The following is a 72,089-nucleotide window of genomic DNA, read 5'->3' as shown; positions in this document are numbered from 1 at the left end:
TACAAAAAAAAAACAAAGTCACACGAGACAGACATATTTTAACCGTATAAATACTGGGAACTATATTCTCAGAAGGCGAAGCACTGCTACTTGAGCGGAGTGATTAGTGCAACACTCTGAACGAACTCTCTGCTCCTCACCACGGCACGTCTCGGGTGCTGCGGTTATCACTCCGCCCAAGTAGCAGTGCTTCGCCTTCAGAGAATATAGTTCCCAGTATTTATATGGTTAAAATATGTCTGTGTCTCATGTGACTTTGTTTTTTGTACACTCTGTGACTATACAAATCACAACATGTAAATAGGAAAATGTTTGCGTTATTTTGTCACTTATTTGGATTAGTATGTTAGCTGCAACCATTTACATCCAGTCTTTGTGCTAAGCTAGGCTAGCGGTGGGTGCGTCAAACAGACTTATAGCACGCACGGAGATGAAAAAGGTATGTATGGACTTATCTAACTCTGGGGGATAAGGTGAATAGGCTAAAGTCCCCAAAAGTGTTCCTTTAAGGTAAAAAAATCACCAATTTTATGTTTGACCCCCCCAAACATTTGGCAAATTCCATTTACGGTCGGTTATTTCTATAATTCATTGTTTTTGGTACCAAAACATTCATACTTGGTGTTATCTAGGTTGGAATTTTGTCAAAAATGTAACTTGTTTAAAAAATATTGTTATTGTGATTTTTTTTTTTTTGCAGAAAACATAGTGGTGTACAGCTTTAACCAATTGTTTTAAACTTAAGACCAGTCTGTAAATGCCTCCGTTTAACCCTCTGATGGTCTTTGGGGTCTATTGGACCCCAAATGACTTTTGCTCAAATTAAAAAAAATGTTCTCTTTGTCCAAATGGTTTGAAACTTTCTATGGCTCTCAACACTTTCTAGATCTACAAAAAAAAAAAAAAAATTTAATGATATCTGTTTTTATGTTGGCGTGACAAAAATAGTCACACTCGTGGTCTTCGGGGTCTATTGGACCCCGCAATCAAAATAGACAAAATAACATCATCAAAATCAGAAACAACGTAGAACACATAGACAGAAATGACAGAAATAAAGTGGCACACTTCCAACAATGCAAAAAACATCCACAATCCAAAATTATCATGCTCACCACAGGCGCACACACACACACAAACACACACATAAAGAGGAATACATTTATACAGGAATACATACAGACTATAAAAACTGTTCTCTTATCATTTGTAAAATAAAATAATCTAAAATGCAGAACCACCAGAAAAATAAATTGGTAACACTTAGACGCATTGAAAATGTGCGCACACACACATACACACACACACACACACACACACACACACACACACAGACACACAAACACACACACAGGAATACATTTGTAAGGCTATAAAAAGTCTTATAATTTGTCAAATAAAATCATACAAAATGAAGAACCACCACAAAAATAAATTGGTGACACTGTACAAATAAAAATAAAATGTACACACACACACACAACAACAACAACAACAGTGAAGTGCCAAACCTGCTCCAACCCTGTCTGCAGAAGTCATGCGGTTTACCATGCATAGTGTTTTTTCAGTACAAAAAATGCTAAATTTTGACAAAAATTATTTTATTTTTGTTATAATTGTGATTTTATAATATTTAGATATGAATCCAACTGAATCCAACTTTAGAAACTATATCTTTCAGTAATTCAAATAGCAAATAGCATATAATGGAGCTCTATAGCCATCTAGTGGTTAAAGTGATTTATTACAAATTTTAACCTGTATTTTCCAAAAAATGGGCAAAAATCTTACATTAAACCTTGTAAAATTATCCATGGTATCCCCAGGAATGAAAGTTAGAAATCTGGGTCTTTTATAAAGTTTATTTAACATAAAATGCTGTTTTTTTGTAAAAATCCTATTTAATTAAATATTTATTTATTTATTTATAGAAATTTAAAAAAAAATGATAAATTCTCCAAAAACTGCACAAATGTTGAGTAAAAACATTAATAAACAGAGTAAAATTATATTTGTTAAAAAAAAATTATATTGTTCGGTCACAAAATTAAATGTTGTTGTCTGGGGTCCAATAGACCCCGAAGACCACGAGTGTGACTTTTTTTTGAAGACCATCAGAGGGTTAACAGGTAAGAATGAATTTTGCAATGAGGGTGTGGCTATCGAACAAACGCTCTCTGGCTATTCAGCGACTCGCAAGCTCGTTTAGAGCGGGGACTAAGAGTCCCCACAGAACCTTTCTGAGGATGCTAGGCCTCAATGCCTCTGCTTCATAAGTATGTCCGCAGAGTATGCTACACATACTGCAGTACTGGCTAAAACCACAGGTTTCCCCCCAATCATGGCGCTCAAGCCATCTCTATATCAGGGTAAACCACGGCTGCACCAGAGCACTGGTCGAAACCCAGTCTCTTGTAGTCAGGGGTGAGCTTGGACCAGCACGGAGGGACGGTTTCATATCAACTGCCTAGAATTGCTGGTGGTTTTAAAACCATTCTACCACGTTTGTCAGGTCACCATGTCCTATATAAACTGCCAGGGGGGGCTCAGGTTGAGACGACTGTACGAACTGGGCAGAAGTCTCCTCTTATGGGCAGAAAACAACCTGCGCTCGCTGAGAGCAACGCATGTTCCACGGAAACTGAACCAGGAAGCAGATATGCTGTCCCGGGGCAATGTGTCCCCAGGGGAATGGACCCTCCATCCCCAAACAGTTCAAATTATCTGGAGTGTTTTCAGGAGGGCAGAGGTCAAATTCTTTGCCTCCAAAGACAACTCTCACTGCCCAATATTTTTCTCGAATGGCCCAGCCTTCCCCTGTATGCCTTTCCTCCAGTCTTGCTCCTCCCTCAGGTCATAAAGAGGATCAGGGAGGGCAGACACTCAGTCCTACTAGTGGCCCCTCTCTGGCGGACCCAACCTTGGTTCCCCGAGTTGATTCTGCTGCTCACAGCAGCCCCATGGCCAATACCCCTGAGGAAAGACCTAGGCGAACAGGAAGATTTGGCACCCCCCGTCCCAAACTATGGGCCCTCAATGTGTGGCCCCTCGACGGGAGCTAGTGGAGCACCCAGCGAGTGTCTTGAGCACAATCAACGAGGCCAGAGCTCCGTACACAAAGACCCCTTTATGCTCTTAAGTGGTCTGTGTTCTCTGGCTGGTGCTCAGCAAAAAAAACAGGACCCAAACCTATGTGAAGTGTCACCAGGACCCAAACCTATGTGAGGTGTCACTGATACTTTTCTCCAAACTCATTCAACCCTCTTTAAAGCACAAGTGATCACTCTCTCTGCTCTTCCCACATCGGAAGATGAGCAGCAATTACACCTACTCTGCCCGGTACAGACGCTCCGCTCAGTACAAACAGTCAGAGCAGCTCTTTATGAGCTTCGGTGGTCGCACAGTGCTTATGATCACAAAGCAAAGATCATGTCGATGGCTGGTGGATGCTATGGCTTTAGCATATGCCTCTATGGGCCTGCAATGCCCCATAGGCATCACAGCTCCCTCCACTAGAGGCATGGCCTCCTCCTGGGCATGGTCCAGTGGAGTATCTATTGGCGATATATGTATAGTGGCCGGCTGGTCCTCGCCGTCCATCTACGCCAGGTTTTATAACTTGGAAGTCCCTGTACTGCAGGCACATATCCTTTCTGTGTGATGAAGTCAGCCTCAGTGATAATGAGAATTTTTCAGCACATTTAAATGTAAAATTGGTATTTTTCATACCTTAAGGCTTAAGCTACATACATGGCACTTCTATCATGCATTTTTGTGGTCAGGGGGCATGCCTGTTTTGAAAAATAACCATTAGAATTGGTGCCCTTTTTGATACCAATTTTCTCCCCGCCTCACGAACTAATTAGGCTGTGTAAAACATTTTGCACACAAGGTTAAGATTTCTGACTCTGCACCTCCTATCAGACACAAATTGCGTCGCTTACCTTTCTCTGTTAGAGATGCTGTTTCCGCAGAACTGGAACGACTCTTGCATGCAGGTGTAATTGAAAGAATGGACTCCTCTCCATGGGTTTCTCCGATTGTGGTGGTCCAAAAGTAAACGGGGGGGTTGTGGGGGGTCCGCATGTGTGTGGGTCTGCGAGGGCCACACATGGAGCTACCCATTGCCACACATGGAGGAGATGATGACAGTACTGCACGGTGCAACTGTATTTTCAACTAATAATAATAATAATTCATTACATTTATATAGCGCTTTTCTCGGCACTCAAGGCGCTTTACAGAAGGGGGAATCTCCTCAACCACCACCAATTTATTTTAGTGTCTTTGTTTATCCCGAGGTTTTTCCGCAGCCTGCCGGATCCAGGCCATATCCAGATCTGACGAAGGACCTTCGCCTGGACCCGATGTCAACGCAGTGCTGAAGTGCCAACTAGCCTCTCCCTATGGAGGATCCCTTTACCACTCTACAGATAAAGTATTCTGGAAAATTTGAGTATCTCCCACGTAGTGATAAAATAAAATAAAATTCTGTATCAAATTTATAGGCAGGACAAGTAGTTGTATAGGCTTGGTTTGTAGAGAATTACAAACATGCGCACATATATTCAAACGCACATAACTATAGAATTAATTCTTGATGCGCACGTGAATGCCATCAGTGTTTCTCACAGGTTCGCGTTTAAAGTCTGTTTAGAGAGAACGCCGTCGTCTTAGTGGCCCCTAATTTAATAACAAATTATCCTTTTGACGGAAGTGAATCAATCAAAACTAACTTTAGCTGGAAAATTACATTATTCGAGAACCGCTATAAAGCCAAAACAATGTTACCTTAAATTATACGTTTATCTCTGTAAAGCAGCTTTGAGACAATCTACATTTGTAAAGACGAGGCTGAGGCAGCATTAGAATCCATTTGCGGGTGTTTATTAGCAGCAGGTTGTAGTGAAGGGAATGTTAAGCCAGGCAATAGGTCAAAATCACAATAGCAGTCCGATCTAGCGACATACACAAGGGTAATCCAAAAGGCAGAGATGAGGAAACAGGCAAAAGGTCCAAACACAGTCATCAGTCCGAAAAACAGGCAACCAGAACAGAAGGGTAATCCAAAGGGCGTGAATCAGATAAACAGGCAGAATGATACACAAGGTCAGAAGGCAGAGAACAAAGGTAACGCTAGGTAAGGCAGATGAACTGGCAATACTTCGCAATGTGCAGACACACAAACTCTACTGAAATACAATCCAAACAGGAAATGAAAGTAGAAGCAGAGGGAGCGGTACACAGTCAATATTCAGGAGAGGGCTCCCTCTGCTGGCGTGGCATTACAACATTGTTAAAAGCGCTATATAAATGAAGATGACTTGACTTGACAATGTGCCGCTCCACTTGGATGATGCGACGGCAGCCATATTGCGCAAGAACGCCCACCACACACCAGCTTACTGGTGGAGAGGAGACAGTGATGAAGCCAATTGGTATACAGTATATATATATATGGGGATGATTAGGAGGCCATGATGGACAGAGGCCACTGGGCAAATTTGGCCAGGATGCCGGGGTTACACCCCTACTCTTTTCGAAAGACATAGAGTCAGGACCTCGGTTTAACATCATATTGGTATTCCCTAGTGAGCTCAGGCGTTCTATTGAATCAATAGGATTTTTTATGATTTGACTGAGAAAACATTGCCTAACGAGACACCGTTTTTAAATCTAAAGTCTCCCTGTACATTCTTACAACGCAAACACCCTAAGCATTTAAATGGGTATTTGTTTATAGTCGGAAAATTTTCCTGCTTATTAAAAATTGCTTTTAAAAGCTGGGGAGAGGAGCTTGGAGAGTGTCTGTCTAGGCTAACTGCAGGTGGCAGTAATGAAAGTGTTTTATTTTGTGATTTGCCGTTTGAAAGGAAAATAAGAAGCTTACCTCGTTAAAATATACGTTTAAAGTATAATATTTAATTTTTAAGTGTCCAGTGTTCATTATTCACTTATTGAACTTCCGTGTAGTTCAAGTCTCATTGTCCGGTTTCGGACAATGCTTCATTAATCCTTGTTTTTCTGCTTTACCACGCATTTATAAGCAAGCACTTTCTATTTTTATATCATGTGAACTTATCCATGAAACTATTCCTTATAAAAAACAATTAGATTGCTTTGATATCGCTACTTATATCCAACCTTCCGATTCTCGGCTACTAGCCTTTAGCCCGCTAGCATTTCACGCGTGGCTTAGGCCGTCTAATATTACACCCTTTCACTGAAAGGACACGGGTTATATTTGACATTGCAGTCCTAAATTAGTAGTGATAGTTGTAGTATCACTGCTAATTTACAGCTCATTTGTTATAATGGCGAACATATCGGATGCGTGTCTAACTTTACCTCTGAGTGCAGGTGAGGACACTTTCGAGCTATTCTCGGTGAATCTGGAGCTGGAATCCGTGGAGAAACAGATCCGTGGTCTGCTGGAGAAGCAAGCCGAGCTATTGGATCGGCGATCAGCACTTGAAGCAGCACGCGCCGATGCTCACAAGTCAGTGGTTAGTAACTCTCTAACTCCGAGTTCGTCTACTCCGTGTGTTTCTCTGTCCAGAAGGACGCGATCATCTCGGGCTTCATTTACTCCGGCACCGACACAACACAATGGACCATGGATCACGCAGCGGAAGACGCGAGCCAGGACCAGAACTACTCCTCCGCCCCTCCCGGTCTTCGAGATCTTCACTCGGAACCGCTTCTCCCCTCTTCGCGAGTCGAAACGCGACGACGCCGTGATCATCGGCACGTCCATGGTCCGCCATGTCCGTGCTACCTCAGGTAAAGGTAAGGTGCGCTCTCACTGCTTTCCTGGTGCTTGTGTTCTTGATATCGCTGCACAGGTTCCCGAAATCCTGACCGGGGACGAGCGCGTCGGAGCTGTGGTGCTGCATGCGGGAGGGAGCGACGTCAGGCTGCGGCAGACGGAGGTTCTGAAGAAGGACTACATGAGCCTGATCGAGACGGTACGCACCACAGCGCCTGAGGCAACGATCATCGTGTCTGGACCGCTTCCCACGTACCGACAAGGACAGGAAAGGTTCAGTAGACTATTTGCACTAAATGAATGGTTAATGTCATTGTGTAATGAACAGAAACTGCTCTTTGTAAATAATTGGAATCTGTTTTGGGAGCGACCCAAGCTGTACCGTGCTGATGGCCTTCACCCCAGCAAAATCGGAGCGGCTGTTCTGTCGGACAACATCTCCAAGACGTTACGCACCAGATGACTAATAAGTCAAAATCCAAATCACAGTCTTTGCTGTCCAAACTTAATTGATATACGTAGTGAAGAACATTATATAGAAACTGTGTCTATTCCTCGTTTAGTGAAGCCAAACAATAAATCTAGTGCAGGATCTAGCAAAAATCTTATTGTAATTAAACCAGAAAATCTAAATATCAGTGAACAAAAACAATTTCTAAAGCTAGGTCTTCTAAACATTAGATCGCTCACACCTAAAGCGGTTATTGTAAATGAAATGGTCACAGATAATAATTTCGATATACTTTGCCTTACTGAAACCTGGCTTAAACCAAATGAGTATTTCGGTCTAAATGAGTCTACTCCGCCAGGATACTGTTATAAACACGAGCCCCGTCTGACTGGTCGTGGCGGCGGTGTTGCAACAATCTATAAAGATATTCTTAATGTTTCTCAGAAAACAGGTCACAGGTTTAATTCGTTTGAAGTACTTATGCTAAATGTTACGCTCTTAGATGTAAGAAAGAAATCCATATTATCTATAGCCTTGGCTACTGTATATAGACCTCCAGGGCCATATGCTGAATTTCTAAAAGAGTTTGCAGACTTTCTCTCGGATCTATTGGTCAATGTCGATAAAGCAATAATTGTTGGAGATTTTAACATACACGTAGACAATAAAAATGATGCGTTAGGGGCTGCGTTTACAGATTTATTAAACTCCTTTGGGGTCAAGCAAAACGTCAGTGGTCCCACTCATCGTCTAAATCATACACTAGATTTAATTATATCATATGGAACCAATCCAACTGATATAGATATTATACCGCAAAGTGATGATGTCACTGATCATTACATGGTAACTTGCATAATACGTACTGCTGAAATATGTCATGTTGCGCCACGTTATCGACCAGGCAGAACAATCCTTCCAACCACTATAGATAGATTCTCAAATAGCTTACCTGATCTATCTCAGCTGCTCAGTGAACCCAAACAAACAGATGAACTAGAGAAAATGACTAGCAGTTTGAGCACCATTTTCACTAGTACATTAGATATTGTTGCACCAATTAGATTAAAAAAGGTTAGAGAGAAAACTAAAGCACCCTGGTACAACAGTGTTACGCATGCTATCAAGAGAGAAACTCGTAACCTAGAGCGTAAATGGAAACAAACTAATTTAGAGGTCTTTAGAATCGCGTGGAAAGACAGTATGTCACGTTATAAAAAGGCTCTAAAAGCAGCCAGGGCTGAGCATCTCCGCAAACTAATAGAAAATAACCAAAATAATCCAAGGTTCTTATTTAACACCGTGGCTAGACTAACAAATAAACAGACATCACCAGAGCAAAATATACCGTTACAGTTTAGTAGTAATGATTTTATGAATTATTTCAATGAGAAAATAGAAAGCATTCGAAACACAATTATAAATGTACAATCCTCTATGGTCTCTTATGCTTCAACCTCAATTATGGCCCCTCTAGAACAACTACACCGCTTTACAACGATAGGACAGGAAGAGCTAAATAAACTTATCATTCCATCTAAACCAACAACATGTTTATTAGATCCAATACCCACTAAACTACTGAAAGAAGTGTTACCTGTAGTGGAAGAGCCTCTTCTCAATATTATTAACTCGTCTTTATTCTTAGGTCATGTTCCAAGAATATTCAAGTTGGCAGTAATAAAACCTCTTATTAAGAAACCGCAATTAGATCCAAATAACCTAGCAAATTACAGACCCATTTCAAATCTTCCATTTATGTCCAAAATACTAGAAAAAGTTGTGTCCGCTCAACTGTGCTCTTTTTTGCTAGAAAATGATATCTATGAAAAATTCCAGTCAGGATTCAGACCGCATCATAGTACAGAAACTGCGCTAGTTAAAATTACAAATGATCTACTCTTAGCTTCGGATCAAGGCTGTATCTCAATACTAGTCCTACTTGATCTTAGCGCCGCGTTCGACACTATAGATCATAAAATACTCTTGGATCGACTACAAAACTACACTGGTGTTCAGGGACAGGCATTAAGCTGGTTCAGATCGTACTTATCTGACCGTTACCATTTTGTCTGTTTAAATGGGGGAAAATCAAAGTTAACGTCAGTAGACTACGGAGTGCCGCAAGGATCGGTGTTAGGCCCTCTGCTATTCTCAATATATATGCTGCCACTTGGTAATATTATAAGAAAACATGGAATTAATTTCCACTGTTATGCTGACGACACTCAATTATATATTTCATCACAACCAGATGAAAACACTAACTTATATAAATTGACAGAATGTCTCAAAGATATAAAATGCTGGATGACGCGTAATTTCCTGCTATTAAATTCAGATAAAACGGAGGTATTACTTATTGGTCCAAAAAACTACACACAAAACCTCTACAATACGACTTTAATATAGAAGGATGTCCTGTTACTTTTTCCACTACAGTAAAAGACCTGGGTGTATTACTAGACCGCAACTTGTCTTTCGAAAATCATATTTCATCTGTTACAAGAACAGCCTTTTTCCACCTTAGAAACATTGCTAAACTACGTAACATGCTATCAGTTTCTGATGCAGAAAAGTTAGTTCATGCATTCATGACCTCGAGACTAGATTACTGTAATGCTTTATTAGCTGGTTGTCCTGCATCCTCAATAAACAAGCTACAGTTAGTGCAAAATGCAGCCGCTAGAGTTCTTACTAGATCAAGAAAATATGATCATATAACACCGATTTTATCATCTCTACACTGGTTACCTATTAAGTTCCGTATCAACTACAAAGTACTACTACTGACCTATAAAGCCCTTAATGGTTTAGCTCCTATGTACTTAACGGACCTTCTTTCGCCCTACAATCCACCGCGTTCTCTAAGATCACTAAATTCAAGGCTTCTGGTCATTCCTAGGATATCGAAGTCCACGAAAGGAGGGAGGGCATTCTCGCTTTTAGCTCCAAAACTCTGGAATAGCCTTCCCGATACGGTCCGATGCTCTGACTCGCTGACACAGTTTAAAACTAGACTAAAGACGCGTCTCTTTAGTCAAGCATTCACATAATGCTTACCTTTTAGTCCTCTGCTATGCCATACGGAACCGTTTGCCACTGAAACTGCTTAACGCACCAGTGGGGCTCGACAGCCTTTTAGACAAACGGGTCGGCCCGTATGGTTGGGTTGCGGTTGGGTTGCGGAGAGTTTGGGTTGCGGAGAGTTGTGAGATTATGGTTTTCTAACACCTACTCCCGTGTAATGGAAATCATTATGAACATCAGCTATGCTAATTATTTCCCATCTGCCTTTCTGCTGTTATCTCGGGACGCTTGTCCTGAGAAAAATGGCGTTCGTAGGCTCCAGTTTTGTATCCTGCCTCTCACGGGGATTTCGGATGCCCCAACGCCTGTGATGAGAAGACCAACGCCTGTGAAGAGACGACTCAACGCCGGCGATATGTTGTCCCCTTAATATTACATGATTAACTAAATGTATTTTTTCCAGGTACTTTCTGATATGCACTTACTGTAAAGCTTCTTTGAAACCCTATGATTGTTAGCCAGAGGAGAACTGGCCCCCGACTAGCCTGGGTTCTCCCAAGGTTTTTTTCTCCATCCAATCTGATGGAGTTTTGGTTCCTTGCCACTGTCGCCTTGCTTTTGGCTTGCTTAGTTGGGGATATTTAATATTCAACAATATTATTGAACTGTGTTGTACTACTTTCATGTTATCACTGTGAAGCTGCTTTGATGCAATCTGTATTGTGAAAAGCGCTATATAAATAAATGTGACTTGACTTGACTTGACTAGTTTAAGGTCAGTGGTATAGCGAGTTAAAACCACAAAACATTAACTAAAATGGCAATTTATTTGCAAAAAGAACAAATAAGTCGTCGTAAAAACAAAATTTAGATCAGTGGACAGGGCGCATATGAATGAGCAGAGACAGGGTGGGGTTAAGTAAGTTTTATGTTAGACATTTGTTAGACATTCGCCAAGCAAATTCAGGGTCTGTCTCAAAAGTGCACACACACACAAATAAGCATTCCAAGGTGCGAAACCACACAAAGCATGAATGCAAAAGCATACTAATAAAATGTAGATGTGAATAAAGTGGGGAAAAAAATTGTCACATAGGACAAGATAGTATTAAGCTGTGAATGAAATATTCACTATAAATAACAACATGTTTATTACATTGTACTACAAAATTAAATTTTACCAGATAGAGACAGGTGATGCCACACCACCTGGAATTCATTCGCTAACCCCTGGAACACATCATACACGACTTTGATTTGGAAAACGACATTTAGTCTATTTTTAGTTAATTTTTGAAATACGCAAATCTATATAACTTCCTGGTCATGTGACCTGATGATGTCACACCACTTGGAAATTATTCACTAACCCTTGGAACAGGTTTTCTACAGTTTTTTCACTTTTTATTTTTCTAATTGATATTAAAAGAGGAATTTGACAAAGCTGGCAAATTAGTCCATTATTTATTTGGTTGATTTCACAAGTAATGACCATTCACATTAAGAACTACATGTTTTGTGATTTTTTTCATAGAGGAAAAATTAATGAAGTGCACACAGTTAGCTCATGACATCCCTTTATTGGAGAAAACATACAAAAGTTAAACAATCATAGGTTTCATTTAATGTTCATCCTGTTTTTTTTAAATTCAATAAATTCCAGGTGGTGTGACATCATCAGGTCACATGACCAGGAAGTTATATAGATTTGCGTATTTCAAAAATTCACTAAAAATAGACGAAATTATGTTTTCCAAATCCAAGTCGTGTATGATGTGTTCCAAGGGTTAGCGAATAAATTCCAGGTGGTGTGACATCATCAGGTCACATGACCAGGAAGTTATATAGATTTGCATATTTCAAAAATTCATTAAAAATAGACAAAATTACGTTTTCCAAATCCAAGTCGTGTATGATGTGTTCCAAGGGTTAGCGAATAATTTCCAATTGGTGTGACATCATCAGGTCACATGACCAGGAAGTTATATAGATTTGCATATTTCAAAAATTCATTAAAAATAGACAAAATTACGTTTTCCAAATCCAAGTCGTGTATGATGTGTTCCAGGGGTTAGTGAATAATTTCCAATTGGTGTGACATCATCAGGTCACATGACCAGGAAGTTATATAGATTTGCATATTTCAAAAATTCATTAAAAATAGACAAAATTACGTTTTCCAAATCCAAGTCGTGTATGATGTGTTCCAAGGGTTAGCGAATAAATTCCAGGTGGTGTGACATCATCAGGTCACATGACCAGGAAGTTATATAGATTTGCATATTTCAAAAATTCATTAAAAATAGACAAAATTACGTTTTCCAAATCCAAGTCGTGTATGATGTGTTCCAGGGGTTAGTGAATAATTTCCAATTGGTGTGACATCATCAGGTCACATGACCAGGAAGTTATATAGATTTGCGTATTTCAAAAATTCACTAAAAATAGACGAAATTATGTTTTCCAAATCCAAGTCGTGTATGATGTGTTCCAAGGGTTAGCGAATAAATTCCAGGTGGTGTGACATCATCAGGTCACATGACCAGGAAGTTATATAGATTTGTATTTTTTTTTAATTCATAACAAATGTAAATATATATATATTTACCAATCTATTTTGTGTATTATGCTGCATGTGTGTATAAATGCATTGTAGTCATTTGAGGTATTTACATAAAACAACCACAAAGTTAAATAGAAGTATTTCATTTAAAACATTTAGTTTAATTACGTATAACAGATATATAAATCATATTAAAGTTAAAAACTGGCTTGATCTATTTTTAATCTATTTACTTACATCAACTACATATGTAAAAGGATCACGTTTCTAATGTTTTTGTGGGATAATGCACATACTTATCCAACTTTGTTGTCGATTTGGCACTTTTGAGACACTCCCTAACTTGAAGTGCCCAAGTGGGGATCATTGTGAGGACTTTTTCACTTCCAATTCTTAAAACAATTACATCATCGAATAATATTAAAATTCACTTTTGACATTATGCTTTACAAGGTGACCTAGACGAGATACAACATCATCCACGACTATTAAGACATTATATCAATTTATGCTGCAGAAAAGATCGAATGTCTAACGAATGTCCAACATAAAACCTACTTAGGGCCGTTACATAGTCAACGCATCGGTACGCATAAGGCCAATTTATACTTCTGCGTCGAGTGTACGCTGTAGTGTACGGCGTACGCTACGCACGTAGGCGACGCCGTCATGAGCATTTATACTTCTGCGTTTAGGTCTGCGTTGCTCTGCAGTACAGCGCCGAAACGCTAGTTGGCGGCGGAGGGTTTTAATGTTCCACTGTGTTTAGATTCCTCGCGGCAAGAAGAAGAAGATTCCTCGCGGCTGTTTTGAGTTTAGGTTACTACAAGCAATGTCGACTGAAAGAGAGCAGATCATGTTGGAGTTGGAGCTTATCGAGGTGGAAAAGGTAATTTTTTTATTTTTTTTTAACAGTTTTGCTGTACTTAGAATTTAAAAATGGCGGGCGGTGCAGAAGAACACGCCGGAAATACATAGGAGGAAACGCGATGCTCCCAAGCCGACCAATCACAGACCTTGCGGTCCGCGTCGTCGCGACGTGTAGTTACATTTTTGAGGAGGTGCGCGTCAGGTTACGGCGAAGGGTACGGCGTATGGTACGCGTCTGTGCGTATGCTACGGCCGTACCTACTGCGCGCACCCGACGCAGAAGTATAAATTGGCCTATACGCGTCCGCAAGGCTACGCATCGCTACGCTTCGGCCACCATTATGCGTCGATGCGTAGCCAAATGTGTCGTCCTAGTTTTTGATACGCGACGCACCGATGCACGCAAAACTACGTGTTGTCAGTGGGGACGACATTGCAAGTATTGTACATTAATTCAAGTATATTATGTTTACAGAAGAAGGTTTGAATCCAAAGGCGGGCGAAGAGGAAAAATTATGCGAGCTATGGAGCTTATACGTAGGTTATACATCCGCATTCATATGACAGTTCATCGCGTCGTGTGTGTAGCCAATCTAGAAGTCAATGCCGTGTGCCCTTCTCGATAGGCTGAAATAGCCTACGGCAGGAGAAAGAGAGAGATATGAGTGTGTGTGTGTACATTCAAATCCATTCAATTTGTACATTGAAATTTAAGTTATTGTTATAATATTGTATTATTTTGATGTCTTTATAACTTACTGTCATTTACTGAGAATGGTAGGCTACTGACTCTACTACCCCGTTGCGTGAGCGGTGTATTGCATTTCACGGATCGCCCGGATCGTCACGCTTGAGTCTGCTTGCGTCCACTGTTTAGGGAGCGCGTCGCTCGCGTTGACTATTGTTTGAGATGCGCCTTGCCTCGCCTGAAATGTAGTCGAGAGTAGGCGGCTGCAGTGAGAGGAGGAGAGAAAAAAGCGCAGGCAAGCCGGACAGATCTCTCTTCTCGCAGTGGATCAGACACCTGTGAGATCAAAGGCAGATATCGCGGGATTCACGCTCGTGCAGTTGTTGCTAATAAACTGGATGTAATTGAAGTTTTGTTGCTTGAATATGAAAATAAATAAAATGAACAAAAGACACCCAAAGTACTTATTTAATTCCATTTTAAATAGGCCTACGTGTTTATCAGTCATTTTTTCTACAGATTACAGATATGTGTTTCTATTTTTTTTTTTTATTACATCAGATCACACTGTCAGAGAGTTTGGGAATATTCACAAATAATTGATACACATAAAACATGATATCAGAGTTTTAAAATCAAACATTTTAAAAGAGAACAATACATCACGGTTGTTTAAACCAATGAGCATTAAGCTGTGTCGTCGCCAAGTCGTTTCCCATCATGCTTTTGATCAGCGCAGTCGGTGGAGAGCAACTGCGCGCGACTGCAGAATCCGACACGTGCGCCTTGCGGTCGCGAGAGTTTTTTGACATACGTCGGCATGACATCAGAGCAAGGCGGACCGCACTCGGACACATTTCTAACCGGCATGCATCTCGCGCTGATCACCGCCGGTGATCGGTTCTGCGCAGATTTTGCTCATCTCAAACAAGCCTTATGTAACGGCCCTTAACCGCACCGCAGAGACAGAGCCCCGGTCGCGCGTGCGCGCACTCACCGTCTTCAAACAACACGAGCGCTGTATGCTCTCTCTCCCTCGCCTCGCGCATATCAATATACGATAGTAAAAGGTAGGAAGACCGATTGTGTTATATAGATCAGTAGTTTGTTTAAATAAAGTGTTTGATTAGTTAACAAGTACATTGTTCAGGAAATGCATTATACAAATTGTATGGGTTAACGTTAATGTAACGGTAAACGGACTATGCACGAAGCTCTTTTGAAGCTGTCAAATGGTGTTGCCAGAGCCATATAGAGAGAGAGTTGCGACAACGGAAGTTCTAAAAGCTTGGTTGTCACGTGATTCGCGTAGACCTCAGATAGTTCCAGGAAGAGCTTCGGCGCCAATTCAAATCGATGGAGGTAGAGAGCTGAACTGTGATTTTTGTTAGTTTGTAGTCAATAAATGCGTTGGTTTACAATATGTATATAATACATTGACATTTGGATGTAGTATGTGTATGTAGTTACAGCAATATTGTTTTTAAAAGATAAATATCTGCTGATATTTAATGTTTATTGTGGTCAACCAGTGTTGCCTGCCTTTGTTAACATGTTTTCTGGCTAACTTTACCTTGGTTAAAGACCGTTTTGCAGTTGTTTTGAAGTATTTTTGTGTTCTTAAACTTGAATGTTATTTAAGGGTTATCATGTAATGTTCACTATGGTTTCACAAGGACATGTGACTTGCAGGAAACAGGTGAAGCCATTGCAAACAAGTAAAATGTAAAATTGCATTCATCGTAATGTTTACAATGCTTATGCACTTATTACTATATAAATGAATACATAATATATTTCATTTTAAAACAAAACATGATTATACACACACACACATACATTATTTCCTAAGTGTCCAAGTACATTATTTCCTTAACATAATTTGATAAATTCATGACATACATCACTTTAATCTATAAAACCTATTTAGTTTAAATTCATTTTTAGTACATTTAGATAATACATATTTTATGTTTTAACCCCCCCAAAATGTCAGGTTGTGCAACTGTCCGCACAAATGAACAGACTAAAATACTAATTTAAATGGTGTTTTAAATGAAATTCTATGGCATCATTTTAACCTTTCATATAAACAAATTTTATACGTTTCAGTAGATTTATAGCTGATAATTGAAAACCTTTTGTCTAGCAATTTGTATGTCAGGGGGGCATAACTGCAAACATGGCTCTCTTATTATGGTAATTGCAGTGTGCATGATAATGCATTGTCCAGAGGAGCCATAATGATCCTTGTAGATCTCTATCAAATACTGATAAAAACTGCTTTCAAGTATGGGTAGGTTGGTACACTTTCAGGTGAATTTAAACACTTAGAAATGTTCACAGCTGAAACTTGTTCAAATACATTGTTCATGACACAAAAATTTACATTACATCAGTTTTGAAAAGATTTAAAAAAACATTTATTTGTTTATTTGTCAATGACCTATATATATATATATATATATATATACACACTTTTGCACTGAATTAGCACAATGGGATTTATAAATGTCTAATAAACTGCACGTCAAGCATGTTGTCTGGCATTTCCTCTATGTTGTTCTTGTACTGTCAGACACAGAAAATATGCTCAAGTCAGGAGCAATCTAAATAGAACTAAACATTTTGTGCTGATACTTAGGTGTATCTGCACTTTTTCCACAAAGACCAACACTGGGAAGTTTAATGTTTATTAAAAATAAGGAGCAAGTAAAGTCTTGCAAAATCCAAGGAGCTGAGACTGATGAGGGTACAGCGTCAGTGCAGGAGTCTTCAGGATCCACCGAATCCTCTTTGTGCTTCTTGTGTTGAAAGAGATAAAGGAAACAAAAACGGGATAAATTATATATAGGAGTTAGTATATAATACAGTTATGGTATTTATAATACCCCATTTAGCCTAGTGTGATTTGATCTAGAACACGGCTTGCTGCCGTTTTAAGCAAGTTTTTTAATCTTACTTATAAACTTCCATCTCCCTTTCCCATCAATACAAATCAGCTGAGCTAAATCATAATATAGACAGGTAATAGTCAACAGAAACACAATGAATAAAAAACGCCAACCATACGTTTTTCCTTACTCAAATATGAAATCTAAAGTAAGGATTTTTCCCGTTATTGCACATTTATGGAATGAAACCGATATTCTCATTTTATCAATTACAACTATCACACTCCCCAATGTCCCCATTGTTTTATTATATTTAACCTCTGTTTAGAAGTATTTCCCTCTTATTACACAACAAAGGATAAACATGCATTAATAGAACGGGTTTAAACATTAATATGCTGTTCGTGGTTTGTTATGCGGTATTAACTTTATCCAATTACCTTTATTTTACCTGATAACGTCCCCTAAAACTACTAATTTAGAGAGCAATAATCAACTAGCATGCTTTAATACAGTTAAAGTTACAAGTTAATTTGATTCAGATGTACTGATAATATACAATCTTATTCTTTAAACGTCTTACCTTTTAAAAGTGCATCACAAACCGTCTGTTCTGCTGTAACTCTACCGCGCTGCTGCTACTTCCGGGAACTATTGAGAGGCTCCGCGAGCCGCCATTGCTGTAAAAAAACGTTCCATTGGAGTCAATGGAGTTGTCGCAACTCTCACTCTATATGGCTCTGGGTGTTGCTATTGGACACTTAATTGTGATCATTGCTGCTCTGAGGTTTCTTATAGGCTACTGTTAAATCGTTGTTGTTGTTTTTGAAGAAGCATTAAGTTACTCTTGCCTCGGAGAAAACAACACGGGAATAAGTTGTGCATATAAATTACTACGTATAGGGCTTGTATTACAACCTGTCGGCAATTTTCTACATCCTTTTTTGAACGTCGTATTACCCCGAAAATCCACTGGATCCGTCTACGGCGCGGAACGTTTTCCACAATTCGATTTTATTATTTTGAAAATCGACCGGATCCTCTATGCCGTTCTGTGTCAGTCTATGGTTCTTACCAAGGATGTATTGGTGTGCAATATAATTGGGATTCTGCACAGGGTGTTTATTTTGAAATTAACAGTGTTTTTTTTTTTTTTTTTTTGTATTTACGGTGCGGCTTGGACGCGGGTCCGTCAAAAATAGACTAGGCGCCTATCTTTAGCGAAGCGGTGCGGAGAGCCGCTTCTGGGACGCTTCTGAGACGCGCTGCGTCCGCAGCTGGTGGACTTTAGAGCATTGACTATAATGGCCGCGATTAGCTGCGGCATCCGCGACGCTGACGTTCCGTGCCGTAGACGGATCCAGTGGATTTTAGGGGTTACACTTGTATACTGCACAGCGGGTCGTCGGAGCTACAGAGCCCTCTGCTGGTAGGGAATCGTAAGATGGCCGCTCGAACACTTCCGGTGGCTTCACTGCCCGGTGCTCACGACGCCATCTTGCGCGCCCCCGACGTCACAGGCAGGCACAGGCTCTATGACGTCACAGGCGGGGTTCCTGAGTCAGAACACAGCGAGTCCAAGCCTTATATACACTGTCTGGTCCAACGTTGAACAGCATCTTGAGGATCCAACACACAACAGCATCTTCTCATTATACCAATACGAATCTATTGAAAAATGGCAACAGATAGAACAGGTGTCGTCCAGAACGGCCGGAGAACAGGCTCGAGGATACAAGGTATTTAAAGAAAATACTGCACAACAAAATATCTGTGTAACCATTACATGAATGTACCATTTGCTTATTGTAACTTTTCAAAATGAAACTTTATTTTTTATATTTTTCAACACTGAATCTAATACTATGCATATTTAACTATTCAAAATGTGTATTGTTGTTCAATCTCAGGCAACTTTATTTAGTTTTTACAAGGTTTCTAAGCAAAAGATGGACGCATGTTTTCTCAGTCCTGTTACCGAAACTCATTTATTTCTGTTGTGTTGTGGCTTTATTTCTGTTGTGTTGTGGCTTATTTCGTTTTATTGTGAACTTATGTTTGCTTTTTAAATTTCGGTTTAAAACAGGACTGAGTGAAAACCCGGGGACACGACTAAAATATGTATTTTATCTAAAATATTAGATAAAATATTTAAAAACATAGATTGGATATAAAGTCAAACAACAATGCAAAAAAAAATCTGATTTCTGATAGATTTTAATCATTATATTTCATGGTAAAGTTTAGAGATAGAGAGTGGGGACATGCAGAAAATGCTGTTTTTTAGTGTTCAATGTAGTTTTTATTTATGTTTTTAATTATACATTTTAAATTTGTAGTTAGCTTAATGTGCAGGACATTTTGCTTAATAATAAAATGTATTTTAGAGTTAATTTTCATGCAATTTTATACATATAATGACCTGGGGACAGAAATGTCACCCTTTCGGTGGAATGTTTTTATAATAACTTGGAAATATGTTGTCTAATGCATACAGTTGGGAGTTGGGAGATGGAAAAACCCGAAGCAGACCTAGTGTTGTCCAGATCTGAATGGCAGCGCGTCCAGGACCGTGTGAACGGAGTGAATCGTCACAGCAGAAGTGTAATAGCAGCGGCTGAACAGCGGGAGGCGCTGCACATGCGCTCTAAAGAGCTCGTCAAACACTGGCCCAACACCATAGCTGTGAGTGACAGCATCGCACTGGAGTTACTGCATTTGTAGCTCTCTTATTGTGCGGGGCTCCGTACTTCCTAAAACTATATATGCGTAAACATCATGCTTTTTAATGACCTAATCACTTTTAAGGAAGAAAATAGGCCTTTTTATGAGTCTTTATTAAGAAATAAGAATAATTTATTGAAATTATAAATTATTATGATTATTAAAGTAAAGACGTCTGTCTATAGAAACATTGTCAGACACTTTTATTGTTTTTATATAGCCTTATTTAGACTTCTCGCTGTCTAATTTTCTTTTTGTGTCTGTGCCCCTATTATAATACTAAGTTTGTTACAATTTGGTATAATGTTAAATTGTAATTTGAATGTCATCTTGATGTGATATTTTAGTTTTTCTTCATTAAAAATAAATAAATAAAAGAATACCTGGGTCTCTGAGGGTTACAATATGAGACTGGATGTTTACAGTAACAAAGTACAACAAACTAATCTGATTTTGTCCTTACAGGGAAAACGATGGAAAAAACTGGAGGCGAAAACAATTCGAGAGGCGATGAAAGAGGAGGAGAAAAAACTTCTGGACATAGAAGAAGCAAGATATCAGGCCCAGATACGAAAGGAGACAATTGAAAAAACTAAAACCCAGCAGTACCACCAGACGGACCGAGTCAAAGGTCTCCATGTGTGTGTCTTACGTTATTAGACCACAACTGTTTTTCTGTGGTGAAATGTTAGTAGAAACGATCCTCTTGTTGTTCTAGAGCGCTCTGAGGCTGGCGGAGGTCCTGAAGGAAAGAGAGGCTCAGATCGAGCTCAAGCGCATGAGGCAGAACGCCAGCAGAGCCGTGGACAGAGAGATCTTGGCCCGAATGGCTTTCAGAGAAGAGCAGGCGGTCCAGCAGGAGCGACAGAAAGCACTGCAGAGAAAACGAGACCAACTGGCCATTTCTGAGTGCTTGAAACTACAGTAAGGAGAAATTAAAGTGCATTTATGCTTCAGTGCATACACAGCTAACACAAATATGCTCTAAGGACTTTTTGATTATGTCCAATTAAGATATAAATGTTATTTCTGAATGTTCCCTAAACGTTCAAAGTGTCAACAACATTTAAAATGTTTTTATTTATTTTTATTCTTCAAACACTGTGGGAATGTTACTTTTGAACAGTGTTGGGGAAAGTTACTTTTAAAAGTAATACATTACAATATTGTGTTACGTTAAAATTAACTAATTGTATTACTTAGTTAGTTTAATGGAAAGTAGTGTTATGTTAATGTTGTTACTTTTTCTGTAAAAAAAAACACTCCACGAATTATGTATAAGTTCTGTTTTGTGTTAATGTTTTGAGAACATGATTAAAGACCAGATAACTTTGAACAAACATAATGTTACTAGAAGAACGTTTGTTCGTAACTTTGAGAGAACCGTATCTAAAGTTCTGAGAACATTCCCTGTTAGCTGGGAATCACCTTAATGTGTCAATGTGTCTGACGTTTCCTCCTTTATTAGGGTTAAGGAGCATGACATGAAGAAGGAGCAGGAGAGGAGAAGGGAGGCTGAAGAGATGAAGCAACTCCGAGATCTTCATCTGAGGGAACAGGCCATCAAAGAGCGCCAGAATCGAGAAGTGAAGAGAAAAAGAATGAATGCTTTTCGTGTAAGCCGGTTGTTGGACAACATTCACACTGTAAAAGCAGATCGAATCAGATGCGGTTTTGAAATCCCTTCTTCTGTCTTCCATCAGGACCATTTGACCAACAGAGAGCTGACAAAAGCAGCGGAGGCTCGGAGGCAAGAGGAAGAGGAGGAGAAGAGAAAGCAGATCGCCAGCCAGAGCGAAAAAGTGACGAGAATGAGGAGAGAAAAACAGGAGGAAACATTTAGGTATTGTACATTTAGGTATTGTACATTTAGGTATTGTACATTTAGGTATTGTACATTTAGGTATTGTACATTTAGGTATTGTACATTTAGGTATTGTACATTTAGGTATTGTACATTTAGGTATTGTACATAAGACAAGGATACAAGGTATTTAAAGAAAATACTGCACAACAAAATATCTGTGTAACCATTACATGAATGTACCATTTGCTTATTGTAACTTTTCAAAATGAAACTTTATTTTTTATATTTTTCAACACTGAATCTAATACTATGCATATTTAACTATTCAAAATGTGTATTGTTGTTCAATCTCAGGCAACTTTATTTAATTTTTACAAGGTTTCTAAGCAAAAGATGGACGCATGTTTTCTCAGTCCTGTTACCGAAACTCATTTATTTCTGTTGTGTTGTGGCTTATTTCTGTTGTGTTGTGGCTTATTTCTGTTGTGTTGTGGCTTATTTCTGTTGTGTTGTGGCTTTATTTCTGTTGTGTTGTGGCTTTATTTCTGTTGTGTTGTGGCTTATTTCTGTTGTGTTGTGGCTTATTTCGTTTTATTGTGAACTTATGTTTGCTTTTTAAATTTCGGTTTAAAACAGGACTGAGTGAAAACCCGGGGACACGGCTAAAATATGTATTTTATCTAAAATATTAGATAAAATATTTAAAAACATAGATTGGATATAAAGTCAAACAACAATGCAAAAAAAATCTGATTTCTGATAGATTTTAATCATTATATTTCATGGTAAAGTTTAGAGATAGAGAGTGGGGACATGCAGAAAATGCTGTTTTTTAGTGTTCAATGTAGTTTTTATTTATGTTTTTAATTATACATTTTGAATTTGTAGTTAGCTTAATGTGCAGGACATTTTGCTTAATAATAAAATGTATTTTAGAGTTAATTTTCATGCAATTTTATACATATAATGACCTGGGGACAGAAATGTCACCCTTTCGGTGGAATGTTTTTATAATAACTTGGAAATATGTTGTCTAATGCATACAGTTGGGAGTTGGGAGATGGAAAAACCCGAAGCAGACCTAGTGTTGTCCAGATCTGAATGGCAGCGCGTCCAGGACCGTGTGAACGGAGTGAATCGTCACAGCAGAAGTGTAATAGCAGCGGCTGAACAGCGGGAGGCGCTGCACATGCGCTCTAAAGAGCTCGTCAAACACTGGCCCAACACCATAGCTGTGAGTGACAGCATCGCACTGGAGTTACTGCATTTGTAGCTCTCTTATTGTGCGGGGCTCCGTACTTCCTAAAACTATATATGCGTAAACATCATGCTTTTTAATGACCTAATCACTTTTAAGGAAGAAAATAGGCCTTTTTATGAGTCTTTATTAAGAAATAAGAATAATTTATTGAAATTATAAATTATTATGATTATTAAAGTAAAGACGTCTGTCTATAGAAACATTGTCAGACACTTTTATTGTTTTTATATAGCCTTATTTAGACTTCTCGCTGTCTAATTTTCTTTTTGTGTCTGTGCCCCTATTATAATACTAAGTTTGTTACAATTTGGTATAATGTTAAATTGTAATTTGAATGTCATCTTGATGTGATATTTTAGTTTTTCTTCATTAAAAATAAATAAATAAAAGAATACCTGGGTCTCTGAGGGTTATAATATGAGACTGGATGTTTACAGTAACAAAGTACAACAAACTAATCTGATTTTGTCCTTACAGGGAAAACGATGGAAAAAACTGGAGGCGAAATCCATTCGAGAGGCGATGGAAGAGGAGGAGAAGAAACGTATCGACTTGGAAGAAGCAAGATATCAGGCCCAGATACGAAAGGAGATAATTGAGGAAACTAAAACCCAGCAGTACCACCAGACGGACAGAGTCAAAGGCCTCCATGTGTGTGTCTTACGTTATTAGACCACAAGTGTTTTTCTGTGGTGAAATGTTAGTAGAAACGATCCTCTTGTTGTTCTAGAGCGCTCTGAGGCTGGCGGAGGTCCTGAAGGAAAGAGAGGCTCAGATCGAGCTCAACACATGAGGCAGAACGCCAGCAGAGCCGTGGACAGAGAGATCTTGGCCCAAATGGCTTGCAGAGAAGAGCAGGCGGTCCAGCAGGAGCGACAGAAAGCACTGCAGAGAAAACGAGACCAACTGGCCATTTCTGAGTGCTTGAAACTACAGTAAGGAGAAATTAAAGTGCATTTATGCTTCAGTGCATACACAGCTAACACAAATATGCTCTAATGACTTTTTGATAACGTTCCAATTAAGATATAAATGTTATTTCTGAATGTTCCCTAAACGTTCAAAGTGTCAACAACATTTAAAATGTTTTTATTTATTTTTATTCTTCAAACACTGTGGGAATGTTACTTTTGAACAGTGTTGGGGAAAGTTACTTTTAAAAGTAATACATTACAATATTGTGTTACGTTAAAATTAACTAATTGTATTACTTAGTTAGTTTAATGGAAAGTAGTGTTATGTTAACCCTCTGGGGATCAGAGTGTTTTTGGGGCCCTTGGGATGTTTTGACATGCACTGACATTTGTGCTTTTTTCAGTTATTTATAAACATGTTAATGGCAAAGGTTTAAATTCACTCTATATAGCACAGACGGGACTACCATGATAAGTGAGCAACATGTATGTACATGTTTGTATTTTTAAGAGAATAATGTTTATGCGTGGTTATTGAAAAAAATAAAAATGAAAGTTGCTGAAATAAGACCACAAAACACATATTGATTATTTCTTCACAAGACTTTTGAAAATTGTATCACATAGTCTAGAATATTTGCTCCAAAACTATGTGAGAATCATCCTGACTACTCATTCAGATAAGTCAATAAAGTATTTTACATTTTTAATGACGTGTTTTGTTTGAGAAAGCTTTATGCGAGGAGGCATGATCTCTCATTAATATGTATGGCATTTCACACCTGAGAAAGACAAAGACCCTCCCATAATATGGCCCTATTAGGTGCTATCAGGCCATATCATTACAGGAGCCTTGCACAAAGAAGATTGAGGAGATTTAAAAAAGAATGGCTTTTAGATTGTTTGGATTTATATAAGGAAAATACAGGGTGCATACGTCTGGACACTTCTATCACACACCCTTCACCATATAGACATGTTTTTTTTTTCAGTTCAAAGTTAGAGTTGGAAACATCTTGAAAAGAAAATTGTCTTTTTCCATAAATGTCTTAGTTTGATCATACATATTTCAAAGTTGAGGATTCATTATTATGATATAGCTTGAACAAACACTATAACATCTTAGTTGATTAGTTTATTGACAAAACATACTATATATTTAACAGTATGAGCAGAAACTCCTAACAAAAGCTTATTTGATGTCTATTTTAGAGTCTGTAACAGTACGTATCTGTGCGTTCATTCATTCATTCATTCATTCACACACACACACACACACACACACACACACACACACACACACACACACACACAAACATGATTTACATTTAAACAGTATGCTATTTTTCCGTTTACAGACACTAACGTTATTCTATATCGCGATTAGAACTAAGCACTTGCATAAAACACTTACTTCTCAGCTGAATCTGTTGCTCCTCGAAGTGTAAATAAACCAGCACTTGTTCTGTGGTAAATTGTCCCAGGATTGTTCCTCATATAGCCGCGCAAGACGACAGTAGATTAATCTGACTAAAAAATAATGTGTGTTTTCAGAGTTTATGGGCGTTAACGCGTCTCAATGTGTTGCTTCACATATTTGCGTTTGAATAGCGCGTGCTCTCCGTGGGCGTGTCACATTACCAGAGATAATCAGCTGAGAGAACGGTAATGAGACGGGCTGACACGTCTCTCTTTTTATATAGATGACATAAACGGAGAATATTAATTTTAGTTTTGAATCGGATCATTTAAAAGTACAAACTCAAATGATTTAAAAGATATATTGCTTATGGCTGGGTGAATAGTATTTGCTGGGTTTTTTTATGTTTTATTTCGATTGTATGTGGGCACATAAAAAAGTAGACATTTAACAGATTATTTTCTCATATTTCTTACAGTTTTTTCTGAATGCTTAAGCGCTAATCGTGATTATTGTAGCACAATTTCTAAAACTATGAATATGTATAGCAAAACCACTCACTGAGTTTGCAAAACTAAAAGCACAAACACTGCTTTGCACTCAGTTTGCAATTTTGTAACACACACTTTGCAAAACTGTAGGCACAATTCACTGCACAACACTCTTTTTGCAGATTTTTAAACACAACTCACTGCATACACTCAATTACCAAATTTCCAACACACTCCTAGCAAAATTATACACATGTATGGCTATCATTAACACTATTTTACCAACTGTCTGGCACACTTTCACATGTGAAAACTGTTTTAGATAATTAGTTCACTTTGCAATCAGCCTAAGCACTATAAATAAGCCACAGGTAAGCTGTCTGTGTGGAGTACAATGGAAGGAGCAGTAAGAGTGAGAAGAGTGAGAATCAGAGGAGGCCGAGGGAGAGGACGTGGAGGTGAAGAAGTTGGAGGAAGAGGACGTGGAGGTGAAGAAGTTGGAGGAAGAGGACGTGGAGGTGAAGAAGTTGGTGGAAGAGGACGTGGAGTTGAAGAAGCGAGAAGGTTAGAGGAAGTTTGAGGAAGAGGACAAGGAGGAGCAAGAAGAGGACGAGGAGGCCGAGGGAGAGGACGTGGAGTTGAAGAAGCGAGAGGGTTAGAGGAAGTTAGAGGAAGAGGACAAGGAGGAGCAAGAAGAGGACGAGGAGGCCGAGGGAGAGGACGTGGAGTTGAAGAAGTTGGAGGGAGAGGACGTGGAGTTGAAGAAGTTGGAGGAAGAGGACGTGGAGGTGAAGAAGTTGGTGGAAGAGGACGTGGAGTTGAAGAAGCGAGAAGGTTAGAGGAAGTTTGAGGAAGAGGACAAGGAGGAGCAAGAAGAGGACGAGGAGGCCGAGGGAGAGGACGTGGAGTTGAAGAAGCGAGAGGGTTAGAGGAAGTTAGAGGAAGAGGACAAGGAGGAGCAAGAAGAGGATGAGGAGGGGAAAGAGGAAGGGTAAGAAGAGTAAGAAATAGAATAACTGATGACATCAGAGGTACAATAGTGGACCATGTCATCAACCATGGGATGACCCTGAGGGAAGCTGGCCAACGGGTTCAGCCTAATTTGAGCCGCTACACTGTGGCAAGCATCATTAGGACATTTCGAAATGAGAATCGGTAAGTACTTTGTAGCACTGCCATACTCTAATGAGAAACACAACAGTACCATACATGCAAAAATACTGAAATTGTTACTTTACAGAATTGCTAGACGTCCAGATGTTGGGGGCAGAGGAAGAATGTTCACTCCAGAGCAAGAGACCCATATAGTGAACATGGTGATTGCCAATAATGCAATAAGACTGCGCGAAATACAGCAGCGCATAATTGATAATGACACCATCTTTCAAAATATACACAGTGTAAGCATTTCTGCACTAAGTCGTGTACTTGCGCGCCACAGAATAAGAATGAAGCAAATTTACCGAGTTCCTTTCGAGAGAAACACAGAACGTGTAAAGCAACTGCGATATGACTATGTGCAGGTAAGCTATAGTGTCATTGGTTCTGAATTTGGAAGTGCATACTGTAGTGCTGTGCATGGGCCTGATGTGTTGCATTTGTTTTGTCTTGTCCAGAGAGTGATGGAACTAGAAGCAGATGCCATGGGACATGAGCTACTTTTTGTAGATGAGGCCGGTTTTAACCTCAGTAAAACCAGGAGACGTGGCAGGAACATTATTGGACACCGTGCCATCATCATTGTCCCAGGACAACGTGGTGGTAACATAACCATGTGTGCAGCTATAAGCCAAAATGGTGTTGTTCACCATCATGCAACCATAGGCCCATACAACACTGCACACATTATTGCATTCCTGGACACCTTACATGACATGCTCACTGTTCAGAGACCAGAGCATACCCGATATTTCATCATATGGGACAATGTTAGTTTCCATAGGGCTGCTTTGGTCCGCAACTGGTTTACAGACCACCCATTCTTCATGGCACTCAACCTCCCTCCATACTCTCCATTCTTAAATCCCATCGAGGAGTTCTTCTCTGCCTGGTGCTGGAAAGTGTACGACGGTCATCCTCATCAACAGGTAGCCCTTTTACAGGCAATGGAGGCGGCATGTGGAGATATTGACCAGGCATCATGTCAGGCCTGGATACGGCATTCAAGGAGATATTTTCCCCGGTGCCTAGGACTGGAGGATATCGCATGCGATGTGGACGAAATTTTGTGGCCGGACCCAGAAAGACGACATGATGTAGGCTGATTTTTTTTTTTTTTTTTTTTTTTTTTTTTTGAAATTACTATTTTGTGTTCTGACTTTGTCTTGGTTTGATGAGTGTGAATAAACACCAATACTTGAAGTTTGGATCCTTGTATGTTTACATGACACTATGACAAAAGTATGACCTCAAATTGACATCTGTACACAGAGAAAGCAAAAGCCAGATGTGTTTTGTATTCATACCATCAGTGTGTAGTTGGCACATTGTGTGCTTAGTAGATGATGGCTTGTGTTTACTGTTTGATACGAAAACACCATTTTTACGAAGGTGTGAAGAGTTAATCTAGCTGTGTTCGCTTTTGCAAGAGAACTACAATGTTTTGATAATTGGGTGAAAGGTTTTCTTATTTGTGTGTAGAGTTTTGCAAAAATAGCCAATAGTTACAAAAAATGTGCTTAAGCAATCAGAAAAAACTGTAACTCTATATGAACAGAAATGATGGTAGTACTTTGTCTATTTTTCTGCTATGTGAAAAAAACGAGCAAAACGCGCCGGCGGGTTTCTGGTCCCCAGAGGGTTAATGTTGTTACTTTTTCTGTAAAAAAAACCACTCCACGAATTATGTATAAGTTCTGTTTTGTGTTAATGATTTGAGAACATGATTAAAGACCAGATAACTTTGAACAAACATAATGTTACTAGAAGAACGTTTGTTCGTAACTTTGAGAGAACCGTATCTAAAGTTCTGAGAACATTCCCTGTTAGCTGGGAATCACCTTAATGTGTCAATGTGTCTGACGTTTCCTCCTTTATTAGGGTTAAGGAGCATGACATGAAGAAGGAGCAGGAGAGGAGAAGGGAGGCTGAAGAGATGAAGCAACTCCGAGATCTTCATCTGAGGGAACAGGCCATCAAAGAGCGCCAGAATCGAGAAGTGAAGAGAAAAAGAATGAATGCTTTTCGTGTAAGCCGGTTGTTGGACAACATTCACACTTGTAAGGACTGGGCGAGGGTGAATCTGAATAACTAAGTACATCCTGCTAAAGACCCAAAAAGCCTGGAATGTAAATTTATACACACACACACACACACACACACACACGCATCTCCCACAAGTGAAGCCCGCTCAGGACAGAGCGTGGTGTCCAGTTACGAGACATTTTTATGACTGACTTGGAATTTGATGCTCAAGAGAAAGAAACTTCTCTTTTTAAAAGACATTTAACCAGATATATTCAATGTGTTTTATATGTGTTTGTTGTCCCGGTTACATTGGAATAACTGTGACTTTATCATTATGCATTTTACATATAACTGTCGATCCCCAGAATTGTTGTGTCTCACTCTCTCTGGATTTAACTAAGAAGGAGAAATGAATTCTGCATTCATGGATATATTCTATTATATATCCCCTTGAGAATTTTATGAACAAATGTATCTAAGTTCCCTATTTCATGAGTTGCCTTTCTGTGGTTTGGTCTATGTTTCTCGACAACTCTAATGGGATAATGTTTCAAACTTTGCCCACTAAGGTTTAACCAAATCCATTTGTCCATTTGGGGCGGCAGTGGCTCAGTGGTTCATGTGGGTTGTCTACAAACCGGAAGGTTGGTGGTTCAATCCTCGGTTCCACCTGACCAAGTGTCGAGGTGTCCATGAGCAAGACACCTAACCCCAGCTGCTCCCGACGAGCTGGATGGCGCCTTGCATGGCTGCCGTCGCCCGTCGGTGTATGAATGAGTGAGTGAATGGGTGAATGTGAGGCAAATTGTAAAGCGCTTTGGTGGCCATTGGGTCTGTGAAAGCGCTATATAAATGCAGTCCATTTATTTGTGGCAAGTTTGGTCTCGATAAACTCCAATCTTCGTTCCCCATTTGTTAATTGACATTACATTTTGCTAAACTTTGTGACACATTAGTATTATAAGAATTGTGAAGATTCTTCTCTTGAACACCCAATGAAACTAGAGATTTAAATGCCTGGTTATAACACAAAGGGTCATAAAATCTCCCTCCAAAGGGACAGCTCCTGATTGGACCCTCTTCCAAAAGAAGGCGGAAACGTCAGGTCTTCAAAAGGACAAACCGCAGGCTTAACTCCCTCTTCCTTCGCTTGTCCTCGTGTCATAATGTAACATCTCGCCTCCAGGCGAGCTCTTCGCCTTTCTTTAATTTGTTTCTAGTTTAGTTTGTGTTTTTCAGTTTTAGATTAGTCTCAGTGTTTACTTCCACGAAGTGAAAGGAACACCGCGTGACAAATCTCTTCAGCAAATCCAACTACAAGCCTTTAAAAACGAGCGCGCCTCGCTATGAAGGAGAAACACGCGCACGTGACCACGTGACGCGACGGACTGAGAGATGCACACGCGCTTCTTCACCAGCCATGCAAAGATGTAACGTTAACTCAAAGTTAGTCAAAGTTTTGTTTTCCGTAGTTGACTCAGTTCACTTCCACGAAGTGAAACGAATTTAGCCGAACTATTTCCCTTTGGTAATGTTACCCCAAAGACTTTGAACCTCCGTTCAACACGCGCGCCAAGCAACCCACGTGACGCTTCCTCACACACAAAGGACTCAGCTCACGCGGCCAGACAGGGCTGTACAGGAATGCCTCGACACAGAGAGACCATAACATAACTTGTGCAAGTATAATCTCTTTATAGAGCTTCTAAAAAGCTTTAAGATGATGTTTTGTGTTGTAATCAGAGAGGTGAATGTCTTAGGAGGAATTCTGCTAATGTTCTCTCTCTCTCCCCCTCCCTCTCTCTCTCCCTCTTACTCGCTCACGCCTGTAAGTTATCCATTGTCCAAACTTTACGCATTTCTCGTTCATTGATGTCTTATTATCGTGTTTTGTTTGTTTATTATGTTTGTAAATACATATATCCCCTGTAACCGTAGTAAATACATAAGTAGTCATGCCTCTATTAAATTAATTATATAATCATTTGATTGATGTACTGTCTCTTTGCTCAGCTTCAAGTCCCTTAAGTGCCAAAGATCTTGCTACAAGCTTACTAAAATTAAATATACCTTAAAGAGTATGTGTTTATAGGGCGGGAAACCCAATTCTTCTGGCCAGAGAATTGCGTTTCCTGAAATCCTATAAAGTACGATGATATTGTGGATCCCCACAAATATTATACTGACAATTGAGCTAATTCATTTTACCTATTTTGTGAAACGTGGTCCGTGTAATTAATTGCAATCAACTTGTGGTTAATTTCAAGGATTCACATGCATGCATGCAGGTAAAATGACAGATCCTCCCTTATCGGGAGATTTATTAACATGTAAGACTGATCTAATCCAAACATGCATGAATAATTATTAATTACCAATTATTAATTATGATATGCAAATTCCCCACGGATTAGATCCGCCCTTGAGTCCTTACACACTGTAAAAGCAGATCGAATCAGATGCGGTTTTGAAATCCCTTCTTCTGTCTTCCATCAGGACCATTTGACCAACAGAGAGCTGACAAAAGCAGCGGAGGCTCGGAGGCAAGAGGAAGAGGAGGAGAAGAGAAAGCAGATCGCCAGCCAGAGCGAAAAAGTGACGAGAATGAGGAGAGAAAAACAGGAGGAAACATTTAGGTATTGTACATTTAGGTATTGTACATAAGACAATGGAAATGCGTCCTGTGGTGGATATTAATCACACTCATTAGTGTCAGAAATTAACCTCTTTATTTTCAGGAGCATTTTTGCACATTTATGAGGGCTAACACGCATCAAAAACACAGCATGCTGATTAATTATGTTAAACACTTCCAACCCATACTAACATTTATATATTAAATGCTTAGACAACAGATAAAATAACTTTGGGCGCATTTTAGGCATTTTTGTTACTTTAAAACTGTGAATCTCTAGAGATCATGGGCTTCCAGTGATATTTTAGTATTATTTATAGTATACAGTATTTAGCAATGTTTTGAATGACCTTTTATTATTATTTTCAGAATTGTGTGCTTTTGTCATTTTTCCCCCTGTTTTTTAATTTTATTTCTTTTGAGTTTTATTTTATATTTACTTCAGTTTTAGTAATTTTAGTACTTCAACTTACAAAGTGAAATGTTATTTCAATTAGTTGCCAAGGCAACATTTCTAAGTTCAAGGTTAAAGTTTCTCATCTAATATTTGTATTTTTAGCTTCCTAACACTGTAAACCCTAACGCTCAAAATAATCCATTGTTTTGAGTAGGGCCAACTCACATTATACAAATTAGTTCCATCAAATTAATATACGATACTTACAATTTTATGAATATTTTAACATTTATTTTTTCTTTTGAGTTCACAAAACTGACACATTTTAAGTAAGTTGAATTGTTTCGTTGTTTTGAGTTCTATGAACTTGTTTCTTTTAATTTTGACAAACTTAAATTTAACTGAATCTGGGCTGGGATTTTTATTTCCCAGCATGCTTTGCAATGACACTCAAAAGGGAGAGTAAATGCTAAAATTAAGTGTCATATAATGGTTTTTGTGCCAGATTAATGTTAAGTGGGAGATTTAGTAGTGTTTAATGTTTTGTTATGCTAGTTTAGAAGAGTTTCTGTTATGTTGGGTTTTTTGGGGAGTTACCATCATGGCCGGTGACGAGTTTGGTTTGAGAACAGTGTGTGTTAAATGTTTTAAGTTGATGTACTCATTCCGCAAGGGCTATGATATGCTGATACTATAGGTAGCACTTATTGAATTGGCTTGTTAAATCTAGCCAAGTTTCCACTACTAAAAATATTGAAGTTGAGATTACATGAGAGTTTTAAGTTGTGTATGAATTATCTTACTCAGATATTTCAAGTTAAAAGCAATTAAAATATATGATTACAAAACAAAAATCTGCAAGCTCTGCTTACTTACACATTCAATTTCTTAACTTAAACAATTTGATGTAACTGATTACCTCAAATTATTTGAGTTTTGCTAACTTAGTTATTCGGGTGTATTTAATCAACTAGAAACTGCTCTAAGTGTTTGTTTCAAATTCAAACGTGCTTGCAAACCAGTTCCAATCTTTAATTTGTCTGTGAAAGGTATTTTGGGAACATTGACATATCATTTGACATCCACATTCTTACAACTTGCTCATTCATGAATCACATCTAACTGGGAAGGTTATTGAATTAATGGAAGTTCACTGAGTGGGAAGCCTGGAGAAAGTATAATTCTTTCCACTGTCTCAGAACTGGGCTTGTATTTGTCTTTATTTTTGCCTTTTAGAGCGTCAAAGACATAGAGAGACTGTTATACAGAAGTTAGCCGTGCAGAAGCAGGAAAAAATCAGCAATGAGGAAGATATCATCGCAAAAGCAGTCGCTGAACGTGAGGCCAGACGGGCCCGAGTGCAGCGCGAGAAAGAAGAAAAACATGCAGCCATGTTGAAATCTATCTCTGCACACAGAGAATCCAGGGTAAATTACCTATTCCTAATGTTTTTATACATCGTTAGTCTCATAGCATAATAGCTATGAGGCTAACGACATGTAAACATTTTTAAATCTCCGCTCCACGTCATGCCTAACAACGTCCCTCAGCTGTTCCACTGTAAAACACGGCTTCGCGGGGCTTATTGCTTAATTTTACCACAGTGATGCTGGGTTTATGAGCATCACACGGTTTATATATAGAATTTGAAATGCATTTATTGAAATAAACATTTTTCTCAACTCTATATCAGAGGCAAGAGCTGGAACAGAAAGCTCTGAAGATGCTGAATGCAAAGAAGGAAGCAGATCAAATCTTCATGGAGAAGCAAAAACTTCAAGCTCAAAAAGCTAAAGAAGAAGGAAAAGCACTCCAATACACATACATACAACAAATGAAAGAAAGTGCGTTCAGCTTTTAAAAAAAAAATACTATTAAGCATCCACCCTAGACAACGCATCTGCGATAATATTGTCTATTCCCCGGACATGCACAATTTGGAGGTTAAAAGGTTGAAGCAATCAGCGCATTAACCTACGATTTGAATTGTATATGCGACTGAGGAATTTGAGTGGGTCATGGTCAGTATAGACCTTAACTGGATGTACCGTAGAACCTAAATACACTTTCGAAGTGTTGAATAGCCAGGACTAAAGCCAAAGTCTCTTGCTTGATAGTGGAGTACTTTCGCTGGGCAGAATTACATTTCTTAGAGAAGAAACTCACGGGATGGTTTACGTTGTCTACGCCTGATTGCAAAAGTACGGCACCGGCGCCTACGCTGCTGGCGTCCACAGCAAGCTGAAGGCGAGTGTAATAAGACTTTAGCCATGAAAATGTCACAAGTAACAGAAATAAGCGCAAATGTTAGAGCATGTCAGAACACCTCAGGGACCCAGAAAACCCCTCAGACCCCAGAGGGTTAAAATGTCAACAGCCTTAGATAGAACAGGTGTCGTCCAGAACGGTCGGAGAAAAGGCTCGAGAAAACAAGGTTTTTAAAGAATTCAAAATACTGCACAACAGGGGGGCGCTGCCGAGCATCAATGGAGTAGGACGTGAGTTTGTTAGCTCTTGCCGATTTCAGTTAATATTGTTATTTTTCTGCGCTTTTTCGTTACATATTTAGTATATTCTTACTCCGCAACATTTTTTACTAAAAAGTCTAACTCCGGACTGCATAAGATGGCTGGAAAGATTTCTAAAACTCGCAAAACTATTCAGACACAACTGCGGCCTGGTCTGCAAGTTGCGACCGCGTCTTCGAGTGGATCATCTGTTACCTCAGAGGTCGAGGGCTCCTCGACGGATGCCAACCTTGACATCGCTGCACTCAAGCTCGAGTTATTGGCCTCGGTGAGGAAAGATATTGCTGATATTTTTAAAAAGGAACTCCAGAATACTCTCGGGGATGCTTTGCCTACTATTAAGCTTGACCTGCAAGCGGTGAAGTCACAGCTGGCGAATGATAAAGCTGCTACCGATGCTACCATGTCTGAGCTAAAAGGTACGGTCGGAGAGATGGAGCACGCACTCACCGAGTGCTCAGATGACATCGCCGAGATGAAAACAACTATCGAGCGCCTCACAGCTAACATAGCCATGCTGGAAAATAAATGTGAAGACTTGGAGTCCAGATCACGGCGTAACAACATCAGGATAGTGGGAGTTCCGGAGGGCCCTGACACCTGTACCACGGCTGCTGTGGCCGCCTTACTGAAGGAAGCGTTCAATCTGGAAAAGGAGCCGCTTTTGGACCGGTCCCACCGGACCCTCCAACCCAAACCCAAGCCTGGTGATCGTCCACGAGCCATTGTGTGCAGATTTCATTATTACAGTGACTGTGTTGACATTCTGCGCCGCGCGAGAGAGCTCCGGCAGATTTAAGTCAGAGACGCGACCGTCTCAGTTTTCCCTGACCACACTGTCAAGATAGCTCGGGCTCGGGCTGCATTCAACGAGGTCAGACGTCAACTTCGTGGCATTGACGGTGCTCGATATGGTCTGTTTCATCCAGCGCGTCTTCGCATCACATACAACGGTGTTGAGAAGGATTTCGTTTCTGCGGAGGAAGCCAGCGACTTTGTCAAAACTTTGGTTCCTGGGTGAGCTCCAACAGCGTTTCTGATCTATGTTCTAGTAGGCCTATTCCTTAGAGGTTGTGAATACACCAGTCTTAATTTGTTTAGTATTAGGTGGTTTTCTAGCTTGCTGCACTTACTAGATCTGATCAACATTACCTCATTTTATGCTTTCTGCATCTATTTGCACAGGACTGAGGGCCCACTGTTATTTGTATTTTCGCGTGCTTTACTGTATTCATGCGCATATGTTTAACGTTAAATAGTGTTGAGATCGGCGGGAGTTTTTTTCTCTTTTTTTCTTCTCTTACTTTTGTTTGGTTTGCATGGTCTCCGAGTTGTTCAACGGTGTTGTGGACAACTTTTGTTTACTGTGGGAAGCACTGCTGTCTCCTTTGTTCTGTGGTTATATGGGGACTTTGGGTGCATTTGTGTTTAGGGGTATGTTGGGAGGGGAGGGGGGCCCACCTCGGCTCTATATGATCATTTTCAAAAATAAATTCTTCTTTTTTTTTCAAATGGTTAATGGCAATATAGATCCCAGCATTGCTGGGTCAGGCACACCTCTCAGATTCATCAGTTGGAATATCAGAGGTATGGGTAATCCTGTTAAGAGATCTAATGTTTTTTGCACACTTGAAACGTTTAAACTCTGATTTACTTTTTTGCAGGAGACTCATCTTCGTGTTAAAGACCATGTTAGGTTAGATTGCCCTTGGGTAGGTCAAGTCTTTCACTCAAACTTTAATTCAAAAGCTAGGGGAGTCGCTATTCTAATTAACAAAAAAGTCCAGTTCTCATCCACTGACGTTATTGCTGATAGGAATGGCAGATACCTCATGGTTGCTGGTACCCTGATGCAACTCGCAACTTTGTGGCTAAGTGTGTCCCTAATTTCCCTTCTTTACCTCCAGTGCATCGGTGGGAAACCATGCTTTCATTTGTCCCTCATCACAGGGGAATCATTTCAAAGCTATATGACATTATCTTAGCTTTTAGCGACCATTCAAATGACAAACTTAAGGGTACATGGGAAAGGGAACTGGGAATACAAATACAGGAGGAGTCTTGGGAACAGGCCATAGAGAGGATACGTTCTACCACCTCTTGTGCTCGTCTTGGACTTATTCAATTCAAGGTTTTACATAGGGTACATTTCTCTAAGCTTAGACTATCTGAAATATATCCGGAAGTGGAAGACAAATGTGATAAATGCCATGGCTCCCCTTGTCATCTTAGCCACATGATTTTTTTTTTGTCCTGATTTGGTAGATTTCTGGGTGGCTTATTTTAATATTATGTCCTCTGTTCTTGGGGTAAATCTCCAACCTTGTCCTCTGATTGCTATATTTGGGATTCCTGACCCCTCAATGGCACTTAACCGTACACAAAAGGACATCATAGCTTTCACATCCTTACTAGCAAGACGCTCCTTATTGCTACATTGGAAGTCTGCTAAATATCCTTCTATCTCCCGTTGGCTCAGAGACATCATGTATTTTTTTAAACTTGAGAAAATTAAATATACATTGAGAGGATGTACAGTCAAATTTTTCCTTAAATGGCAACCCTTTATTTCCTATTTCACAAATTTAAAGGTACTACCCAATTGAATGTGTGCCTGTTATTATTGTACTGTTTGTATTGCATAATTAACCAGTAATATGTGTGTTGGTCATGGTGAGCTGAGTGGGTGGGGGGTTGTTTATTATTTCTAACACGACACTCTGTGATCTAATTTACTTATTTCTAATAATTCTTATTAGAGGTTTTTTTTTTTTTTTTTAATGTGTATATGTGTACATGTACATACACTCACCGGCCACTTTATTAGGTACCCCATGCTAGTAACGGGTTGGACCCCCTTTTGCCTTCAGAACTGCCTCAATTCTTCGTGGCATAGATTCAACAAGGTGCTGGAAGCATTCCTCAGGGAGTTTGGTCCATATTGACATGATGGCATCACACAGTTGCCGCAGATTTGTCGGCTGCACATCCATGATGCGAATCTCCCGTTCCACCACATCCCAAAGATGTTCTATTGGGTTGAGATCTGGTGACTGTGGAGGCCATTTTAGTACAGTGAACTCATTGTCATGTTCAAGAAACCAATTTGAAATGATTAGAGCTTTGTGACATGGTGGAAGTAGCCATCAGAGGATGGGTACATGGTGGCCATAAAGGGATGGACATGGTCAGAAACAATGCTCAGGTAGGCCGTGGCATTTAAACGATGCCCAATTGGCACTAAGGGGCCTAAAGTGTGCCAGGAAAACATCCCCCACACCATTACACCACCACCACCAGCCTGCACAGTGGTAACAAGGCATGATGGTTCCATGTTCTCATTCGGTTTACGCCAAATTCTGACTCTAACATCTGAATGTCTCAACAGAAATCGAGACTCATCAGACCAGGCAACATTTTTCCAGTCTTCAACTGTTCAATTTTGGTGAGCTCTTGCAAATTGTAGCCTCTTTTTCCTATTTGTAGTGGAGATGAGTGGTACCCGGTGGAGTCTTCTGCTGTTGTAGCCCATCCGCCTCAAGGTTGTGCGTGTTGTGGCTTCACAAATGCTTTGCTGCATACCTCGGTTGTAACGAGTGGTTATTTCAGTCACTGTTGCCCTTCTATCAGCTCGAACCAGTCTGGCCATTCTCCTCTGACCTCTGGCATCAACAAGGCATTTCCGCCCACAGAACTGCCGCTCACTGGATGTTTTTTCTTTTTCGGACCATTCTCTGTAAACCCTAGAGATGGTTGTGCGTGAAAATCCCAGTAGATTAGCAGTTTCTGAAATACTCAGACCAGCCCTTCTGGCACCAACAATCATGCCACGTTCAAAGTCACTCAAATCAACTTTCTTCCCCATACTGATGCTCGGTTTGAACTGCAGGAGATTGTCTTGACCATGTCTACATGCCTAAATGCACTGAGTTGCCGCCATGTGATTGGCTGCTTAGAAATTAAGTGTTAACGAGCAGTTGGACAGGTGTACCTAATAAAGTGGCCGGTGAGTGTATATGTTTAAAAAGTGGGTGGAAAAAAAACAAAAAAGGGGGGAAAGGATAAATTGTATCTGTGAATGGAAATTCTGTATTGTGTTGTTGTTGTATTGTTTTCCTTTTCCTTCAATAAAAAAAAAAAAAAATACTGCACAACAAAATATCTGAAAATAATGTATAATAATCAGAGCTTTTTTTAATAACTTGGTGTTACGGGCAGACGGACACCACCCTTAACATAAAGGAGAGACGCACACAGATCAGCTCGTATCAAAAGTAGGGGTATGTTTATTTAACAGAAGGGTTATCAAATAATAGGTAGCTTCCTCTGTTGCCATTTATAACGCGAAAAGACGCTTAAAGCGCACCAAAATCAAGTACAAATAAACACTCACCAAAGCAGTTTAACTGCAACAAAGCTACAAAGTAGCGAATATCTAAAGTGGTCAAACGAAAAGCACAATATAGGCTACAAACGACCACAAATTTTAATGTCCATCCACAAATTTAACCAATACGCTAGTACATACAGAGTACCAGCGCTCACTAAATAGGCGATATGCCACAATATATCACAAGCTATACAACTAAACTAAAAGGTATTCTGATAGGCAAAATGTTGTCCAACTTCTCTAACTAACTACACATAAAACCCCCCAAAAAAATCCTAAATACCTACGCAATCTTCAGTGGCTTACTCAGCTCGAGGCGTCCCACGTGCCCCCTCCTGAGATATCCACCAAAATAAAATAAACAGTCGACTAAACAAAGGAACAGACAATCAAAATTGCCCACCAGAATACTCACCAAAATGTTGTAGCGTTCAAAAGTTCCGCAATTAACACTAAACACTAAAGTCCGACTTAAACTATTGATCTCGGACGAGCCTCCACTATGTTACGGGCAGACGGACACCACCCTTAACCAAGGAGAGACGCACACAGATCAGCTCGTATCAAAAGTAGGGGTATGTTTATTTAACAGAATGGTTATCAAATAATAGGTAGGTTAACAAAAAAAAAATACAAAGGTGGAACGCTTTCTACTGCCGGGTGGACGGTAGTCACTCAAAAGACAGAAAGCACGGCTGTGCATCGACTCTGTTCTCAGGCTCTGTGTGCGCGCTCAGGTGTGGTCCCAGGAGCCTTTTATAGCGCAAGTAGGCTTCGCTCAGGTGTGGCTCATCTGTAATTGGGGAAGAGACATTGCGCTCAAACACATGTATAGGAACAAAGACCAGAGCTGGGGGACGTAATACCCCCACCCCGAAATGGTGACCTGTCGCCATACCTGGAACATGAGAACACTCATTTTTACTCACGAATTCTGTGTTTCAGCTCAATGTTTGAGCCAACCCAGACAATAGAGTTCCAGCTACAAATAATCACTACCTCGTTCAAGGCGTATCTGCATGCGAAAAGTTGTTAGAATTACACAGGAATGTATTATTTTGGCGTATATGGTTAAGTCACAGGCAAATCGCAACTATGCGCAACGCAATACCTAGTATTGCTACAGACTTACATTAGGTTAGCAAGCCCAATAAATTAAAATAAATCCCAAACCAATCTATATATATTAGTGCTGGGCAACGATTAAAAAATTTAATCGCGATTAATCGCATGATCTTCTTGCGATTAATCGCGATTAATCGCATTGTTACGCGCAAAATTGAATAATGAATTCTAAAGTAGTGTATTGCGCACTTTTGATTTAAATGTACTGCTACAAAAGTGCAATAAATGTGGTTTGCAAAAACTTTAAACAAATAAGGTGCTTTTATATCAGCAGTATTCCCTTTACACAGTCTCAATAAAATATTTCTTGTAAATCTCAACTTAAACATTAACGTAATCAAATAAAATATTTAAACAAAGCTATTTGCCACTGCCAGGGCATTATCTTTTATCTAGCTTGTTAAAACGAGTCTTATTGGTTTTTTTTTCTGAACAGGTATCTTGTATCAGGTAGCAGCAGAAACAGTCTATGTAGTCAAAGGGTCATGATCACTACAGATATAAGTCGACCAACGTTACTTCTCTGATAGCAGCTTAGGTTTGGTCATGGCATGCCATGGTTTCCCACGTAAGATTACATTAAACAGAGGTAAAGCCCAATTTATACTTCTGCGTCGAACTCACGCCGCAGCTGTGAGAGATGCACGCGTACCGCAAGCGCTGTGATTGCTAGAACCGCTCGCCGGGTTTCACACTCTCCCTCTGCATGTGTAATTGCGCGTCAACGCGGACAACGACGCAGATATATAAATGAAAACCAACGCGTAGTCTATAGCGTAGAGGCTCCTTAGGTCTGACGCAGAAGTATAAATCAGCCTAGAGTGAGGTGAAGTGGTCGAGCACAGGTGCAGCGACAAGCGGGTGCGTTCCTGTGAAACTGTTGCGGTCATGCTCGCCTCACGCACGCGCCCGCGCGTTGCCGAAGTTGAATTGTCTAACTTTTTGTACACGACGCGCAGCACAAATCATTGGAAGAGAGACTGATCCTCGGCTCGCTGTTTGTGAGTTTCCAGAATCTAAATAGTTATCAGGACATCAACAGGAGGGAATTCACATGGCAGAGCATCCCCGCTAAACTAAACGCAGGCCTATCAGGTAAAGTTATGTATAATTTTAATTTAAGTTAAAAAGGCTACAGCTGCGTAGCGCACAGAAGCCGCTGCCATGGTTACTATCCATAGAGCGCCTGTCATTCACTCGCGGAGCGCTGTCTCCCTTTCTGTTCACCTGAGAGAACCTGCCAAAGCCTCTCCATTGCTTGTTTGAGTGGGTTATTTGCTGGCTGACCAACATCCCACCCCTCCTGTGATCATGGTTTGACTGTAGGCCTATGTGTATTCAGAGCCAGTGAGCAACGGACTTTCAAAATAATAATAAAAAAAACTCTGTGTTAACGCGCGATAAAAAAATTGTCGGCATTAATTAATAAATGCGTTAACGCGATAATAACGCGTTAACTTGCCCAGCACTAATATATATATATATATATATATATATACATATAGTGTTGTTTTATTATTATTAACTATAACCTAAATGTATAGACCATATTCAGTAAATAAGGACACATGCAAGTTCATTTTCACAATAAACAAAACGTTTTTGTTTTTTTCCAAGTAAATTATTTCTTTAAAAAAGCATCCATAAATTAAGCATCCACCCTAGACAACGCATCTGCGATAATATTGTCTATTCCCCGGATATGCACAATTTGGAGGTTAAAAGGTTGAAGCAATAGACTCCAGCGCATTAACCTACGATTTGAATTGTACATGCGACTGAGGAATTTGAGTGGCTCATGGTCAGTATAGACCTTAACTGGATGTACCGTAGAACCTAAATACACTTCGAAGTGTTGAATAGCCAGGACTAAAGCCAAAGTCTCTTGCTTGATAGTGGAGTACTTTCGCTTGGCAGAATTACATTTCTTAGAGAAGAAACTCACGGGATGGTTTACGTTGTCTACGCCTGATTGCAAAAGTACGGCACCGGCGCCTACGCTGCTGGCGTCCACAGCAAGCTGAAGGCGATCGAAGAAGAGGAGAAGAAACGTCTCGACATAGAAGAAGAGAAATACCAGGCCCAGATACGAAAGGAGGCCATTGAGAAAGCAGAAACCAAGCAGTATACCAGACCGACAGAGTGAAAGGCCTCCATGTTCGTGTCTTACGTTATTAGACCACAAATCGTCGTGCGAAAAAAGAACTGAAAGACTTTGTGGCAAAGAACACCGCTCTCATTGTTGAGGAGGAAACCCAGTTCCAGAAATACGCCAATCAAGTCATCGAAACAGCCGAGAAGGCAGGGAGAAACATCTACCCACTCCTAAAGAACAAGCGGTCAGTCCGTAGATACGGCAAGAGCGTGCAAGCGTTTTTATAATTAATATCCAGTTCTCCTGTTGCTCAGTTTACTATTTGACACAAGGTAAGGCTATTTCGATTCTTTGCATTGAGTGAAATTAAAGTTAAAGACCTCAAAATAAAAATGGAATTCACTTGAACAATATTTTGATGAGAACAAAAAGTGCCACATCAACTGTAGTTTCGTAGGTATAACCGGACAAAATATGAACAATAGCTAGGAAAAAAACAAGTGGCGATGAAAAACAAATTAATTTATTTTTTAACAAGCATGTAAACAGAACACCTTATCTCAAAGTTGAGAGAACTCAGCTTGGCGGAAAGATCTCTTTTTTCTCCACGAAGGCCCGACCAGCTACAAAGTAGGCAACCTTTCCTGCTTTCCGTGCCTCGTCGACTAACGGCCACAACTTCATTCTACCATCTCTGTCGGCCTTGCAAAGATCCTCTCTAAAACGCAGACCATTTTCCCGTAGATAAGCGGAGTTTTTGGCTGCCGCCCGTACTGCTGCTCTGTGTATACGCAAAGAGAACTGGATGATTACACCGCGGGCAGAATTTTCTTCACACCAACACGATGCACTGTGTCGATCACATCCGGAAGATGGTCAGCGTGCTCTGGCAGTAATTTCTGACAAATGCCAACCACTTCTCTCCTTACATTTTTTTCATCGATATTATCTGACAGGCAGTGTAATTTCAAATTCCAACGTCTGGAATACCGCTCCAATTCAGTGATGCGTGACTCCAATGCGCCGATCCGATTGTTCTCTTTCAACAGTGGTGACTCGACTTGGGAAACTTTGGTCTTCACCTCATTCACATCATCACACACGGCGTTAAGCTTTTCTCTCAATCCGGCAATATGAGAGGTGTTGACCGCAACCATCGACTCCAGCTTATCAGGAATGGCTTTTATAATAACTTGGAAATTTGTTGTCTAATGCATACAGTTGTGAGTTGGGAGATAGAGAAATACGAAGCAGACCTAGTTTTGTCCAAATCTGATTGGCAGCGCATGCAGGACAGTGTGAACGGAGTGAATCGTCACAGCAGAAGTGTCATAGCAGCGGCTGAACAGCGGGAGGCGCTGCACATGCGCTCTAAAGAGCTCGTCAAACCCAACACCATAGCTGTGAGTGACAGCATCGCACTGGAGTTACTGCATTTGTAGCTCTCTTATTGTGCGGGGCTCCGTACTTCTTATGCCGGGCGTACACCAAAGGATTTTCACAGTCCCAGACTAAAGACCGGCAGTCTTTAGGAATCTTACTGGAGTCTCGGCGCGCTCCCGTCGTCTCGATCGTTAATTGTGAGGTGATAATCTGGAGTCGGCGACCCGATTTATGCCAGTCTTTCTCTAGTCTTTCATATTAAACATGTTTGATATTATCGCAAGTCCTAGCGTAGTCATAGTGACGTAAAACAATCAACAACCAATAAAATCGTTCTCAGAAAACCGGAAACAGGAAGCCATCAGTCACAACAAAGAAACACTTATATCCATAATTTCAACACAGCATTTAAAATTATACCCTTTCAAGACATTTAGTTCAAACTATTGTTCTCATCATATAATGATATAGATTCATAACCCCCGGTCATGTGAAAAAGTTAGGTCATCCCATTAAATAGTCAACTCTTTATTAACTCTTTCCCCGCCAGCATTTTTAAAAAAAAGTTGCCAGCCACCGCCAGGGTTTTTGACGATTTTCACTAAACTTTAATGGCCCGCAGAATATTTTCTTCTATGAATATTGTCAGGGTCTTGCTCTGGCAGCTTTGTCTGTGTTGTCTTTGTTTCATGTCTCTATGTTTGTGTTGTGCTTTAACATATGGTTTTGTTTGTGTTGGCCATGTGCTCCTCTGTTCCTGCCTCCTTGTTTCCCTGTACCACACCCTCTTGTCTAGTTGAGTCCTCTTTTGTCTGAGTGTTGTCACCTGTTCCTCATGTTCTCTGCTCCCTTGTTTGAGTCCTCGTTTACCTGAGTGTGGTCACCTGTTCCTTGTCTGAGTGTGCTCACCTGTTCCTCTTGTTCTTAGCTCCCTTGTAGCCACATCGAGATGTGCCTTAATTAGCTCAAATTATGCATAGGGAATTTTAATAATTAATCATGAATATGATTAATATATTGCATATTACAGTTAAATTATCGAAATTGAAAATAGATCGATTGTATATATGAATGGTAAATCATAACGAATTATAATTCCTCATTCATATATCAATGGTCTCATTACAGATCGATTATATGAGACAACTTTAAGGGAATTAATTTAGTTTATCAAACAATCGGTTTGTCCAGCAAACAGCCGTAAGATTAACTTACCAACACTTTCAACAAAGTTATCCCTTTTTATAAACTCCAAGAAATCTCAATGTTCCGGCCGTGAACATTAATTTTTCTCGTGTTTATAAAATTTACGTTACTGATATAGTAGCAACTTGTAAAGCTTTGTAGCTATGAGATATTCATTTCATTGACTTGTAAATGAGCACTTCAGGATCAATCAAGAATATGGTTTTAATAATTGAAACTACTGATACAGAATTCTACATTTGAAATGTAGAATGGTCCCAGGAGCCTTTTATAGCGCAAGTAGGCTTCGCTCAGGTGTGGCTCATCTGTAATTGGGGAAGAGACATTGCGCTCAAACACATGTATAGGAACAAACACCAGAGCTGGGGGACGTAATACCCCCACCCCAAAATGGTGACCTGTCGCCATACCTGGAACATGAGAACACTCATTTTTACTCACGAATTCTGTGTTTCAGCTCAATGTTTGAGCCAACCCAGACAATAGAGTTCCAGCTATAAATAATCACTACCTCGTTCAAGGCGTATCTGCATGCGAAAAGAAGTTAGAATTACACAGGAATGTATTATTTTGGCGTATATGGTTAAGTCACAGGCAAATCGCAACTATGCGCGACGCAATACCTAGTATTGCTACAGACTTACATTAGGTTAGCAAGCCCAATAAATTAAAATAAATCCCAAAACAATCTATATATATATATATATACATATAGTGTTGTTTTATTATTATTAACTATAACCTAAATGTATAGACCATATTCAGTAAATAAGGACACATGCAAGTTCATTTTCACAATAAACAAAACGTTTTTGTTTTTTTCCAAGTAAATTTTTTTTTTAATACTATTAAGCATTCACCCTAGACAACGCATCTGCGATAATATTGTCTATTCCCCGGATATGCACAATTTGGAGGTTAAAAGGTTGAAGCAATAGACTCCAGCGCATTAACCTACGATTTGAATTGTACATGCGACTGAGGAATTTGAGTGGCTCATGGTCAGTATAGACCTTAACTGGATGTACCGTAGAACCTAAATACACTTCGAAGTGTTGAATAGCCAGGACTAAAGCCAAAGTCTCTTGCTTGATAGTGGAGTACTTTCGCTTGGCAGAATTACATTTCTTAGAGAAGAAACTCACGGGATGGTTTACGTTGTCTACGCCTGATTGCAAAAGTACGGCACCGGCGCCTACGCTGCTGGCGTCCACAGCAAGCTGAAGGCGATCGAAGAAGAGGAGAAGAAACGTCTCGACATAGAAGAAGAGAAATACCAGGCCCAGATACGAAAGGAGGCCATTGAGAAAGCAGAAACCAAGCAGTATACCAGACCGACAGAGTGAAAGGCCTCCATGTTCATGTCTTACGTTATTAGACCACAAATCGTCGTGCGAAAAAAGAACTGAAAGACTTTGTGGCAAAGAACACCGCTCTCATTGTTTAGGAGGAAACCCAGTTCCAGAAATACGCCAATCAAGTCATCGAAACAGCCGAGAAGGCAGGGAGAAACATCTACCCACTCCTAAAGAACAAGCGGTCAGTCCGTAGATACGGCAAGAGCGTGCAAGCGTTTTTATAATTAATATCCAGTTCTCCTGTTGCTCAGTTTACTATTTGACACAAGGTAAGGCTATTTCGATTCTTTGCATTGAGTGAAATTAAAGTTAAAGACCTCAAAATAAAAATGGAATTCACTTGAACAATATTTTGATGAGAACAAAAAGTGCCACATCAACTGTAGTTTCGTAGGTATAACCGGACAAAATATGAACAATAGCTAGGAAAAAAACAAGTGGCGATGAAAAACAAATTAATTTATTTTTTAACAAGCATGTAAACAGAACACCTTATCTCAAAGTTGAGAGAACTCAGCTTGGCGGAAAGATCTCTTTTTTTCTCCACGAAGGCCCGACCAGCTACAAAGTAGGCAACCTTTCCTGCTTTCCGTGCCTCGTCGACTAACGGCCACAACTTCATTCTACCATCTCTGTCGGCCTTGCAAAGATCCTCTCTAAAACGCAGACCATTTTCCCGTAGATAAGCGGAGTTTTTGGCTGCCGCCCGTACTGCTGCTCTGTGTATACGCGAAGAGAACTGGATGATTACACCGCGGGCAGAATTTTCTTCACACCAACACGATGCACTGTGTCGATCACATCCGGAAGATGGTCAGCGTGCTCTGGCAGTAATTTCTGACAAATGCCAACCACTTCTCTCCTTACATTTTTTTCATCGATATTATCTGACAGGCAGTGTAATTTCAAATTCCAACGTCTGGAATACCGCTCCAATTCAGTGATGCGTGACTCCAATGCGCCGATCCGATTGTTCTCTTTCAACAGTGGTGACTCGACTTGGGAAACTTTGGTCTTCACCTCATTCACATCATCACACACGGCGTTAAGCTTTTCTCTCAATCCGGCAATATGAGAGGTGTTGACCGCAACCATCGACTCCAGCTTATCAGGAATGGCTTTTATAATAACTTGGAAATTTGTTGTCTAATGCATACAGTTGTGAGTTGGGAGATAGAGAAATACGAAGCAGACCTAGTTTTGTCCAAATCTGATTGGCAGCGCATGCAGGACAGTGTGAACGGAGTGAATCGTCACAGCAGAAGTGTCATAGCAGCGGCTGAACAGCGGGAGGCGCTGCACATGCGCTCTAAAGAGCTCGTCAAACCCAACACCATAGCTGTGAGTGACAGCATCGCACTGGAGTTACTGCATTTGTAGCTCTCTTATTGTGCGGGGCTCCGTACTTCTTATGCCGGGCGTACACCAAAGGATTTTCACAGTCCCAGACTAAAGACCGGCAGTCTTTAGGAATCTTACTGGAGTCTCGGCGCGCTCCCGTCGTCTCGATCGTTAATTGTGAGGTGATAATCTGGAGTCGGCGACCCGATTTATGCCAGTCTTTCTCTAGTCTTTCATATTAAACATGTTTGATATTATCGCAAGTCCTAGCGTAGTCATAGTGACGTAAAACAATCAACAACCAATAAAATCGTTCTCAGAAAACCGGAAACAGGAAGCCATCAGTCACAACAAAGAAACACTTATATCCATAATTTCAACACAGCATTTAAAATTATACCCTTTCAAGACATTTAGTTCAAACTATTGTTCTCATCATATAATGATATAGATTCATAACCCCCGGTCATGTGAAAAAGTTAGGTCATCCCATTAAATAGTCAACTCTTTATTAACTCTTTCCCCGCCAGCATTTTTAAAAAAAAGTTGCCAGCCACCGCCAGGGTTTTTGACGATTTTCACTAAACTTTAATGGCCCGCAGAATATTTTCTTCTATGAATATTGTCAGGGTCTTGCTCTGGCAGCTTTGTCTGTGTTGTCTTTGTTTCATGTCTCTATGTTTGTGTTGTGCTTTAACATATGGTTTTGTTTGTGTTGGCCATGTGCTCCTCTGTTCCTGCCTCCTTGTTTCCCTGTACCACACCCTCTTGTCTAGTTGAGTCCTCTTTTGTCTGAGTGTTGTCACCTGTTCCTCATGTTCTCTGCTCCCTTGTTTGAGTCCTCGTTTACCTGAGTGTGGTCACCTGTTCCTTGTCTGAGTGTGCTCACCTGTTCCTCTTGTTCTTAGCTCCCTTGTAGCCACATCGAGATGTGCCTTAATTAGCTCAAATTATGCATAGGGAATTTTAATAATTAATCATGAATATGATTAATATATTGCATATTACAGTTAAATTATCGAAATTGAAAATAGATCGATTGTATATATGAATGGTAAATCATAACGAATTATAATTCCTCATTCATATATCAATGGTCTCATTACAGATCGATTATATGAGACAACTTTAAGGGAATTAATTTAGTTTATCAAACAATCGGTTTGTCCAGCAAACAGCCGTAAGATTAACTTACCAACTTCTCAACAAAGTTATCCCTTTTTATAAACTCCAAGAAATCTCAATGTTCCGGCCGTGAACATTAATTTTTCTCGTGTTTATAAAATTTACGTTACTGATATAGTAACAACTTGTAAAGCTTTGTAGCTATGAGATATTCATTTCATTGACTTGTAAATGAGCACTTCAGGATCAATCAAGAATATGGTTTTAATAATTGAAACTACGGATACAGAATTCTACATTTGAACACAGGATACATGTATGTACAGTTAAACAGTAAAACTAACGATACAGACGAGTAACAAACAGGAGTGAGAGAGAGAGAGATTGCGAGGGAGAAAGATGGGGAGGGAGAGAGAGAGAAAGAAGATGAGAGATCTTCTGGTTTGGCAAAATTCATCACAGACACAGAACCTCTGAGTTAGAACAAGACTCAACAGATCTTAAACCTTGAAAGAATGGTAAACGGTTACTTGCACAGGTAACGCTCTCTGGCGTGATGTGAAGAAAGCATGTGTCTGTGTCTCTGTCCTTGCGTCACGCGTTCACGTGGTCTTTCAGAGCGGGCAAAGCGCGTTAGTTTGAAGGAAGGCTTAAAGGTCTTTGGTTCTCCTGGTGTTGCTGAGGAAAACTGTGTCTTGCGTGTGTGTCCTTAGGAGCGGGTGCGTGCTTTCTCAGCCTTTCCGGGCGAGCGTGGTCACTGCAGATTCAAAGAGTCTCCTTCAGGTTGAAGTTGCCGATTACGTTCATTTCACTGAAACTAAACGTAAGAAAAGTCCGAAGACGAAAATAAAGAAAGATTAAAGAAAACGGAGAAAGCCCCCCCTAAGGGGGCCATGGATCCAGAAACCTCTCACAGGAAAAAGCTCTCGTGTTCTCCGAAAGAAACTTCTGTGTCTCTTATGGAGAGGAGGGTTCACGCCTCTGTTTGCGCGAACCACACATGACCGTCCGCGGATCTGAAGCGGACACAGTTCTCTTTGTCCTGTGGGGGATGCCCACTTCATGAGGAGATTGTATTTGAGCCGTTTGGCTCCTGAAATATGAAATGTGTAAAATAATGCACCTTACTTCATCATGCTATCGGAATTCGGCTCCGTTAGATTGAGCGAATTACAGACATATCAGACACGTCACATGAAGATTATCGGAATATAGAGTTACATTCATATGCAGAATTACAAGCATCTTTAAAGTTTGCTTAACACACAATAAAATTGTCAGTACTTCCAGTATGGCATGTGACGACATCTAAGCACAAAAATGAATATATTTAAAACATGTAGAGGTACTTTTCTCTGAAAAGTTCCATGGCTGGTGTTTGTGTGTTGGAACATTCTTTTGATGAACTCTTAGACTTCAGAGCTATACACTAGCAAACCACACTTCTATTATAAAGCAAAGCTAATAAGATATGCATGCGTACAGGAAGGTTGGATACAATTTCTGTGTTATATACATTTATAGGACATTCTTATCCTAAGTTATGCACAAAGACGTCTGTGTTCGTGTATCTGTATGTGTGGCGTGCATCTGTCCATCCGTGGTGTGTGTGTGTGTGTGTGGAATGGGCAATTGTCTGTCAGCACTCAGGCAGCATTGTGAATTGACTTACTCATTGCACAATGCTCTGTTGTGAGGTGGTCAAACCAAGGAGACCCTAAGGGGTCCAGAGCTGACTCAACTCGTAAGCAAAGCATTCCGTTGTTCATTCATTAGAGAAAGATGCTGCATGTGCGAGTCAGAGTCAATGATTTAATCAATTCAAAACACTATCCCCTTTGTTTCACGAATGGAAGTTAAGGGGAACTTAACTAAATTAGAATCTAGTTAATTCACTCCCCATACCAGAGCTGGCTCAATTACCTATCTGATTATCACTACACCCTTTATATGTGTTCTCTTGCCCTCATGTGTTGCCAGTTCGTTAGATGTTGTTCTTCTGTATAGACGTTGTGCTACATTGTTTGTTTGACAGTCTAGTAATTTCTAGTCAGAGCTAACTTAAATCTCCTCGTCTAGTCTCGTCGTTTCTTGTGCTTTCTGTGTCTTTTGTCTTCCCTAGTTTGTCCTCCAAGCTGAGCTTCCCTGGCCGCTTATACCATCAGCCAAGCAGCAAGACAGTCTCTTGCTGGCCTTCTGTGTCTACCCTCCCTAGTGATGGCAAAATGAGGCTTCCTGAACCACTGAGACCTCGCAGCCCATTGCTTCACCCAAAGGTTCATTACTCGAAGCTTCATTCAGCATTGCTCACTAGTGACACCTAGCTACTGTGCAAAGAAATAGCAGGCAAATTAATTCATTCTGAACCAATGACCCGCCCCCCTCCCGCTCTGTTTTATTTATTTATCTTCTTCTCACTGTTAATTTCTCTGTAACCTTTCATTTGCAATAATAAAGAGATCTGTGCAGACATTTGTCCATTGCCTGGGTATGAAATAAAACGTGTATCTTTCTCTGTCTGCATTTACTTGTACAGAGACAACTGTCACACACACAGTTAATTAATTTATTCAAAAAAAAAAATATTGGATAGTGACAGTATGAACAACAAAAGGGACTGTGTTGAGTGCAGTGCTTATGGTGGAGGGACTCGAGGGAGTGTAATAAAGTAAACTGCTGTAAACACCACAGTTTGGGGTGGATGAAGGAAGGATTGCAATAGATTTTTATTGAGAAAATGAATTTTTTTGAAGTGTGTTGGGGTTTAGACAATTCCTCTTCTTGGACAAAACCTCTCCAGCCTTGGAAAAATATCCTTTCACAAGGAACAGAGGATGCAGGGGAACATAAAATGTCAGTGCCAGCGGGTATAAATGAAGATACTGATGCTTCTGTTGAGCCCAGACAGGGGAGGATCTCCTCTTTCTTGCTGGCTCCATTACCAGGATAAAGGAAGATGCCATAAAAAGCAAACAAATCCAAAAGGGCAATCCAAATGAAAAAGCAGTCCAGATCCAAAAATCTAAGCTACCAAAAATACAAAGCAATCCAAATAATCTTATCTAATTAATATAACAAGACTATAATATAGCTTCTATAATTAATAATAACAATTATTATTAATAATAACTATTCTAACCTGATATAATGTAATAATATACAGCCCTAACACGTATATGACACAATAACAACAATGAGAGATCTCTGACTCTCTGACACTACAACTGCTTCTAGCTTCTACTACTCCTGACAACACCCACAAGGTGGCGCGAGTTTCGAACCCCTTTATCCGGAAGCGACACTCAGACCGAACCGATGACGTATCCACACAAACCGAGGCCTCGTTTGTCATCAGTCACGTGATTTTCACGTTAACAACACAAGCCTCGAATCGCGGCTTCATCTGGCACGCCCATTTTTTCTCGACACAAGCTCCGATGCCTCGGTTCAAATGTCACATCACTAACCCTCCCTCCTACTATCATCCTGGGTTGGATTCAGCGCTCTCTCAGCCTGCCTGTCTTTGTGCCTCATCCCTGCCTACTGTTTGGACTATTCACCTCCTCACCCACCACCATCGCTCTTGTCTTGTCTACTGTCTTTCAATAAAACCTGTTAACACATTTCTGCATTTGAGTCCTCCATCATAGACTCGTGACAAATATATGAAGATGCTATATATCAAAATAAAGATCTGAGCCTCTGCTTTTAAACAAAAAAACGATTTTATTTTATCTTCATTTGTTCTTTTTTTATTGCCACTTGAACAGAGGTAGGTTTTGTCATGGGCGTCGGAACCATTGTATATGGGTGGGACAAGACCCACCCACTTTTTAAGACCAATGATATTGGACCCACTCACTTTTACATTCAGCGCATATGTCTGTTCGCTTTCTAGAGCGCTGTCAGTGAAATCCATTACACTTGAGGAATGCCCTAATGAATTAAACTCCATTTCCGCTGAATCGCTACATTATATTTCTCAACGAGCCGCAACTCACGAAAATAACCGCCCGTTGTACCCGTCCAGTCAAATATTGCGCTGCAAACATCAATAACAGCTTTAAGTTGTCAATGCTGGCAAATGACCATGGTATCAGCAGCGGGATAATCCACGGATAGCTGTGCATTTAATGCACGACGTGGAGGCGAGTTTAGTTTACTTGTTTAATTAAAAGGCATCAGAATACATGAAATGGCATTAGTAAATTTTTTCTGGGGGAGGACCCACCCACTTTTTTTTGCTTACTACGCCCATGGGTTTTGTCAAAAACACAACATTTTTGACAAAAAGCTGAGAAAAAGGCATTTTTATCAAACAAGTGCATTTTCAAGCAGAATACATTCAGATGTCGTTTCCTTCATATATAAAACCTTCCAAAATAAATTAAATTTATAAATAAATGTAAAATATATCAAATTTAGGCAGTGTAATTTGCTTTTGAGTGGTACACGGAGTAACATTTCCCAGGATGTAAGGGGACACCACAACTTTTGCAGTAGAACGAGGTCTCCTTCCGCAACCCCTTACGTACACAAACTCTGCATCCTCTGGTTGGGTGTTGCTTTTTGGGAGTGGGCAGGATTGGAACAAGTTCATGAACAGCAAAACTGACATTCAGCCGGTTGGTTGGGTCAGTGTTGTATGGTGCTCTTGGAGTGTTTTCAGTTGGGGGCTCAACACTTTCCTCCCCACCACCAGCATACTGTTGGCTGGTCCATGATTTTATAACACTCTGGATGAATGAGAGAAGAGTGTTACAATTACCCTGTGGGTTTTTCGCTTTGTAAATGACAAAAGCGTTGAACAAACTGATCTGAAACAGATACATGACAAATTTCTTCGTCCACTTGTGTGACTTCCTGATAAAAGGGTAGTACACAATGTTTTGATCTGTTCACCTCTGTTTTTCCTAATTGTACCACGTACATGGGTTTTCATATCAAGTAGGCGCTTACACAGTCTTACAGAGTTGTATAAGTTGTCCATAAACAATCTGTAGCCGTGACCTACTAGGCGATCAAGAAGAGAGACAACCGTGTCTCCCAGGGCAGCGCTTTCCCCACAATAGGGCTTCATGTTAAAACAGTACCCTGTATCAGAATCACACAAGATGTAGGATTTTACTCCATATTTGATGGGTTTATGGGGATTGTACACCCTGAAAGCTAGGCGTCCACGCCACAGAAACATCCCCTCATCAATGCAAATGTTTGACTTGGGCTGATACATTTCGCGGAATTTGGACACAAGGTGATCCAAGACAGGGCGGATTTTGTACAGCCTGTCAGTACAATTGTCTGGCCTTGTTGTATTATCATTGAAGTGAAGAAATCTCCATATGATTTCAAACCTGTTGCGAGGCATGACCTTGTTGAAGTAGGGGGTAGCTAACATGTCATCTGTACACCAATACATATCAAGTTCAGGCTTATGAATGATACCAGTGAGAAAAAGGAGCCCCATGAAAGTTTTCATTTCTGAAACTGTGACAGGCTTCCATGCATGATATCTAGCATGTTGTGAAGTGTCATCCATAGCCTGAATACACTGATCTGCATACAGGTTGGTCTGATCAACAATGTTCTGAATCAGTACATTAGAAATGAACAACTCAGTAAAGTCTACAGGTTGTTCTGACTCAAGAGCAGCAGCATCACCGATAGGCCCAGGATTCTCAGTGAAGGGAATGTTTTTTGGCTGCCAGTTAATTTCATGCCACTCAGGATCATCAGGTTCATCATCTTCAGCTGGATCAGGATGGTTCACAGTGGCCCTTGTTTGGTCACCAGCAGCACCGTGTTGATGTACTTGACGCATCCGGCCTCTGCCTCGCTGTGTTCTACCTGTAAATAATTATATGAGTAATTGGAATTACTTTCAATAAACAGACCTAGATACACACACACATATATAAATACATATTACAATGTGGTAAATGTGCACAAAGAGAGATACAATTTGGCCATTATACGCTCATATTTACAGACACAGCCACACATAAATGCATGCACACTCACACACAAATATTATAGTGTTTATTTATATATATATATATATATATATATATATATTTTATCCCATAAAGATATAACACTTTCTCAGATATTTTGTTTTCTTACCTCTATGCGTTCTGCCTCGCTGTGTTCTACCTGTGAATAATGATATAAATAATTGGAATTACTTTCAATAAACAGACCTAGATACACACACATATATATATATATAAAAACATATATTACAATGTGTTAAATGTGCACAAAGAGAGAAACAATTGGGCCATTACACGCTCATATTTACAGACACAGCCACACATAAATGCATGCACACTCACACACAAATATTATAGTGTTATATATATATATATATTAGGGTGCATCAAATTTGAATGGGAAATTTTTATTTCAAAATATCAATTTGGCTGGCATTGCATTTTGTTCCAATTAACATAAAAATGACTTTTGCAAAGTTTTAAGGAATTCAATTGAGATTTAGGGGTGCCACCTAACACATGAACTTTGGCGAAATTTCAATTTTTAGTCTAATTGCCAAAAGGTTGACCTGGGAATGTTGAGTACAGTGAACTTTTATACAGTAACATTTTATACAGTAACAAATATAGGGTTATAAAAGTAAAAGTTGTTTGTTTGCCATTTGGGCAACTTGGGCATTTCTCAGAATTCAACTTTCAAGATTCTCCATTCATTTGTCCTATAGACAAAATGATTGGAGGTCAATGGGACATGTTCACGTGGCCTTACCCTGAATTTTGTGCAGCATGGATGGATGTCGGATGGATGTCTAGTGGCTAACTCACTGGCAACTAACAGGGCCTAATGGTAAGAGCTGACACTAACTAAATTTTAAACTTAATTGCTCAGTCTGTGCCAGAGTCTGCTCCACTGAGCAACATCACCAGGGACAAAGAGAGAGGAAATGGAACCTGAACTCTGAACCTAACCAGTGCGTCTCCCCCAGACATGTCTCCCCACCCGCCACCCAAGAGTAACCGTCCTATTCAGGGATTAGCTTGTGTTTGCAGCGGCGAAGGTTTGGCTGTATGTTGTGGTCATGTTCAACTGCCTGCAGCACATTCTTTCCTTCACATTCTGCTCACTGCGACGAAGTCGGATGTGAGCTTGACGCCACGATCGGGACACAGTCATTGACCACGTTCATTGCACGTACATTGACCTCACTGTGAAAACCTGGTTCAGGAGGACCTCACCAATGTGGTGCCGGCACCCAGACCAAAGCAGTGGTCGGCCCAGTGAGAGCTGTATGGCAATACAGGCTGCTGTGAGATGGCCGGTGTTTGACGCAGTGGTGTCAAATGCCATGTTGTGTCAAATGCCATGTTGTGTCAAATGCCATGTTGACAACCTGGTCAGTGCAGCACCAGTCCTGCAGCAACTTGCATGTCAACCGGCCAATGATCACTCCACATGCCTCATTGGTCTGCTTCTTATACGCTGGGACACCAAGCAGTTTCAGCCGCTCTGTATCTCCAACCACTACTGTAAGACGCTCCTCCAACTGGCGCACATTGCTGAGCATCTGTGTTAACTTGCTGTCCCAGTGTAGGGTGCACAATGGAGGTGGTGTCCACTGCTTGTGCTGTTCCTCACTGATTGTCTCCAGCACTTGGCGTCTTGCTCGGTCAGCATTTGCGTAAGATGCAGAGAGATGTGTACATTCACCGCCTGACTCTGCAACAAGGCCACGCGTGAAGGCAGCCTGTTGCATTGGTGACATCTTCAACCTTGTAGCCAGTGACACGACACTTGGTCGGCTAAGGAATGAAGACGTTTGTTCCAGTCTTCTGCTTGTGGGATGGTTCGCCCTCAGATGGTGGATAGACTGTGTTAGTATCCTCCTCTGTCTCCTCATCACTCTCCGACTCCAAGCTGGACATTGCACAAAGCGCTTAAGACTCTGACTATCTTAAGTAGGACTACACTGCAATGCATTCTGGGTAAAATAAGACACTTTTCAAAACAAAAAACATGGCGGATCGAGTAAGCGCATTCATCTGCTCAGTGCAGTTTACCCCAGCGGAAAATATATGTTTGTTGGAGGAGTATAACAGTTACAAGGACATTTTACTTGGGAAATTTAGCGGAGAATGTAGTAACAAGAAGAAATGTTTAATTTGGAAAGGGCCATTTTCCCTTTGCTTTTGGCTGTTTGTAATGTAACTGATTGTTACTGTTGGTTGCCAAGGTAACAGAGTCTTAGACCTAAGTTAGCCTGGGGGGGAAGGCGTCTAATTTTTTTGGTCTAAATTAAAGTAACACCAGGTAACTTTTCAACCTTCATAATATATTTCCAAGTCTCTTGTGATGGTACATCGACTTACAATAGGTTGAATGACACGTCTGCCATAGCCTGACGGGGTCTGTAGCGTTTTTAATCGTACTTTTAAACTTCGGGTTTCGGGTAGTAACCGGCGAACAAAGAGAACTACAAAATTCGACTGCTTTACGGCATATACGTCACTTCCACCACCACCCCCACTTCCTTAAAATCGGACGTGCGAGCCAAATGTTATAGTCATGGCCGAAGCAGCACAGAAAAACAAGAAAGCAAAGGTTTTATCGGAGCAAAGCAAAAAGAGAAAAAGAGAAAGTGATCGCGTTAAAGGCAGAACAGAATTGGGCCAGCATTTTCTCGCTGGCGTGAGCTGAAGGAGGAGGAGGGGTGCCCGACCGATGCAGACTTGGCAAAAAACAAAACAAAAAGTCAAATGAAAGCCTATGTCTAAACGGCTTGTACAAGTTTGGTAGGGGCTACATTCTTGCAAGTAAATATATAAGATGTACAAAATCATATTTTAGGATACCTAACATGTCTGTGATATTTGTTTATTTGTCTTGCCTCAAGCTATAATGCAAATCGATTTGTAAAATTTGCAGATTCATTTATGGTAGCTTGATATTATAATATTGACGATATATGGTTATTATCTACCACTCAAACATTGCATTGAAGTATCATATAGATCCAGTAAAACGGTAACCAATAGACTAGGCTACTATAATGACGCTGGCTTGTAAACGTGATCATCGCGATCATTTGTCGTTAGAAAAAAATAAAACCCATGAAATTATATTCATATGACATGCTGAAATATATGCCACTGTACCTGGGATGAAGACATTTCAGACAAGACGCAAGCAGAACACCTGCATGTGACCTCCTCCTACAGTGTTCAGGGCTATCGTGGTTGTCAACAATTGCACGTGCATGTAGGATGACAGAGTTTACGACAGTAGTAGAGGTCTAGAGGACAATACTGTTTCCCAACTGTAGGGGGACCCCACCCCGAGAGCAAAAGTAACCTGGTGTTACTTTAAGTCAGTCTTTATTTTTGTGAAACAGTCTAACTTGCATTAGACTAGTCTATGAGCAAATTTTAGACTTGTCTAACACTATAGACCGGTCTAAAATAGCTTTGTGAAACCGGCCCCAAATGTGGCCACTCTCTCATTCTTCATGCTGGCCAAGAAAGCTAGGTCTTCTGGATTATCAATCAGCTTTTCAACATTTGGAGGCCACAGCGGAAATGTGGCATCAAGTCTGCACTCCATTTTCTCCAATTGTTTCGCTGTAGTCTCACTGGAGCGATTGGCCTGGGCGATTTTCCGCAGCTTGTTGTTAGCATTGACTAAGTCTACCACCAACTACAATGCTACTCTCAATAAACATGAGTCATCTATACTGTGAATATGACATTGTCCACTCTAGAATACTGTTGATGTTAAGCTTAATAGCTTAGCTAACATAGATAGCTAACTGTGGTTAGCAAACTGTTGCTAGCTAACGTTAGCTAGATGTAATGAGCACCAAATACCTATAAATATGACTTAAATGACTTATGATAAATAAGTATACAAAGATACAATTCCAGATATGATAGTAATATGTAATAATACATACCAAACACAGAAAGATCACCTCAAACAGAAAGATCACCTCAGATTTCTTGAGCTGTAGTATTGTTTACCTCAGATCTCAATGGCGACCATTGAGCACTGTTAACCACTTTATCCTACAAAAACAGATGTACGGTGGCACCCCTAAATCATCATGTACTGGAAAAATATTTTGCATTTGTTGTTTCTACATATATTGGAACACTTTTAGCACCCAGCCATATCAAAATTCAAGAATTGTGTTTTTTGATGCACCCTAATATATATATATATATATATATCCCATAAAGATATAACACTTTCTCAGATATTTTCTTATCTTGTCTTACCTCTATGCGTTCTGGCACCTTGGAGCGACGAATTAGATCTTGACCTTGAATGCGTCCACTCACTGTCCGAAGTATCACAGTCTGTAATGTCACAGTCTGAATTGTCACTGTCCAATCTTCGACACACAGGTGAACTTTGTCTTCGTCCAGATCGACGGGTGAACGATCTATCTGCGGCACGTCCATGGCTAGAACTTTCTGTGACAACATGTGCATCTCTCTCACTGACTACTTCGTCCCGATCAGATTCAGAATGATCAAATAAAGAGTGATCGGACTCCGAGTCCATCAACACCTCCAGCACTTGATCAGCCGTATACCTCTGCATTTGTCTGTCTGATATTTTGAGCTACATTCTCACTACTCCACTTCTTCACGTTAGAGACGATCGCAGTCTGTTGCTTTGATCTTTGAGTTGTGTACTCTTTCAAAACATGCGCGTGGGTCTTCCTTACCGTATATACCACCTAAAACACGGATACCCGGAAAATTCCGTGTTTGGCGGGGAAGCGTTTTTTTATAAAACCCGGAAAATTTCGTGTTTGGCGGGGAAAGAGTTAAGAAATGTTCACATAATGTCAAATTTGATTTTTTTTATTCCTGGAAAAGAAAGTGATTTATTGTAATTAAACAATATAAATTAACATATTTTTACTCATCAAACAAAAAATATGCATAAAAATGCCTATTTTAATGGAGGAAAAAATTAGGACCCCTAATAACTAGTGATACCCCCCTTTGTTGAAATTAATTCAGTGAGGTAAAATGGTGGAATGGCTGATGTCAAAGTCCTTTGATATCTTTTAAAATCCTTTTCCACACTCATAAGCAGTGTGGGGGAAATATATGGGGGGTGTCCTAATTTATTCCTCCTCAAAAATTGCATTCTTTTAAAATTACAGTTCACAGAGAGTCTTAAAAAGGGCTTTCTTATTTTTAAATAGTTTATATAAATCACTGGGTCCTTCAGTATTGTTATGTTATTACATGTCCGTATGTTGAAAAATAGACAGGCTTTCATGGTGTCCTATTTTTTCACATGACTGTATGGTTGCCTTTATATAATTTAATAATGATAATTTATTATTATTATTATTATTATTATTATTTAATGATAGCTAACTGTAGCTGCTTCTCCTCCATTTTTGTTAAATCACTGCTGAGCATGATGGGAGGAATTTGGTGGGAAAAAAAAGCTAAAATAATCTTGTTGTAGTCTTGTAAATAGTGTCACTACAAGATTCAGTGTATGTAAAATCTTTAGTCTGAGACTAAAAACACTGAACCCAAAATCTTTAGATGTGAGCTGATAATCTTATAAAGTCTTTTCTAAATCTTTTCAAAGTCTTTAGGTGTACAGAAAGCATTAGTCTCACTGACTGAGCAATAATACTTGCTTGAAAACCCCCAAATTTACCCTAAAACTATATATGCGTAAACATCATACTTTTTAATGACCTAATCACTTTTAAGGAAGAAAATAGGCCTTTTTATGAGTCTTTATTAAGAAATAAGAATAATTTATTTAAATTATAAATTATTATTACTATGATTATTAAAGACGTCTGTCTATAGAACCTGTCAGACACTTTTATTGTTTTTATATAGCCTTATTTAGACTTCTCGCTGTCTAATTTTCTTTTTGTGTCTGTAAATGGACTGCATTTATATAGCGCTTTCACAGACCCAATGGCCACCAAAGCGCTTTACAATTTGCCTCACATTCACCCATTCACTCACTCATTCATACACCGACGGACGACGGCAGCCATGCAAGGCGCCATCCAGCTCGTCGGGAGCAGCTGGGGTTAGGTGTCTTGCTCATGGACACCTCGACACTTGGTCAGGTGGAACCGAGGATTGAACCACCAACCTTCCGGTTTGTAGACAACCAACATGAACCACTGAGCCACTGCCGCCCCGCCGTCTGTGCCCCTATTATAATACTAAGTTATACTAAGTAGGTAATGTTAAATTGTAATTTGAATGTCATCTTGATGTGATATTTTAGTTTGTCTTCATTAAAAATAAATAAATAAAAGAATACCTGGGTCTCTGAGGGTTATAATATGAGACTTGATGTTTACAGTAACAAAGTACAACAAACAAATCTGATTTTGTCCTTACAGGGAAAACGATGGAAAAAAACTGGAGGCGAAATCCATTCGAGAGGCGATGAAAGAGGAGGAGAAGAAACCTATCTACTTGGAAGAAGCAAGATAACAGGCCCAGAAAAGAAAGGAGGCTATTGAAAAAACTAAAACCCAGCAGTACCACCAGACTGACAGAGTCAAAGGCCTCCATGTGTGTGTCTTACGTTATTAGACCACAAGTCAAGTCAAGTCACCTTTATTTATATTACGCTTTTTACAATACAGATTGTATCAAAGCAGCTTCACAGTGATAACATGAAAATAATAATAAAAAATTGGATCATCGTCCACCTTAAGGCAGATCTATGATATTGTTGAATATTAAATGCAACTGTTTTTCTGTGGTGAAATGTTAGTAGAAACGATCCTCTTGTTGTTCTAGAGCGCTCTGAGGCTGGCGGAGGTCCTGAAGGAAAGAGAGGCTCAGATCGAGCTCAAGCGCATGAGGCAGAACGCCAGCAGAGCCGTGGACAGAGAGATCTTGGCCCGAATGGCTTGCAGAGAAGAGCAGGCGGTCCAGCAGGAGCGACAGAAAGCACTGCAGAGAAAACGAGACCAACTGGCCATTTCTGAGTGCTTGAAACTACAGTAAGGAGAAATTAAAGTGCATTTATGCTTCAGTGCATACACAGCTAACACAAATATGCTCTAAGGACTTTTTGATAACGTTCCAATTAAGATATAAATGTTATTTCTGAATGTTCCCTAAACGTTCAAAGTGTCAACAACATTTAAAATGTTTTTATTTATTTTTATTCTTCAAACACTGTGGGAATGTTACTTTTGAACAGTGTTGGGGAAAGTTACTTTTAAAAGTAATACATTACAATATTGTGTTACGTTAAAATTAACTAATTGTATTACTTAGTTAGTTTAATGGAAAGTAGTGTTATGTTAACCCTCTGGGGATCAGAGTGTTTTTGGGGCCCTTGGGATGTTTTGACATGCACTGACATTTGTGCTTTTTTCAGTTATTTATAAACATGTTAATGGCAAAGGTTTAAATTCACTCTATATAGCACAGACGGGACTACCATGATAAGTGAGCAACATGTATGTACATGTTTGTATTTTTAAGAGAATAATGTTTATGCGTGGTTATTGAAAAAAATAAAAATGAAAGTTGCTGAAATAAGACCACAAAACACATATTGATTATTTCTTCACAAGACTTTTGAAAATTGTATCACATAGTCTAGAATATTTGCTCCAAAACTATGTGAGAATCATCCTGACTACTCATTCAGATAAGTCAATAAAGTATTTTACATTTTTAATGACGTGTTTTGTTTGAGAAAGCTTTATGCGAGGAGGCATGATCTCTCATTAATATGTATGGCATTTCACACCTGAGAAAGACAAAGACCCTCCCATAATATGGCCCTATTAGGTGCTATCAGGCCATATCATTACAGGAGCCTTGCACAAAGAAGATTGAGGAGATTTAAAAAAGAATGGCTTTTAGATTGTTTGGATTTATATAAGGAAAATACAGGGTGCATACGTCTGGACACTTCTATCACACACCCTTCACCATATAGACATGTTTTTTTTTCAGTTTAAAGTTAGAGTTGGAAACATCTTGAAAAGAAAATTGTCTTTTTCCATAAATGTCTTAGTTTGATCATACATATTTCAAAGTTGAGGATTCATTATTATGATATAGCTTGAACAAACACTATAACATCTTAGTTGATTAGTTTATTGACAAAACATACTATATATTTAACAGTATGAGCAGAAACTCCTAACAAAAGCTTATTTGATGTCTATTTTAGAGTCTGTAACAGTACGTATCTGTGCGTTCATTCATTCATTCATTCATTCATTCATTCACACACACACACACACACACACACACACACACACACACACACACACACACACACAAACATGATTTACATTTAAACAGTATGCTATTTTTCCGTTTACAGACACTAACGTTATTCTATATCGCGATTAGAACTAAGCACTTGCATAAAACACTTACTTCTCAGCTGAATCTGTTGCTCCTCGAAGTGAAAATAAACCAGCACTTGTTCTGTGGTAAATTGTCCCAGGATTGTTCCTCATATAGCCGCGCAAGACGACAGTAGATTAATCTGACTAAAAAATAATGTGTGTTTTCAGAGTTTATGGGCGTTAACGCGTCTCAATGTGTTGCTTCACATATTTGCGTTTGAATAGCGCGTGCTCTCCGTGGGCGTGTCACATTACCAGAGATAATCAGCTGAGAGAACGGTAATGAGACGGGCTGACACGTCTCTCTTTTTATATAGATGACATAAACGGAGAATATTAATTTTAGTTTTGAATCGGATCATTTAAAAGTACAAACTCAAATGATTTAAAAGATATATTGCTTATGGCTGGGTGAATAGTATTTGCTGGGTTTTTTTATGTTTTATTTCGATTGTATGTGGGCACATAAAAAAGTAGACATTTAACAGATTATTTTCTCATATTTCTTACAGTTTTTTCTGAATGCTTAAGCGCTAATCGTGATTATTGTAGCACAATTTCTAAAACTATGAATATGTATAGCAAAACCACTCACTGAGTTTGCAAAACTAAAAGCACAAACACTGCTTTGCACTCAGTTTGCAATTTTGTAACACACACTTTGCAAAACTGTAGGCACAATTCACTGCACAACACTCTTTTTGCAGAACTTTAAACACAACTCACTGCATACACTCAATTACCAAATTTCCAACACACTCCTAGCAAAATTATACACATGTATGGCTATCATTAACACTATTTTACCAACTGTCTGGCACACTTTCACATGTGAAAACTGTTTTAGATAATTAGTTCACTTTGCAATCAGCCTAAGCACTATAAATAAGCCACAGGTAAGCTGTCTGTGTGGAGTACAATGGAAGGAGCAGTAAGAGTGAGAAGAGTGAGAATCAGAGGAGGCCGAGGGAGAGGACGTGGAGGTGAAGAAGTTGGAGGAAGAGGACGTGGAGGTGAAGAAGTTGGAGGAAGAGGACGTGGAGGTGAAGAAGTTGGAGGAAGAGGACGTGGAGGTGAAGAAGTTGGAGGAAGAGGACGTGGAGGTGAAGAAGTTGGTGGAAGAGGACGTGGAGTTGAAGAAGCGAGAAGGTTAGAGGAAGTTAGAGGAAGAGGACAAGGAGGAGCAAGAAGAGGACGAGGAGGCCGAGGGAGAGGACGTGGAGGTGAAGAAGTTGGAGGAAGAGGACGTGGAGGTGAAGAAGTTGGAGGAAGAGGACGTGGAGGTGAAGAAGTTGGAGGAAGAGGACGTGGAGGTGAAGAAGTTGGTGGAAGAGGACGTGGAGTTGAAGAAGCGAGAAGGTTAGAGGAAGTTAGAGGAAGAGGACAAGGAGGAGCAAGAAGAGGATGAGGAGGCCGAGGGAGAGGACGTGGAGGTGAAGAAGTTGGAGGAAGAGGACGTGGAGGTGAAGAAGTTGGAGGAAGAGGACGTGGAGGTGAAGAAGTTGGAGGAAGAGGACGTGGAGGTGAAGAAGTTGGTGGAAGAGGACGTGGAGTTGAAGAAGCGAGAAGGTTAGAGGAAGTTAGAGGAAGAGGACAAGGAGGAGCAAGAAGAGGACGAGGAGGCCGAGGGAGAGGACGTGGAGTTGAAGAAGCGAGAGGGTTAGAGGAAGTTAGAGGAAGAGGACAAGGAGGAGCAAGAAGAGGATGAGGAGGGGAAAGAGGAAGGGTAAGAAGAGTAAGAAATAGAATAACTGATGACATCAGAGGTACAATAGTGGACCATGTCATCAACCATGGGATGACCCTGAGGGAAGCTGGCCAACGGGTTCAGCCTAATTTGAGCCGCTACACTGTGGCAAGCATCATTAGGACATTTCGAAATGAGAATCGGTAAGTACTTTGTAGCACTGCCATACTCTAATGAGAAACACAACAGTACCATACATGCAAAAATACTGAAATTGTTACTTTACAGAATTGCTAGACGTCCAGATGTTGGGGGCAGAGGAAGAATGTTCACTCCAGAGCAAGAGACCCATATAGTGAACATGGTGATTGCCAATAATGCAATAAGACTGCGCGAAATACAGCAGCGCATAATTGATAATGACACCATCTTTCAAAATATACACAGTGTAAGCATTTCTGCACTAAGTCGTGTACTTGCGCGCCACAGAATAAGAATGAAGCAAATTTACCGAGTTCCTTTCGAGAGAAACACAGAACGTGTAAAGCAACTGCGATATGACTATGTGCAGGTAAGCTATAGTGTCATTGGTTCTGAATTTGGAAGTGCATACTGTAGTGCTGTGCATGGGCCTGATGTGTTGCATTTGTTTTGTCTTGTCCAGAGAGTGATGGAACTAGAAGCAGATGCCATGGGACATGAGCTACTTTTTGTAGATGAGGCCGGTTTTAACCTCAGTAAAACCAGGAGACGTGGCAGGAACATTATTGGACACCGTGCCATCATCATTGTCCCAGGACAACGTGGTGGTAACATAACCATGTGTGCAGCTATAAGCCAAAATGGTGTTGTTCACCATCATGCAACCATAGGCCCATACAACACTGCACACATTATTGCATTCCTGGACACCTTACATGACATGCTCACTGTTCAGAGACCAGAGCATACCCGATATTTCATCATATGGGACAATGTTAGTTTCCATAGGGCTGCTTTGGTCCGCAACTGGTTTACAGACCACCCATTCTTCATGGCACTCAACCTCCCTCCATACTCTCCATTCTTAAATCCCATCGAGGAGTTCTTCTCTGCCTGGTGCTGGAAAGTGTACGACGGTCATCCTCATCAACAGGTAGCCCTTTTACAGGCAATGGAGGCGGCATGTGGAGATATTGACCAGGCATCATGTCAGGCCTGGATACGGCATTCAAGGAGATATTTTCCCCGGTGCCTAGGACTGGAGGATATCGCATGCGATGTGGACGAAATTTTGTGGCCGGACCCAGAAAGACGACATGATGTAGGCTGATATTTTTTTTTTTTTTTTTTTTTTTTTTTTGAAATTACTATTTTGTGTTCTGACTTTGTCTTGGTTTGATGAGTGTGAATAAACACCAATACTTGAAGTTTGGATCCTTGTATGTTTACATGACACTACGACAAAAGTATGACCTCAAATTGACATCTGTACACAGAGAAAGCAAAAGCCAGATGTGTTTTGTATTCATACCATCAGTGTGTAGTTGGCACATTGTGTGCTTAGTAGATGATGGCTTGTGTTTACTGTTTGATACGAAAACACCATTTTTACGAAGGTGTGAAGAGTTAATCTAGCTGTGTTCGCTTTTGCAAGAGAACTACAATGTTTTGATAATTGGGTGAAAGGTTTTCTTATTTGTGTGTAGAGTTTTGCAAAAATAGCCAATAGTTACAAAAAATGTGCTTAAGCAATCAGAAAAAACTGTAACTCTATATGAACAGAAATGATGGTAGTACTTTAAGTCTATTTTTCTGCTATGTGAAAAAAACGAGCAAAACGCGCCGGCGGGTTTCTGGTCCCCAGAGGGTTAATGTTGTTACTTTTTCTGTAAAAAAAACCACTCCACGAATTATGTATAAGTTCTGTTTTGTGTTAATGATTTGAGAACATGATTAAAGACCAGATAACTTTGAACAAACATAATGTTACTAGAAGAACGTTTGTTCGTAACTTTGAGAGAACCGTATCTAAAGTTCTGAGAACATTCCCTGTTAGCTGGGAATCACCTTAATGTGTCAATGTGTCTGACGTTTCCTCCTTTATTAGGGTTAAGGAGCATGACATGAAGAAGGAGCAGGAGAGGAGAAGGGAGGCTGAAGAGATGAAGCAACTCCGAGATCTTCATCTGAGGGAACAGGCCATCAAAGAGCGCCAGAATCGAGAAGTGAAGAGAAAAAGAATGAATGCTTTTCGTGTAAGCCGGTTGTTGGACAACATTCACACTTGTAAGGACTGGGCGAGGGTGAATCTGAATAACTAAGTACATCCTGCTAAAGACCCAAAAAGCCTGGAATGTAAATTTATACACACACACACACACACACACACACACGCATCCCCCACAAGTGAAGCCCGCTCAGGACAGAGCGTGGTGTCCAGTTACGAGACATTTTTATGACTGACTTGGAATTTGATGCTCAAGAGAAAGAAACTTCTCTTTTTAAAAGACATTTAACCAGATATATTCAATGTGTTTTATATGTGTTTGTTGTCCGGGTTACATTGGAATAACTGTGACTTTATCATTATGCATTTTACATATAACTGTCGATCCCCAGAATTGTTGTGTCTCACTCTCTCTGGATTTAACTAAGAAGGAGAAATGAATTCTGCATTCATGGATATATTCTATTATATATCCCCTTGAGAATTTTATGAACAAATGTATCTAAGTTCCCTATTTCATGAGTTGCCTTTCTGTGGTTTGGTCTATGTTTCTCGACAACTCTAATGGGATAATGTTTCAAACTTTGCCCACTAAGGTTTAACCAAATCCATTTGTGGCAAGTTTGGTCTCGATAAACTCCAATCTTCGTTCCCCATTTGTTAATTGACATTACATTTTGCTAAACTTTGTGACACATTAGTATTATAAGAATTGTGAAGATTCTTCTCTTGAACACCCAATGAAACTAGAGATTTAAATGCCTGGTTATAACACAAAGGGTCATAAAATCTCCCTCCAAAGGGACAGCTCCTGATTGGACCCTCTTCCAAAAGAAGGCGGAAACGTCAGGTCTTCAAAAGGACAAACCGCAGGCTTAACTCCCTCTTCCTTCGCTTGTCCTCGTGTCATAATGTAACATCTCGCCTCCAGGCGAGCTCTTCGCCTTTCTTTAATTTGTTTCTAGTTTAGTTTGTGTTTTTCAGTTTTAGATTAGTCTCAGTGTTTACTTCCACGAAGTGAAAGGAACACCGCATGACAAATCTCTTCAGCAAATCCAACTACAAGCCTTTAAAAACGAGCGCGCCTCGCTATGAAGGAGAAACACGCGCACGTGACCACGTGACGCGACGGACTGAGAGATGCACACGCGCTTCTTCACCAGCCATGCAAAGATGTAACGTTAACTCAAAGTTAGTCAAAGTTTTGTTTTCCGTAGTTGACTCAGTTCACTTCCACGAAGTGAAACGAATTTAGCCGAACTATTTCCCTTTGGTAATGTTACCCCAAAGACTTTGAACCTCCGTTCAACACGCGCGCCAAGCAACCCACGTGACGCTTCCTCACACACAAAGGACTCAGCTCACGCGGCCAGACAGGGCTGTACAGGAATGCCTCGACACAGAGAGACCATAACATAACTTGTGCAAGTATAATCTCTTTATAGAGCTTCTAAGAAGCTTTAAGATGATGTTTTGTGTTGTAATCAGAGAGGTGAATGTCTTAGGAGGAATTCTGCTAATGTTCTCTCTCTCTCCCCCTCCCTCTCTCTCTCCCTCTTACTCGCTCACGCCTGTAAGTTATCCATTGTCCAAACTTTACGCATTTCTCGTTCATTGATGTCTTATTATCGTGTTTTGTTTGTTTATTATGTTTGTAAATACATATATCCCCTGTAACCGTAGTAAATACATAAGTAGTCATGCCTCTATTAAATTAATTATATATTCATTTGATTGATGTACTGTCTCTTTGCTCAGCTTCAAGTCCCTTAAGTGCCAAAGATCTTGCTACAAGCTTACTAAAATTAAATATACCTTAAAGAGTATGTGTTTATAGGGCGGGAAACCCAATTCTTCTGGCCAGAGAATTGCGTTTCCTGAAATCCTATAAAGTACGATGATATTGTGGATCCCCACAAATATTATACTGACAATTGAGCTAATTCATTTTACCTATTTTGTGAAACGTGGTCCGTGTAATTAATTGCAATCAACTTGTGGTTAATTTCAAGGATTCACATGCATGCATGCAGGTAAAATGACAGATCCTCCCTTATCGGGAGATTTATTAACATGTAAGACTGATCTAATCCAAACATGCATGAATAATTATTAATTACCAATTATTAATTATGATATGCAAATTCCCCACGGATTAGATCCGCCCTTGAGTCCTTACACACTGTAAAAGCAGATCGAATCAGATGCGGTTTTGAAATCCCTTCTTCTGTCTTCCATCAGGACCATTTGACCAACAGAGAGCTGACAAAAGCAGCGGAGGCTCGGAGGCAAGAGGAAGAGGAGGAGAAGAGAAAGCAGATCGCCAGCCAGAGCGAAAAAGTGACGAGAATGAGGAGAGAAAAACAGGAGGAAACATTTAGGTATTGTACATTTAGGTATTGTACATAAGACAATGGAAATGCGTCCTGTGGTGGATATTAATCACACTCATTAGTGTCAGAAATTAACTTCTTTATTTTCAGGAGCATTTTTGCACATTTATGAGGGCTAACACGCATCAAAAACACAGCATGCTGATTAATTATGTTAAACACTTCCAACCCATACTAACATTTATATATTAAATGCTTAGACAACAGATAAAATAACTTTGGGCGCATTTTAGGCATTTTTGTTACTTTAAAACTGTGAATCTCTAGAGATCATGGGCTTCCAGTGATATTTTAGTATTATTTATAGTATACAGTATTTAGCAATGTTTTGAATGACCTTTTATTATTATTTTCAGAATTGTGTGCTTTTGTCATTTTTCCCCCTGTTTTTTAATTTTATTTCTTTTGAGTTTTATTTTATATTTACTTCAGTTTTAGTAATTTTAGTACTTCAACTTACAAAGTGAAATGTTATTTCAATTAGTTGCCAAGGCAACATTTCTAAGTTCAAGGTTAAAGTTTCTCATCTAATATTTGTATTTTTAGCTTCCTAACACTGTAAACCCTAACGCTCAAAATAATCCATTGTTTTGAGTAGGGCCAACTCACATTATACAAATTAGTTCCATCAAATTAATATACGATACTTACAATTTTATGAATATTTTAACATTTATTTTTTCTTTTGAGTTCACAAAACTGACACATTTTAAGTAAGTTGAATTGTTTCGTTGTTTTGAGTTCTATGAACTTGTTTCTTTTAATTTTGACAAACTTAAATTTAACTGAATCTGGGCTGGGATTTTTATTTCCCAGCATGCTTTGCAATGACACTCAAAAGGGAGAGTAAATGCTAAAATTAAGTGTCATATAATGGTTTTTGTGCCAGATTAATGTTAAGTGGGAGATTTAGTAGTGTTTAATGTTTTGTTATGCTAGTTTAGAAGAGTTTCTGTTATGTTGGGTTTTTTGGGGAGTTACCATCATGGCCGGTGACGAGTTTGGTTTGAGAACAGTGTGTGTTAAATGTTTTAAGTTGATGTACTCATTCCGCAAGGGCTATGATATGCTGATACTATAGGTAGCACTTATTGAATTGGCTTGTTAAATCTAGCCAAGTTTCCACTACTAAAAATATTGAAGTTGAGATTACATGAGAGTTTTAAGTTGTGTATGAATTATCTTACTCAGATATTTCAAGTTAAAAGCAATTAAAATATATGATTACAAAACAAAAATCTGCAAGCTCTGCTTACTTACACATTCAATTTCTTAACTTAAACAATTTGATGTAACTGATTACCTCAAATTATTTGAGTTTTGCTAACTTAGTTATTCGGGTGTATTTAATCAACTAGAAACTGCTCTAAGTGTTTGTTTCAAATTCAAACGTGCTTGCAAACCAGTTCCAATCTTTAATTTGTCTGTGAAAGGTATTTTGGGAACATTGACATATCATTTGACATCCACATTCTTACAACTTGCTCATTCATGAATCACATCTAACTGGGAAGGTTATTGAATTAATGGAAGTTCAGTGAGTGGGAAGCCTGGAGAAAGTATAATTCTTTCCACTGTCTCAGAACTGGGCTTGTATTTGTCTTTATTTTTGCCTTTTAGAGCGTCAAAGACATAGAGAGACTGTTATACAGAAGTTAGCCGTGCAGAAGCAGGAAAAAATCAGCAATGAGGAAGATATCATCGCAAAAGCAGTCGCTGAACGTGAGGCCAGACGGGCCCGAGTGCAGCGCGAGAAAGAAGAAAAACATGCAGCCATGTTGAAATCTATCTCTGCACACAGAGAATCCAGGGTAAATTACCTATTCCTAATGTTTTTATACATCGTTAGTCTCATAGCATAATAGCTATGAGGCTAACGACATGTAAACATTTTTAAATCTCCGCTCCACGTCATGCCTAACAACGTCCCTCAGCTGTTCCACTGTAAAACACGGCTTCGCGGGGCTTATTGCTTAATTTTACCACAGTGATGCTGGGTTTATGAGCATCACACGGTTTATATATAGAATTTGAAATGCATTTATTGAAATAAACATTTTTCTCAACTCTATATCAGAGGCAAGAGCTGGAACAGAAAGCTCTGAAGATGCTGAATGCAAAGAAGGAAGCAGATCAAATCTTCATGGAGAAGCAAAAACTTCAAGCTCAAAAAGCTAAAGAAGAAGGAAAAGCACTCCAATACACATACATACAACAAATGAAAGAAAGTGCGTTCAGCTTTAAAAAAAAAATACTATTAAGCATCCACCCTAGACAACGCATCTGCGATAATATTGTCTATTCCCCGGACATGCACAATTTGGAGGTTAAAAGGTTGAAGCAATCAGCGCATTAACCTACGATTTGAATTGTATATGCGACTGAGGAATTTGAGTGGGTCATGGTCAGTATAGACCTTAACTGGATGTACTGTAGAACCTAAATACACTTTCGAAGTGTTGAATAGCCAGGACTAAAGCCAAAGTCTCTTGCTTGATAGTGGAGTACTTTCGCTGGGCAGAATTACATTTCTTAGAGAAGAAACTCACGGGATGGTTTACGTTGTCTACGCCTGATTGCAAAAGTACGGCACCGGCGCCTACGCTGCTGGCGTCCACAGCAAGCTGAAGGCGAGTGTAATAAGACTTTAGCCATGAAAATGTCACAAGTAACAGAAATAAGCGCAAATGTTAGAGCATGTCAGAACACCTCAGGGACCCAGAAAACCCCTCAGACCCCAGAGGGTTAAAATGTCAACAGCCTTAGATA

At 39.9% G+C, this 72,089-nt stretch overlaps 1 pseudogene; it reads left to right on the top strand.

Annotated features, from left to right (window-relative positions):
• Window positions 1-47,334: 47,334 nt before the first annotated feature.
• On the top strand, window positions 47,335-71,541 carry LOC130102013 (cilia- and flagella- associated protein 210-like; annotated as a pseudogene).
• The last annotated feature ends 548 nt before the right edge of the window (window positions 71,542-72,089 follow it).

Source organism: Rhinichthys klamathensis, unplaced genomic scaffold (assembly GCF_029890125.1).
Source record: "Rhinichthys klamathensis goyatoka isolate OS25496 unplaced genomic scaffold, OSU_Roscu_1.1 h1tg000264l_1, whole genome shotgun sequence".
NCBI lineage: Eukaryota > Metazoa > Chordata > Actinopteri > Cypriniformes > Leuciscidae > Rhinichthys > Rhinichthys klamathensis.
This window is presented reverse-complemented; position numbering and strand designations above follow the sequence as displayed.